Below are 72,089 nucleotides of genomic sequence, written 5' to 3' on the forward strand. Positions count from 1 at the left end.
ATGGGGGTCCGTAGCCTAATGCATGTCAAACTGGGGGGTCCTTGAAATGAAAATGGTTGAGAATCACTGCTAGAGAGCCGTAAAAACCTTCTCTTATTGGGGTCCCTGGCTTATCTTTTCAAATGGGGGTCCGTGGGGTAATAAGTGTCAATTAGGGGGTCCTTGACATGAAAAAGTTTGAGAACCACTGTTTTAAACTATCCCTTTAAGACAGCGGTCTTCAACGTTTTCAGGCCAAGGTCCCCCTAGCTGAGAGAGAGATGAAGCAGGGACCCCCTCTATATTGTATAAAATTGTGTTTGGGATAAACTTTTGCTGCTCTTTTTTCCCTCTACACCTATAACTCTTTGCTAAAAAATAGCCGATCTACAAGCTCACTACGCCTTGCAGCGCGAGGCGTTGTGAGCTTGTAGATCTGCTATTTTTGGCTTAAGTTCTACTCAGCAAAGGGATGCTAGGGTTCAAGTGGTTAATGTAAAAAAAGATTTGGCGGACCCCCTGTAGTAACTCTGGGTCCCGGACCCCCTGTTGAAGACCCCTGCTTTAAGAACATTTTGCAAATTCTTCATTTGTTTTACATTTTTGGGAGAAACATTGCCAATTTAGCAAAGAGGTGCCCTCTATTCCTGTATCAAACACCATGTTCAAGTAAAGTCTACAATGCTTATCATTTCATCAAGTTCCAGAAACAACTAAAGACGGTGGCTCTCAAAAGTTTCATATCAAGGACCCCCAAATGAATATGCATTTGGCCAAGGATTGGGCCTCTTCCTTACTTCCTTCACATGTGTTACCAATGATACTAACGAAGGCTCTGTTCTATTTAGTGTAGCACAGTGGTTCTCAAAGGACACCCATAACTCTGAGTGTACAAATGGAACCAAATGGACCTGTGATTTGTTTCCATCTGTACACTCAAGAGTTACACACCCGTAAGGGTCCGTTTGGAACAGAGCCTTCATTAGCATCATTGGTAACACCTGTGAAGGGAAGTGAGGAAGAGGCCCAATTTATTTCCAATATGGCCGCTGATTCCAAAACTCCAGTTTGTGCTGCCTACCTCCAGCAAGGTGTTGTGTTACGGTGAAATTGGTGACCTTCAGAAAACATGCGACCATCTCGTGGACTTCACCAAAAACATCACCATTTCCAAATGTAAATAACAACCGTTTGTTTATGAACAGAGCAACTCCGTTCATAAACTAACAGCGATTGACTTTGGATGTTTGACATGTGAAGTCCACAAGACGGACACATCTTTTGTCAGGTCACCAATTTCTCCATAACACTGGTGGAGACAGAATGTTGAGGGTTGGGATTCGGCTTGAAAATAAAACCACAGGCGTCTTGGTTCAGCTCTGAGCCGCTAGACCAGTGTCTCTCAAAGTGTGGTCTGATACCAGTCATCAGTTACCATGAGTATAAACCCTAGGGTTTATACTAGACCTGTCACAATTATTACATAATAGCCTAATTGCAATTATTTGAATTTGCAATTATGTTTTGCATAATCGTCATAATCATTACCATGTTAAAACATTTCAAATATTTTCAAACATTTTGTTAAAATAGCAGAACTACCAGCTCAAAACGTGTTGCGATGCGACACGTTTGGAGCTTGTAGATTGGCTATTTCCACTCTGCTAATCCCACTATGAATGTATTTTTTTGTAATTAAATAATGTATATTATTTGTCATATCTGCCTTGTGCAACTTTTATTTACGAAGCCCTAAAAGCCAAAAATAAATTACATTTGTATTCATAATGTTCCAATGCTCAACGACTAACACGGTTAAATCTTTGATCGCAATCATTTATGTGACAATGAATCGTCAACTTCCATTTTGTAATGGTGACACAGCCCTGGTTTATAATGGCCAGCAGTGGTGGAAAAAATACTGATTTGTTTTTACTCAAGTAAAAGTATCACTACTGCCATGTAGAAATAGGCCTACTCTGTTACAAGTAAAAGTCCGGAATTTGAAATTCACTTGAGTAAAAGTACAAAGGTACTGGTATCAAAATGTACTTGAAGTACCAAAAATAAAAAGTACTCATTATGTAGAATATCCCGTTTCACAAGTTTTCAAAATATATTACAATCTTTTGAAAATAGCAGACCTACAAGCTCACAATGCGTCGCATCGCAACGCATTGTGAGCTTGTAGATCGGCTATTTTCAAATGGCCGAAATGTATAGGGCTGAAGTGGTTAATACATTTTTTTGTAATTATAATCAAAATCTACAAAGTAACTAAAGTTTTCAAATAAATGTAGTGAAGTAAAAAGTACAATATTTGGATCCGAGATGTAGTGGAGTAAAAGTAAAAGTATTGAAATTTGGAAATACTCAAGTAAAGTACAAATCCCTTGAAATTGTACTTTATACAGTACTCAAGTAAATGCACCTAGTTACTTTCCACCACTGCTGGCCAGGTGTGATCCAGGTACGTACCGTGTGGGGTCTCCCGCCGCTCGGTTGAAGATAGCTGGTATTAATAGAGCCGCGTAGGTTGTATGGCACCACGTCCCGAGCACCGTACGCCTTGTATCTCCAACGGAGAACGTTCGTTGGCACCGTTATACGTTTCAGCTCTCAGGGCTTGTTGCTGTGTTGAAGTTCCATCTTCCTGCCCCTTGTCCTGAGTTACAGACACTCTATTACCAGCTATCTCCTGATGACTCCATCCATCCAGGACCTTCACTGAAGAACTCATACAGCGAGTCAAACGCTGAGTCATAGCTAGAAGCCATGACTCAGCGTTTTTAACTCGCTGTATGAAGTAGATTTAGTCCACTCTGCAGAAGGTCACCACATGATTAACCTGCAAGACACAGATATACACCAATATTACATTTGATATATTGTAGAATATAATATTAAGATTGTAACAAAAAAAAGAACCAAACAAAAGACATTATATACTCCTTAAAGGTAGGGTAAGTTATATTTTTGGTATTTTTTTGTTAAAAGGTTAAAGTATTATATTCTGATAGGCATAATTTCTCCATTGATTAGAAATTGATAATTCAAAAAATGCTCCTCATTGAATTACATTGTACGCTGAAACAGCTCTCAAAGTCACTCTTTTAGCACATAAACTAACACAAACAAAGCTGATTCAGAGAATATAGAACATCACCAAACCCAGTACTGTTTGTTTTTTAAATAAAAATGTCAACTTCCTGTTGATTTTACTATTTGAAGATCCGGATCCGTGGATCCAGTCCGGGTTTTCTTCTAAATAAAAATAGCAAAATCAACAGGAAGCTAACATTTTTATTTAAAAAACAAACAGTACTGGGTTTGGTGATGTCCTATATTGTCTGAATCAACTTTGTTTCCGTCCATTTACGTGCTAAAGGAGTGACTTTGACAGCTGTTTCCCCGTACATTGTAAGTCAATGAGGAGCATATTTTGAATTATCAATTTCTAATCAATGGAGCAATTATTTTTGATTTCTTGTCCACCTTTGGAGTTACATAATGGCAAGGTAACTACAAAACCCAAACCTCTACCACCAAAGTGGTCTTGCCCTTTAAATAGCTTCTCTCCTCAAGGTGCAATTCAACATTTCACCAGTAGGGGAATCAGCAATGTAGCCTCTGCAGGCGCAACTTCCGGGTATGTCTTAAAACATTTAGGAGAGAAGCTATTTAAACACTTTTTTCAACTCGTTGGATAGATTGTATTGCGCTTTAGAAATTAAAACATCTGAGAGCATTTTAGAAAACCTTTACTTTTTGGATACGATGTGCATAAAGGGGTAAAAAAAAAAAACATGTAAAGTGGACAATATTCGAAAATGTCCTGCTCAAACGGCACCCACAAACGTGAAATCTCATCTCGGAGCTATACAGCGGAGGGAGAGGTTCCGATTGGAGTATAGTAGCGTGTATATCTGTTTGTCTCTTATATGTCATCATGATTTGTGTGCATGGGGATCTCATCTTAAACAAGCTAAGTGCTTAATGAGCTATCCAGTTTAGTAGACCTTGTATTGCGAATTTGTACTTCCATGTACTGTTATCATGTCTTACTAAATAAAGTACATCAATCAATCAAGCTATGTACATATCATTCAATGGGTGTAAGTGGCGCGGATGCAGCAGGTAAACGCCGGTATTACACCCCATGTAATCCAGGAAATACAACGACGTTCATCCACAGACGGGATTAAAACACTTCTTTATTAAACTATACTGAACATCAAGAGAACACCAACACCCCGTATGTACGGATAACATCTATGGCTTTAAGATAATCACTTTATATTTACAATGTATACAGACATATAGACGCACGAACACAGAACACCACACTATTTGTGAAAGTGGCGATGTGTGTGACCGCAGGTATTACACTCCAAGTGAATGTGGAAATAGAACGGCGTTCAAACACACGCGTGATTAAAACACGTATTTATTCAACGTTAAGTAATATTACGGAACAAACCTGACCCGTATGGACGGGTAACATCCGTGGCTTTGGGTTTAAACGCTTTATGTGTTGGATTGGGTTCATTTATTGGGATTTACGAGCCGTTTGAAACTACCAACAAACATCAGACTCGATCACCATAAATAAAATCCCTGACCAAAATTGACCCAAGATCATTCATTTTTTTTTCCTTTAACAGGTCCGTTCATGAAAGCAGTCTTGCGGTCTTGTTTCCATTGAGGGCCTGTGAGCAATTAGGGGTTAAGAGTCTTGCTCAGGGACACATTTCATTTCATCGACACATTTGCTGGCCTGGAAATAGATTATAAATCCAGATGAGTGTAATGTATGGCAGGGTTAGATCTACAAACCCCCACACAGTGAGTGTGGTTTAAGCCAGGTTTAAACTTTCTTTGGGTGACAATTTAGTTGTGATAATTTGGAACAAATGTTTGTTTGATGCAATAGCCTTGGATCAAGACTATTATAGAAGTATTTTATCACTTTTGACTTATTTGCATATCTATGAGGTAAAAGTCAGACTTTTTTTCCCCTAGCCTGGTAAACCCTCCCTCCGGAAATCTCATTTCCTGAAATCAAATGGAAATGACGATAAAATGACTAGTTTGATGTATTTTTCTCCCTCGGTTGTAAAACACAATATTTCATATGTCCATTTTGGTGTCATAATACTTCACAGTCCTAGAACACCTCGAATGCTTAAATAATAATGGTGTTAAATATCGGTGGATAAAAACGTGTCATGTTGATATAAATCAAACACCATTTTACCTTCTATAGAGCTGCGGCGTGGTGCGTCGCAAACAAACTGTTGGAACCAGCGGTAATGCGGCCTGCGTCCGATTTAAACCGGTATTCACATCCGGCCTAGAGCCCCGCCTACTGGATCCGGTGTGTTGAACACGTACGTGTAGAAATTATTTCCGTTTCCGTTTTCCAACCGGATCTTCACCTTGCAGAGTGAATTGATCCCCAGACTGCTTTCAAGTGATCAACACTAAATCATCTACTGCTGTGTGGAGGATGCAGTGGTGTAAAGTAACTAAGTACATTTACTCAAGTACTGTACGTACTTAAGTACAATTTTGAGGTGTTTGTGCTTTACTTGAGTATTTCCAATTTCCAAAACTTTTACTTCTACTCCACTACATCTCAGAGGCAAATATTGTACGTTTACTCCACTACAATTATTTTTAAACTTTAGTTATTAGTTACTTTGTAGATTTGTATTATTATTACAAAACATACATTAAGCCGATCTACAAGCTCACAACAAGTAGCAAAGCGTTGCGTTGTTGTGAGCTTGTAGATTGGCTATTTTCAAAGCATTTTCATACATTTTGGAAACTTGTGAAATGGGACATTCTGCAAAATGAGTACTTAATTACTTTCAATACTTAAGTATATTTTAATACGAATACTTTTGTACTGGTAAATGTTGAATTCCGCACTTACAGAGTATTTCTACATTGCAGTATTGATACTTAATAAGTAAAAAATGTGAGTACTTTTTCCACCATTGCTGGTATGGATTCAAAAAGCCACAAACGCGCACACATGCACCCACGCACGTACGTGCGCGCCAACACACACACACACACACACACACACACACACACACACACGCGCACACACGCACACACACACACACACACACACACACACACACACACACACACACACACACACACACACACACACTCTTCCTGTGATAGTAGGCGAGTGGTGGAAGAAGTAGCTTATATTCACACTTTTATAATTAACTTAAATTATTATAAACAAATGATAAACTTGTTATAGTAAAAGTAGTGATAATATAAATACTCTGTTACAAGTAAAAGTCCATCTATTCTCAATTTGCATGAGTAAAAATATTAATAAAATATGTTGGACATTCAGCTGATATGTGATTCTTCTTGTAGTTTAAATCGTGCATACAATTTACGTATTTGAATAAATTGTCTATTTAAAACCACACATCAATATGAGCTTGTTCTCTTCCCACTTTATTATTTCACTGTCTAGATAAACTTTTTTCATATTCGCTATTTCTCCCACAGTTTATTTTTCCCAATTTCGTGCCATATGTCATAATGACCGGCTTCACCGGGAATAGACTGCTTGTGCAACACATGTTTTCTTGCATCACCGTGTCCGGTGGTTTTACACAGAGGAACACTGATTTGATCAAACTAATAAAGAAAATATGGAGATTTCTGGGGAGCACCATGGTAAATAATTACATTTTTTTTTCTTCTTTCAAATATTGTATTGTTTCTTTTACAATCGACTGTAACAATACCCAGTGAAATAAATGGGTCATAAATAAATCCACAACCTATGTTACATGGTCTTGCATTGAATAATATATATTTTTAATTGCTTATTGTTGAATGTTGATCCAGCAAACTTCTTCAGTGAATCTTCAACTAATTTGACCATTGACCAGCAGATACATCTTTATTGGCACCCAGGAAATAAGTCAACATCCAGAGGATATTCTGATAAAGTGCCGCCTCTTTCCCAGCAGTGATACTTGTGGGTGTGCCACTGCCTGTACAAGACCAGACGGGAAAATGACATTTACAATAACACTGACAGAGCCAGAGAAGACTACACAGGAAAAGTAAGTAAATAACAGATGTTTCAGTATGTTAATGTCATGTGAGATATATCTAGCTTATATTTTTAAAGTTCAACACTTGAGGCTTAGTTTGCTGCTTATTGTGGTAGTGTCTTACAGCTGTCACAGGTGAGGTGTTAACTGTATGATTGTACAGAATGTAACCTGTGTATTTTTAATGTAAATGCAGGGCATTGTGCTACTTTCATTGTACTTGCTTTCTTCAATTTCTTTACGACTCAACATGCTCATGAAATATTAGAAAGGACTAGCCTTGGATCAAGATCAAAACGTTTTTTTGTATTAAGTCTTACATTTGTGTATCATACACAAATGTCAGAATTGATCAAATAAATATATATGACCCTAAAACCCATCTTCAGCTGAGCTAGCTTATTCTTCAGCTTTATGCTTTTAAATTTTATTTGTTTATTTAGACGAACAATGTTCACAATTGTTCAACAACAGATGAACAATACATATCAATGTAATGTAAATACACCGGACAGCAATGATGACAGCAATGATTTCATCCGCAGTCCCCACAGAGGTACAAAACGGGTACGAAAGGTGCAAAAGTATACCTCTACAAAGTAAGTTGTAAATAAAGTGCAGTATTACAGTATTAATTACAAGTCGTACAGGATACGTTGTCAAATTAAGTCAATTTTAAAGCTGTGGTGTTTCGAAATTTCGAAATATCCACCAAAAACTTCTGGTTTCGTTCTCATGGTTATTGTGACTAAGAGATGATGTAAAACAAAACTCTCATGCAGACATCACTAGTGCAGTGGTTCTCAACCTGTGGGTCGGGTCCCCACATGATTTTGGCGGGGGGAATGGTAAAAAATGTCTGTGCTTTAGCAGGAAACCGGGTTCAAATCCAGGGTAGAAGAGGAAAGTTACATAGTGCTGCTTTAAAGGAAAGGTAGTTTTTATTTTATTTTATAGGTGTTAAATAGCTGTATTTTCTGATAGTACTCATTGCTATAGAGTGTTTGTTCAGTAACAGGAGTCTCCATGTCTCTCCAGCTCTTTATTAAACAAAAATCAGGATAGAGAACTCACACAGGGTACAGATTAAACAAGTACAATTGGAAGTGATGACACCAAGAAATTAGCAGACAAAATTGGAACTGGAACACTAAAATTGAAGCTGACACATTCTCTCTTGATTGGCTGAAATTGGCAACCCACCTGAAAATGTATCTTCATTTATTAAAGAGCTGGAGAGACAGGAGACTCCAGTTACTGAACAAACACTCTATAGCAATGATTACTATCAGAATATAGAGCTTTAACCTTTTAACAAAAAATGTTTTTGTTTCAACCCAAAAATATCACTTACCCTACCTTTAACATCTCTAGTCTTTGTCTTCACCTGTTTGATGTAGCCTACAGGAGCTCCCCATTATCTTATGTGTTGTTTTTTTGTTTTTGTTTTATCTTCTTTTTTACAGCGTCCTCTCATATAACCTAGCCACAAAGCACTGACGTAAGATCCTGATAGCCTCCCTCAGGACTTTCAGGACTTCTTGGAAGGGTCCACCATTGCCCCACCCCACCCCAAAACAAACAAAAATCTCACTCTGGTTCACAGCTTATTGGCAGGTTGCCTATAAAGTGAGCAGAGTTCACATAAAAAAGAAACAAGCCAGCTGTCTTACTGGATATGTTACTGTAGCTACTTTGTGGTTTGGTTACGAAGTTGTCTTGTTATCAACCTAGGGGGAGTAGGGGGGAGCCCCATATCAGGTAAACAGGTTCCCTGTGTTGCCATGTCTGCTTATAATAAGCGACTTTGGGCTTGTTCCTAAAGTGTAGTTGCTTCTTTGGGCCTGCTTCCTAATGTTTTTTAAACCAGTGGTTCTCACATTTTTTCATGTCAAGGACACCCAGATTAATATGTATTTGTCTGCGAACCCCCTTCTGAATAACAAAAAAAAAACGTTTTCCCCCAATAATATTTGAAAATAGCAAATCTACAAGCTCACTTTTTGCATTACGGAACGCACACACTTTGTTACATTTAGTGGTTTTATTTCATCATAGCGCAACATATGGTGAAGTATATGGTGCAGGTCAGTGCAACAATCACCGATCTTGTGAAAAATGAAAACGGGACAGCAAAATATTCGAAACTTTCCGCGATTCTGACAATAATCATATTCTTTGAGACACACATCCAGGTTTTTGTTGGGCCAAACAATAATCATGTGACGTTGATCCCCTTCCCTATTGACATGACGTATGTGTAGAAGAATAGTTTCTTCTTTTGAGCTTGTTTTCATAGACATTGAACCATAGTTCCTAACTAAAGGGATAATACACCCCTCTTGCGAAATCTGGCAACACACTGCTTACCTGCATTACACCTGCAAACTATTGGGGCGGAAGTGATGAGATATTGAATGAAGCAGCAGAAAAGGGCAATTGAGCAGCCCTGGAGAAGGGCCAAGAAATAAGGTGAATAGATTGAGAATATCAGGCATTCTAACCTCCCTTACTGAATTTTGATCCAATCTACCCAGAGAGCTCCCTGGCTGCTGCATCTGTCTGGATAAATTCACGCGTCCTGTTTTGCTGCCGTGTGCGCACAGTTTCTGCCTTGGCTGTATTGGGGAATACTGGAGGCATCATTGTGCCTACCAGTGCCCCCTCTGTAAAGCCTTGTTCCCCACCATGCCAGTGTTAAAAATGGACCAAACGCAAAGTGCCGCTGATCACCTGTCAGAGAACGAGAACACCATCCCTTTTCGAACAGGAGAGGTGTCGTGCAACGTTTGCCCGGAAAATCATCGAGCGGTGAGTTGTTTTTTTTTGTCTGTAGCCTACCGTGTGTTTATTATAAGCCACAATTAAAGGTAGGGTAAGTGATATTTTTTTGTTAAAACAAAAAGTATTTTGTTAAAAGGTTAAAACACTATATTCTGATAGTAATCATTGCTATAGAGTGTTTTTTCAGTAACAGATGTCTCCCTGTCTCTCCAGCTCTTTAATTAACAGAAAATACATTTTCCGGTAGGTGTCAAAATCTCAGCCAATCAAGAGAAAGTACCCATTTTTAAGCTTAATTTGTATAGTGTTCCAATTTTGTCTGCTCATTTCTTAGTGTCATCACTTCCAATTCCACTTGTTTAATCTGTATCCTGATTGAGTTCTCTGTCCTGGTTGGATAAAATTGGAACTGAAACTGAAACGAAAATTCATTTTCTGTTTTATAAAGAGCTGGAGAGACAAGGAGACTCCTAATACTGAACAAACACTCTATAGCAATGAGTACTATCAGAATATAGAGCTATTTAACACTTATTTTAACCAAAGCAAATCACTTACCCTACCTTTAACCACTTAAGCCCATACTTTGTTGTCATATGACAAATAGTAAAAAAAAAAAAAAAAAAAAAAAACAGTGACAAAAGCATTGCAATGCAAGTGTTGAGATTTCGTGTGCCTATTATGCCATGCTCAAAATCAAAATCAAAATCATCATGATTTGTGTGCGTGGGGATCTCATCTTAAACAAGCTACGTGCTTAACTGAGCTATCCAGTTTAGTAGACCTTGTATTGCGAATTTGTACTTCCATGTACTGTTACTGTATGTACTGTCATGTACTGTTCTCATGTCTTACTAAATAAAGTACATCAATCAATCAATCAAAAAATAGGGACACCACACCAAGTTTAAAGTTGTCAACAAAAAGGAATTATCACAACAGCATATTTATAAGACTGGAACTGTGCTTTTATTGTATGTTTTTTTTAATACAACATATTCTGTTTAATATATAGGGGACATAAATATAAAAATGCGTGTTTTAAAGAACAAACAAACAAACACAAACATTTCCAGGCGGTCAAGTCATGTGTGGTGTGTGTGGCCTCATTCTGTGACGCTCATCTGGAACCCCACTACCTGGACGCAGCTCTTGGGCGCCATCGTCTGGTCAGCGTGTTGAAGAACCTGGAGGACTCTGTGTGCCGGCTCCACGGGAGGCAGCTGGACAGGTTCTGCAGGAGTGACCAGACCTGCATCTGTGCCCTGTGTGTCCAGCAGGACCACAGAGGACATCGCATTGTGACCACAGCCAAAGAAGCCATGAGGAAAAAGGTAACGTTCACCCCCCCCCGCTCTACGCGAAATGTATTCGCCAAAACTATCAGTTCTACAAGCTCACAAACTGTTGCAGCGCAACGTGTTGTGAGCCTATTCAGCTATTTTCTGCGAATGTTTGCATACTTTCACCAAATGTTCACGGAGTATAGGCTACCATGCCCAGATTAGGGATGCTAAGTAGACTTCATGTGGTTACAGTTGGGCCCCACAAAGGGACTTACCATCTTTGTATGGCAGCAGTGCTCTATATAGGAATACAAGAACACTCCAAAACACGCTCGCTACGGGTCAAATCTGGCGAACGGTCGCCACCAGGTATTACTAAACGTAACCTCAGTAAAACTATGCCTAAACCTAACCTTATTCCTAAACGTAACCTCAGTAAAACTACGCCTAAAACTAACCTTAATCCTAAACGTAACCTCAGTAAAACTATGCCTAAAACTAACCTTAATCCTATACGTAACCTCAGTTAAACTATGCCTAAAACTAACCTTAATCCTAAACGTAACCTCAGTAAAACTATGCCTAAAACTAACCTTAATCCTAAACTTAACCTCAGTAAAACTATGCCTAACCCAAATCTTATTCCTAACCTAAACGAATACAAGAGGGGGGCGAGCGGTCCACGAAACAAATGGGGGCGAGTGTGTTTTGGGGAGAGCGTTCTGGTTACCCTATATAGCACCTCAACCACTCCAAAGAACCAGTGAACAACCACCATATTTGTGTGTGTGTACTTACGTACTGTATACTGCTCCCTCCCTCCCATTCTGTAGGTGAAATTAAGGATGAGAATGACGAGGCTTGTGCAGACGATTGAGGAGAGACAGAGTCAAGTGGAGAACATCAAACACTGCACGGACCTCAGAGAAGAAACAGGGGGGAGGAGAGCATCATGGGGTGAGGAGATCATCAAAGACCTGGAGGAGGAGATCACTGTCCTCCACAGGAGAAACACTGAGCTGGAGCAGCTCTCACTGGTCCAGGACCACCTCCACTTCCTGCAGGTCTGTCCTGTGTACGCACACACCAGTGCTGGAAGAAGTATTCTCCAGTACTCCACGTGATGGACTCTGCAGCTCGTTGCTGTCTGTCGAACCTCTTAACTCCATATTGTACTTTTTTTCCTCGTAAATTAATGCCCTACTTGATCATACTACAGCGTTGGACAAAAGCATCAAAAGTAGCAGATCTACAAGCTCGAAACGCGGCGCAAAGCGACACATGTTGGACTTGTTGCTATTTTTTAATCCTGAAGAGTAACAGTGTTGGACAGTCTGAGCCAATCAAACGAAGCAGTAGGAAAATATACCAGAACAGGAAATGGGTATGCCACCTTTTAGAAAGAGGGGACTACAGTTAATATTGTTTCCTTACGATAAGCAGGGCGTGGGAGCGCTTGTTTTCGGCCAGCCTCGATGAAGGCGTGCCGTCTGAATACTGCAAATAGTCCAGGGGCCAACACTGATATTTTCACAAATTGGTACCACCTGAGGTGGCCGTAAAGTTTTTGTATTTTTGTATTCCTACATGTCTCTAGTTTATATTTTGGTATGATACATCTTCCAATTCAGTAGCTTAATGGCAGTTATCACTACCTACCGGCTAATGTATCCGGTAGGAGACACAAAGTAGAATCTTTGTGTCTCCTACCGGAAATACACCCGGGCATCAAATTATAGCGACAAAAAACAAAATATATCCATGTATTCAAGGCTTCATGGGGTGTGCAATTGATAACTTCTCAGATTTTTGGTGTTTGCAAAAAGACTGCTTTCCATAAGCTTGTAAAAGTTGACCCTCCTTCGGTCTAGGGTGGTCATAGCTGAATGGGTAGAGAGTCCCCCTGGGAAACTTAAAGGAGGAGTTCACCCAAAAAATAATTTATTTTCTATCAATTGCACACCCCATGAAGCCTTGAATACATGGATATATTTTGTTTTTTGTCGCAATAATTTGATGCCCGGGTGTATTTCCGGTAGGAGACACAAAGATTCTACTTAGTGTCTCCTACCGGATACATTAGCCGGGTTACAGTCATTAAGCTACTGAATTGGAAAATGTATCATATCAAAATATAAACTAGAGACATGTAGGAATACAAAAATACCAAAAATGTACGGCCACCTCAGGTGGTACCAAAATCTGGCTTGGCCCCTGGACTAAAAGTCCGCTTCTGCCGACTCAGCGCTGTTCGAGTTATGTCCCGTTAGGGACATAATGGTAAATAATTTCACTTTCATCATAATCATAATCACTTTTTAGCTCAAGATCCAAAAGAGATTTCTCCCCGGGACCCAACTGGTGAAAATAGCAGATCTACAAGCTCACAACGTGTTGCAACTTTTTTAATTGATTTCTTATTTATGGAATTGCTTAAAGTTTTTTATTTTATTTATGAAATTATTTTGAAAAATATTTCCATCTTTTTCTATGAAAAGTTTTAATTTAGATTGTAGTGTGTGTGTGTGTGTGTGTGTGTGTCCATTTGGTATGTGACATGGTATTCTCTTTGCCAAGTCATTGGATTTATCACATTCTTGTTGATGTTTAATAAAGTTTTTGTTTCCTAATATGCTGAGGGTCTATTTTATTAAATCATTAGGAGAAGTTCATCATTCATGTCATGTTCATCTGCTCTGTAAAGGTTTGCTATACATATATAATAAAATATTTATTATTACTACTACCAGGACCCCTGTAGAGGATTAATTAACCAAGGGATTAAGACAACCTTTAAAATGTCTAATTTTTATCATTTTATGGAGGAGCATTTGTGCCAAAATTAAACAATTAAATAAATAATATATTTAATTGTATTTTTTATTTAGCCCATCCATTCATTAAGTTATAATAAATTTAGGCACAATATCACCCCTTTCAGAACCCAGTGTACCTCGAAAGGGGCTAGGCCACTGGGTCTCAAACTTTTTCATGTCATGGACCCCAAACTTGACACTTATTAGTCCGCGGACCCCCATTTGAAAAGATATGCCAGGCAGGGACCCCCATAAGAGCATTTTTACGGCTCTAGCAGTGACAACCATTAATTTCAAGGATCCCCTGTTTGACATGCATTAGGCTACGGACCCCCATTTTATAGCATTTATATCTCTGGGACCCCGATTTATAATGTAAAATCAATGTTAATATAACTCTGAGGGTGAACAAATGGAACCAAATGGGCCCTAACGGGTACATTTGGTTCTGAGTTACAGACCCATAAGGGTCCATTTGGTTCCTAAACTAGCCATCATTTAGCAGGGGACCCCCTGGAACTCCCTCAAGGACCCCTGGGGGTCCCCCGACCCCACTTTGAGAAACATAATGGGCTAGGCATAATGGTGACGTACCTCGTTCAGAAACGAAAGTAGAAATTTACTGAGAAATGAAACTTAGTAGACTGGGGTGAATTCACTTGTCGGATCTGGTCTGGGTCTGGAGCGGATACGGAAAAGGGTGCGTCCAATTGTATGCGCAAATTACCGGATATAGATGCGGGCTCTAAACCGGATCACACTGGTTAATTGGGAATGAAACTAGGCTTTTCACTGTTACTGAGGAAAACCTGCAGGTGCCTAGAAGTGAAAACACGCAGCACAGGAGGGAAGAGCAGGGAAGATAATATTAATAAACATTAAGGTAATTACGATGTCATATATTTAAGTAGTTAATGCTCTCTTAATAAATATAGGTATTTTATGAACTTTGATGCATTTGTTTAGAATGAAGTTTAAACCGCGCTCTATCTACTTTCTTCTCCAGCACTACTTTGAGCAGTGGTGGAAAAATTACTCACATGTTTTAAAAGTATCAATATTGCATTGTAGAAACACTGTTACAAAAAGTCCGGAATTCAAAATTGACTTGAGTAAAAGTAGTACAAAAGGAAATGTGTGGGCTGAAGTGGTTAATGTATGTTTTTTAATAATAATCTAAATCTACAAAGTAACCAGTAACTAAAGTTTCCCAATAATTATAGTGGAGTATAAAGTACAATATTTGCCACTTAATAGTGGAGTAGAAGTAAAAGTATTGAAAATTGGAAATACTCCAGTAAAGTAAAAAATACCCGCAAATTGTACTTGAGTACAGTACTTGAGTAAATGTACTTAGTTACTTTACACCACTGCACCAGAGTATACAGACAAATGCATGATACAAATAAATGCCATACTGAATGAAGGCTGGATAGCCAAAACGTCTGTCATCTTTCCTGAGGCATAAAACTATTTTATTTCTGAGTGCAGCACTCCTTTTTTTTATTTATTAACAGTTTATTTGGACAACGCACACTGCAGTTACCTGTCGCCATCTAGTGACTCAAATAGGCTATAACATGGGCTGTAAAACCAAACATGTAAACTATAGTCTATCACTCATAATTTAGGTGCATAGCTAAAATAAAGCAAACATAATGTACTAAAACTGACTGGCTTAAGACCTGTGTGTAACCTACCAGTACACTAGATTTCCTTCCCCTCTTCACTTTATGAGTAATGCATTACTGATAAACAGTTATTTGGATTTTCTTTTCCTTTTTTTAATATAATTTAAAGTAGCCACTTATTTTTTACCCTTTTTTCTCTCCAATGTGGTTGTTATGCCAATTAATCCCTCCCCACACACATTTCTGCGTTGTCACTGCTGTTGTATCCTACTGACTCACCTGCCAGTGAGGAGCCCCCACCGGGAGGACGTAGAGCCTTCGTGCTACTCCTCCCACCCTACATGCAATGACCATTATCACCCTCTCCGCCCGGCTTCCCTCCCCCGAACACGGGCCAATTGTGTTCGCATAGACGCCCGACAAAACCGGATGCACCACGGTGGTGGCGCATTTATTTGGACTTAGTTGTGACATTTTTCCTCATGCCTGTTTGACATTTATCACTGAATTATACTGTGTCTTACACAAACAGAGCGAACTGGCCACGGTTCAGAAAATGAGTCACCAAACTTGCCACTGTGGTTGGTCCAAAGTTACCACCTATCAGGGCCTGAGAATCCACCAAGGGAAGAAAGGATGCACGCCAAAGGGAGTGAGCATCCCACAGAGCCAGTATCTTAAAGCCAGACAAGATTGTTATGATATCTGCACCCCTGTGAAGGATGGTGAGTGTGTTGTCGTGCGACATGTAGGCCTGTCACAATTATGAAATTTTACGTGACGATTAATAGTCGCTCAAATAATTGCGATTAACGATTTAACTGTTTCTGTGAAAAGCTGATCTACAAGCTCAAAACGCATCACATTGCGACGCATTTTTTGCTTTTAGATCTGCTATTTCCACCATTTTTGATAATGTTTGAAAATATAAGAACATTTTAACATGGAAATGATTGATCATTATGACGATTATGCAAAAAATGATTGCGATCATCTCCAATAATTGCGATTAGGCGATTATGTAATAATTGTTACAGGCCTAGTGACTAATCTAGTCTAGGCCTAGTCTGTTTTCTCTACCATTTATGATCTCCTTCTGGTCAATGCATAATGTATTGGTTTATAGGATGTTCTCAAAGAAGAGATTTTCGACAACGATCAATGCCTTCTCTTGCAGGCAGAGAAGACCTAAATATGCATTTTCAATCTCCGCACCATTACATCCAGAGAGCCACAGAAATATCATCAGAGACTGTTCAAAGGGCACTTCATTTCGACAATTACGATCTGGTACAGTATGGCATGTGCCTTGTTGGTCCTGTTTATTTGTTTTTGTTTTGTTTTTTAGACCTGTGAAGAATGTGAAACTTACTATATATATATATATATATATATATATATATAAACACACACATACATATATAGCCCTCCAGGGATGGCCCTGACTGTCAGGTGCTCTGACTGAGGTGTTTATTCTAAATCCAGTGTTATCTTTTAATAATTTCTGAATACATTTCTATCTACATTTTTTGGGCCACCGTTCAGAAAATGAGTCTCCAAACGTGCCACTGTGGTTGGTCCAAAGTTACCACCTATCATGGTCTGAGAACCCACCAAGGGATGAAAGGATGCACGCCAAAGGGAGTGAGCATCCCACAGAACCAGTATCTTAAAGCCAGACAAGATTGTTATGATATCTGCACCCCTGTGAAGGATGGTGAGTGTGTTGTCGTGCGACATGTCGGCCTGTCACAATTATGACATTTTACGTGACGATTAATAGTCGCTCAAATAATTGCGATTAACGATTTAACTGTTTCTGTAAAAAGCTGATCTACAAGCTCAAAATGCATCACATTGCGACGCATTTTTTGCTTTTAGATCTGCTATTTCCACCATTTTTGATAATGTTTGAAAATATAAGAACATTTTAACATGGAAATGATTGATCATTATGACGATTATGCAAAAAATGATTGCGATCATCTCAAATAATTGCGATTAGGCGATTATGTAATAATTGTTACAGGCCTAGTGACTAGTCTAGTTTAGGCCTAGTCTGTTTTCTCTACCATTTATGATCTCCTTCTGGTCAATGCATAATGTATTGGTTTATAGGATGTTCTCAAAGAAGAGATTTTCGACAACGATCAATGCCTTCTCTTGCAGGCAGAGAAGACCTAAATATGCATTTTCAATCTCCGCACCATTACATCCAGAGAGCCACAGAAAGATCATCAGAGACTGTTCAAAGGGCACTTCATTTCGACAATTACGATCTGGTACAGTATGGCATGTGCCTTGTTGGTCCTGTTTATTTGTTTTCGTTTTGTTTTTTAGACCTGTGAAGAATGTGAAACTTACTATATATATATGTGTGTATATATATATATATATATATATATATATATATATATATATATATATATATATATATATATATATATATATATATATATATATATATATATATATATATATAAATATAAACACACACATACATATAGAGCCCTCCAGGGATGGCCCTGACTGTCAGGTGCTCTGACTGAGGTGTTTATTCTAAATCCAGTGTTATCTTTTAATAATTTCTGAATACATTTCTATCTAACTTTTTTGGGCCACCGTTCAGAAAATGAGTCTCCAAACGTGCCACTGTGGTTGGTCCAAAGTTACCACCTATCATGGTCTGAGAACCCACCAAGGGATGAAAGGATGCACGCCAAAGGGAGTGAGCATCCCACAGAGCCAGTATCTTAAAGCCAGACAAGATTGTTATGATATCTGCACCCCTGTGAAGGATGGTGAGTGTGTTGTCGTGCGACATGTAGGCCTGTCACAATTATGACATTTTACGTGACGATTAATAGTCGCTCAAATAATTGCGATTAACGATTTAACTGTTTCTGTAAAAAGCTGATCTACAAGCTCAAAATGCATCACATGGTGACGCATTTTTTGCTTTTAGATCTGCTATTTCCACCATTTTTGAAAATGTTTGAAAATATAAGAACATTTTAACATGGAAATGATTGATCATTATGACGATTATGCAAAAAATGATTGCGATCATCTCAAATAATTGTGATTAGGCGATTATGTAATAATTGTGACAGGCCTAGTGACTAGTCTAGTCTAGGCCTAGTCTATTTTCTCTACCATTTATGATCTCCTTCTGGTCAATGCATAATGTATTGGTTTATAGAATGTTCTCAAAGAAGAGATTTTCGACAACTATCAATGCCTTCTCTTGCAGGCAGAGAAGACCTAAATGCACATTTTCAATCTCCGCACCATTACGTCGAGAGAGCCACAGAAAGATCATCAGAGACTGCTCAAAGGGCACTTCATTTTGACAATTACGATCTGGTACAGTATGGCATGTGCCTTGTTGGTCCTGTTTATTTTATTTTATTTATTTATTTTTTAGACCTGTGAAGAATGTTAAACTTACTGTATATATATATATATATATATATATATATATATATAAAATGATGGCTTCAGCCGACTTAGCGCCGTTCAAATTAACGTTCCGATAGGGACAGAACCGTAACCCCCCTAGTCAACATGTGCCGTTTTTGATTTTTTTTTTGGATGTCCGCCCAAGAAATCACCCGTTTGCCGTCTTGGGAGTGAGAATGCGTTGAACAAGACACGACAACATACAATAATCTCTTGCCCTCTAACTATGTACAGTATTCTGTAGTATTAACAACACACACCATCGATGCACACATGTGTGCCATGCTGCGCATGCTGTAGTTACAGACTTCTTTCCATATCTGTTTGTGTGCAAGGCAGGGCAACGTAAAATCAAAGCTGACCTGCGGCAGAAAGTGCAGATGAGAAAGCAGAAGGTGGAAGAGATCAGTGCCTCCCTGAAAAAGTGCAAGGTAAGGAGAGATCAGTGCATCCCTGGAAAAGTGCAGGGTAAGGAGAGATCATTGATGAGATGTGATTCGATCTGATTTGAAGACACCCAGCTTTAAAAAAAAAAAAAAAAAATTTTAGAAAGGAGGATTTGAGCATCACCGTGTCTTTCAGGGAGACCTGGACCGCGAGGTGTCAGAGATCAGCGGCGTGTTTGACGAGGTGATCAGAGTTGTGATGGAAGCACGTCGCGAAGCCCTTCAGCCTGTGAAGAAGAGGTTTGTTTTTTTATTATTCTTCCTCCGCCGTTTTTCGCAGTTCTGTCTATGGCATGGATTGAGGTGTCCATGAGTAAGGTTCTTAACCCTGGATTGCTAGCCACCATCCCTCAGCACTCTGCTCAGCTGTCTAGAATGCTCATTTGTTAGTTGCATGGGCTGCTTTGTCTCAAATTCAATCTATTCTGTTTCTATGTCTTATTGTGCTATTGTTGCATATTGCTTTTTGCCTTTCATGCCTTGGCCCTGCTTATCACTGCTTGCAGCTTTAATTATTATTATTATATTTCTTTGCACTGTATTAAAGGTAGGGTAAGTGATCTTTTTTGGTTAAAACAAAACGTATTTTGTTAAAAGGTTAAAGCACTATATTCTGATAGTAATCATTGCTATAGAGTGTTTGTTCAGTAACAGGAGTCTCCCCGTCTCTCCAGCTCTTTAATAAACAGAAAATACATTTTCCGGTAGGTGTCAAAATCTCAGCCAATCAGGAGAAAGTACCCATTTTTAAGCTTCATTTTATAGTGTTCCAGTTCCAATTTTGCCCGCTAATTTCTTAGTGTCATCACTTCCAATTTCACTTGTTTAATCTATATCCTGATTGAGTTATCTATCCTGATTGGATAACATTGGAAATTAAACTGAAACTGAAACGAAAATGCATTTTCTGTTTTATAAAGAGCTGGAGAGACAAGGAGACTCCTTTTACTGAACAAACACTATAGCAATGAGTACTATCAGAATATAGAGCTATTTAACACATATCTTAACCAAAGAAAATCACTTTCTCACCTACTTTTAACGTATGTTGTGTTGAGTGGGGCCATTACCTTATTATGCAGGGCTGAGGGCTATAGTTTCAGCAGAGCCAACATGCATGAATATGTATGTCATTCACAACTTTTTTCTACTTTGATATATAACACTGGCTTGCATTTGACAATCATACGACGGTGTAGCATTCCGAGAATAACAGATCTGCAAGCTCACAACGAGTCACATCTATGACGTGTTGTGAGCTTGTCAATTCGCCATTTTTCGGCGCGCAACAAACAGGTCGTACAACAAGGTAAAAAAACACTTTCAATTTTTTTTTCAAAAATGTGCAGCTCAGCACAAAGTGAAGCGCTGTGAGCTTGTATAACTGCTATTTTTGAATAGCCAACGCTAAAATCTAAAATGACACACATGCTTTCTCAGTATATTAATGGGTTAAGTAAGTCACCAAAAGTCTTGTTTTCTGTGTTAGGATACACAGGGTGGAGAGGGAGGCTAATGATCTGACCCAGGGACTACAGAGAGCTATTTATCAACTGGAAACACAGGTGAGATCAAATCAAACACACTGACACATATGAGTGTGCACACTAGTGATGTGTGGGTCGGGTTTTTTCATGACCCGACCCGCCCCGCCCCGCCACGGAACCCAACCCGCCTCAGCCCGCCCCGCGAACCCATATATAAATCGCGGGTTGAGTGTATTCAAAGTGTTTTATTGTTATTATTCTTATTCTTATTAGGAATAAAGACAAAACAAGAGCATGTGATTATTTTATTTTTTTGCGTGTGAGCGCAGCTGACCCGCTCACCCGCAGCCCGCATAATTGCCTCTGAAATCCTGACTCGGCCACCCGCGCCGCGGGTTGACCCGCGGGTTACGGGTCGGCCCGCTCATCACTAGTGCACACACTCTTTTGCGTTAGTTCTCAAAGTGGTCCATGGGGGGGGGGGCGGTACCAGGGGGTCCCCAGCAAAATAAGTTAATATAGCGTCACAATCATTTTAAGCACTTTAACCATATTTTATACTTTTGTATTGGAAAATAGCAGATCTACAAGCGCATAGCGCGGCACCGAGCCGCGCTATACGCTTGTAGACCTGTTGTTTTTGAAAAACCCCTGGCACAAAATATTTTTCAAATGGGGGGGGGGGGGGGGGTCCGCAGCCAAATACATATCATTTTGAGGGTCCTTGTGATGAAAATGTTTGAGAACTAAAGCCCTATTGGTCTATCACAGTAACAAATTTGAGCCACTTTGTAGAACTATTGTATCTTCTTTTTAATCTAATCTTTGTTTGTAATCTCACACACACACACACACACACACACACACACACACACACACACACACACAGCGACAATTTATCTTTCTGTAACTCTGTGTATCAGGCACACCGGCCTCCAGGTGAGGAGGTCGACCGGGACTGGACAAAAGTAGCTGTTGACACGACGACGTCCTTCGGCACCATGAGATCAATCATGGCTGCCATGATGGAGAGAATTAAGCTGGAACTGGAGAAACTGACCTCCATCGGTAACATTGACTCACACGTAATGTTCAAATAGTAAAGTCAGGGAGTAAATACAGTATGAGTGCAGATCAGGATGGAAGCACAGTAACCGATATTATCCTCCTATCATTCCACAAACCTCTGTCACCACAATCACCTGTTCTGCCCGGTTCTCCGCAGTGGCTGGAGCAATTGATCTGAATTTGCACACAGCCATTGACCGCTAGCATGTGCACGGAACAGTGACGCCTGTTTTTCACTTTCCCAAAATGTAAGCTGTTTGTTCGCGTTTTCATGTAAAATAATTCCGGTTATGGGAGCTATCGTCAGCATGCTTAAAGTCGTCGCCATGGTTACACAGCCCCCCAAAGGAAGGGGTCCTCCTTGGGGCCAAAAAGGTTTGGGAGTATTGCTGTACAGCACGGCACGTAACCCAAAGTCTGTTGATACTTTGAATGCACACGTCTCCGGGTATGGACTAGTGACAATAGAGGATATGCGCATGCTTAAAGTGAATGGCACATCGAGTGGCAAATCGAGTGGCAAAGAAACATGCAAAATTAGTTTAACATTGTTTAATGTTGTTTAATGCAATCAGATATGACTTTTCTGTTTGGATGCATGGGCTGTCAAGGCCAGAAAGTATTTTTTTGACACTCAGTAGGCATTCCTGCATAACTTCCGGGTTTGATGATGATGTCACACGCATGTCCTCTATAATGATTGCAATTGTTTTACTTCACAGAAATCCAGAGGGTTCCAAAGTTTGCAGGTGTGTTGTATTTATTTATACATTTACCATATAAAACCTATACTGTACAGTGTACGTTGTTGACTGGAATCCCCCAGGGTTCTGTACTAGGTCCCATCCTTTTTTAGTGGCGCTAGCCGCTCTATACCTTTAGGTATAGAGCGGATCCTGCTCTATACCTGACTTTGTCTGTGTTCACCGTCAACGTTCTGATTGGTCAGACCCGTCAACAAAGTGATTGGTCAAGCTTCATGTGACACATAAACACATTATAAACACATATCGATGACATAATGTATCAAAGGCGCCGCTACCTTCACACAGGGTGTGATTTTTCCCTCTACACCAAATCTCCCTCTACATCAAATCTCTTCACCAAAGATTGGGTGAAAATAGCCAATCTGTAAGTTCATAAAGTGAGCTTGCAGATTGGCTATTTTCACAGAACCTTTGCCCCCAGAATAGGGATGCTAGGGTTCATGTGGTTAAAATACAAACATATTTAGCATTCAACAATGTATTGTATCGAGTGCCAAAATCAGTTTCCATATTTGGCTTGCAGTGGACGTGAAGCTGGACCCGAACACGGCACACGCACGTCTCGTTCTGTTTGACAAAAAGACGCAAGTGAGAGACGGAGGTGAAAGCGAGGAAGTCGTGGAGGCTCCAGAGGGATTCGATGTGTTCGCCAGTGTCCTGGGTATGGACAACATAAACCCAGACAAGTCATACTGGGAGGTGGACGTCGGCGACAAGACAGGATGGGACCTGGGAATCGCCCGCGGTGACGCAAACCGCAAGGGGCAACTCCTTCTGAATCCAGACAATGGTTACTGGGTAACCGTCCATTATGACGACGAGCATTACGCGGCCATGACGCTCCCGCCGACTCGCCTGGCCCTGAAAGAGAAGCCCCAGAAGGTGGGGATGTTTGTGGACCGTGACGAGGGCCTCGTGTCTTTCTATGACGTGACGGCCGGCTCACACATCTACTCTTTCACAGGGTGTTCGTTCGGTGGCGAGCTGTACCCTTATCTCAGTCCACACCTGAGACAAGGTGACAACAACGCTGAACCTCTGGCCATTTCTCCTGTGAAACTGGATGAAGATGAAGATCTTTAATCTTAGATGAAAAATCTTCTTTGTAATTTACTGTAAGGGCCTTGGCCGTGCCCCTGTTAGTTCCCTCCTTGTGTTTACCATGTTTTCTCTCACCCCCTGGGTCTCCTGTATTAGGGTCTGTGCACAACTGCAGTCCCTGGTTTCCAGAAGGTGGCATACCGGTTATCTGTTCTAGGTCACTTTCCCGTAGCTTTGTTTGATTGGCTTGGCACAGATTTGAAGCGCCTTGATGTACACGTACATCCCCTACCCATGCATGATGTACAAGTACAGTACACCCCCTGGACATGACGCTAGTACTGTATGTCGCAGGGACTTGCCCCCTCCTCCAGTACAGCCCGGTTCAGACTTTGAGCTTATTTTCCCCAAGAACCTAGTCTGGTCCTCGATTCTTCCTCATCTTTCCTCCTCTGTCTAAACTGCCCCCTAGATGGCTTATATATTTTTATTGCAATGAACTGCACCTCACTCATAATAACAATGAAATAAGTGTTCATTTGTTATTTGATTTACTTTGATATCAAACAATCAATCAACAAAATTATATCAATGAATTAATGAATTATATAATTGATTTTCTTTTCTTTTCTTTTCATGCCATTGTCAATTCACATGAAACAATAAATGTGGACCATTTCACCAGATTTGCGTGGTTCCGTTTTGTGCTGAAACAAAACAAATTATAAAAGGTGTCTAGCTAACCATTAAGGCACCCCAAATCACTGGCTTTCCGAATCTGATTTCCATGAATTACATTTGAATCGTAATACTTGTTCAGACTGCATAAAACCAGTCCAACTCTGGAATCAGATTTAGCCTGTATTATGGCTGCCAGTCTTAACAAGGCCTAATACATTTTATTAATATGTTGTTCTTACAAAAATATATATGTATTGGACATACGATATTTCATCAGTCAGATGTAACACACTGTAGGGTATTTAATTTGATAATACCTTGCTCGTTCGTTCAGACCAACAACCCAATGAAATAAAGACAGGCGGACACAATGAGTACTCAATTTAACGTGCGCACGGAGAAACGACATCTACCCATCACTTCCCCGTGACAGCCTTTTATTACAGAAATGGTTTCATAACATATCATAAAGAGGAACAGAATAGCTGGGCAAACAGTTTCTTGTTTGCTCAGTGTATAATGGATTACAGACACTTGTGGCACTTAACGTATATAATGAGTACATAGGTCAAAGCACAACGTATTCAGGAACTGATTACTTTTGTTAGTGGCCTCGCATAGAGGCAAACATATTCCATGATTAACACAAGATTGTTTAATACAGTGTAAGTTACATACAAATAGAAAATATACACTTTGATCCCTATCACATACACACACACACACACACACACACACACACACACACACACACACACACACACACAGAGTGCTTGTCACATACTTGTGCGGTGAGAACCAAAATGTAGGACAGCCAGGCAGAATAGTGTTCAAAACCCATGATTGGGTATTTTAATACAGGTGAACATAGACATCACAGACAAACTGACATGATGCAACACAAACAATGACCCGACAAGGAGTAACTGGGGAACAAGACTAATATACACATGAGAGCTGATTACACATGAGATACGGCTGGGAAAGACATGAACAATTCTCAACAACTTAATTGTCACATCACAGGTGTACAGGGGTAAAGAAGTGGTTGAAATGTATTTGTCGTACAAGCTCATATGCAGTTTTCAAGAGGGGAAAATAATAAGAGACGGAAACAATGAAGATAGGTCACATTATGTCAAATATGATCAATATGAGCTGAGCAAATATATATACTGTACATAGGATGCATTGTTTAAGACAATGGCAATGGAAAGAGACAGTTAAAATAGTAGCAGATATAGTAAATGGTGCATTCAGTTTGCACCTTGATCCAAACTGCTTTACAATTTGCTGTACATTCACCCATTCAACTAGGTTTACATTTAATCTCCTTCAAACTGCCAGTGGTGGAAAGTAACTAAGTACATTTACTCAAGTATTGTACTTAAGTACAAAAATACTTTTACTTCTACTCCACTAAATATCAGAGGCAAATACTGTATTTTTACTCCACTACACTTATTTGAAAACGTTTAGTTACTACAGTACAGCCCCATATACATTTTGGCCATTTGAAAATAGCCAATCTACAAGCTCACAATGTGTCGCATTGCAACGCATTGTGAGCTTGTAGATCTGCTATTTTCAAAAGATTTGTATACATTTGAAAAGTTGTGAAATGGGACATTCTGGATAATGAGTACTTACACTTTCGGTACTTTAAGTATATTTTGATGCCAATACGTTTGCACTTTTACTCAAGTACATTTTTAATTCCAGACTTTCACTTGAAATGGAATATTTCTACATGCAGTATTGATACTTTTACTTGAGTACAACATTTGAGTACTTTTTCCACCACTGTGTATAACACACCCACAGACATACCCTGAACTGTATTTACATAATTCCTCTGAGAGTGACGCACCCCGTTCAGAAAAGAAAGTAACTGGCAGAGCCTTTACTGTGAAATGAAACTCTACAGAGATACAATAAACATCTGTGGAGCAAAGAGCAGGAGAGAGAGAGAGATCTAAACAGCTGTTCCTATCTGACCCTCTCAGCAGCACTAAGGTAATAAAGATGTTATATCCTAATTTAGTTTAGTTTAATCATGTTAATGATGTGTTAAGAAGTAACATATTTTATGAAGATGATTGTGTTAATCCATTAAAACCGAGAAAGCATCTGTGTCATTTTAGATTTTAGCTATATATATATATATATATATATATAGCAACATACGTTTTTCAGAAAACTTTTAGGATTTAGAACAGTGTGTGGTTTAGAACAGTGGTTCTCAAAATAGCAATATACAAGCTTACAGCGAGCTTGTACATCTGTGATTTTTGAAATATTTTAGAAAAATCTTGTGTTTGAACATTTTTGAATAATTATATATTCTTTCACTTAAGTCTTCTCTTTATGGGTCTCCTGGCAAAACATTTTCAGATGGGGGTCCGCGCTGCCAAATACATATCATTTTGGGGGTCCTTGGCACGAAAAAGTTTGAGAATTACTGGTTTAGAAGGAATTTGTAGAATCGGCCTCAAGTCTTTGGGTTAAATATGCTAAATTCTTAAAATAAATGTGTTTACAATAACTATAGCTATAATATTTATTAAGCATTCCTTATCAGAACAGACATATTAAAAGCTTAGCCACAACTTGCTTGATAATTAATCCATGGACAAAAAGAAGAGTACGACGAGAAGATAGAAACAAAGCCGAAAACAATGGAGAAAGGGGAGGAACAGGGAGGGTGTCAAACGTTCTAAATTTAAAAAATAGCAGATATACAAGCTCACAACATGTCGCAATGAGATGCGTAAAGAGAGATTTGTCATATAGAAATACAGGGTTTAAGTGGTTAAGAAAATGTCGCCCACATCCTCAGTTTATTAACTGTTGTTCAGTTTAAACTAGAACAATGAACTGATATGTCCATAATATAGATTTCCATCACCCATCCATCCACCCAACCACCATCCATCCATCCATCCATCTTCTACCACTTATCAGGAATCAGGTCGTGGAGGTAGCAGTTCCAAGCAGCCATTAGGCTACCATTAAAATGCAGAATGTTTTATAGGCCTAGGCCCTAGGGCTATAAAATTAAGATAGGCATACAGTAGCCTACTAGGCTGGCATGGTCAGGCAAATCTTTTTTTGTTGCACTGGCTGATTCGTCTGGTGTCCAGCTAATAGCCTACAACAATAATACACAGGATGATGTTGGACAGGCAGGTGCTCTGTACTTTTAAAACATCTTGTTATTGGGTTCAACCCAATGGGTTGACAGGCTACATACTGTAGAATGCAACTGAATACTCAAAAAGACTACAATTGTGTTTAGGAGAACAGATGTCATAACACATCAATGTGTGAGAGTGAGTGAGTGAGTGAGTGAGTGAGTGAGTGAGTGAGTGAGTGAGTGAGTGAGTGAGTGAGTGAGTGAGTGAGTGAGAGAGAGAGAGAGAGAGAGAGAGAGAGAGAGAGAGAGAGAGAGAGAGAGAGCGCGCAGTGTGGGCATAAATTAATTCACCGGCCTATTTACTTGAAATCAACTGTTGATCTGATCCTAAATCAAATCAAGGCATGTTGCATTGAAGTGTCAGGTATGGACAAAAGCGTAATCAATTCCAAATGTCCTATTATAAAGAGCCCTTCATTAATTATTGACTCCCTACGATGGTGTAAGTGCATACCTTACGGGATGGGCTGTATTATGTAATAAAGGTCATGTAACTGGTTATACCTGACAGAACTATTATACTTAATCTGTGCTCTGATGATCCAGTGAAGGCTTTCTCAGTCTCTTCCAGAGGATTATTTCACATCCTCTGTGTAATAACGGCATCCAAATATCAACCGTAATGTTCAAAATTGAGCCTTGAGTATGCTTATTAAACAGGTATTGAACTCTTATCCAAGTCCATTCTCTAAATTATATCAGTAAGTAATAAAGTATTGCATGCATGCAGTGTGGTCAAACATATCTTCCGGGGACCCCTAGACATTTCACTATTATTTAATTGACAAGAAATGATCCAATGAGAGAATGTATAAAAATGACTACTGTGTTCATTCAGGTTTTACGATATTCACTGTAGATCTGCCAATCTACAGTATATAGGCAGTTATGAAATAACTTCCCAAAAGTTTGGGAACCACGAGACAAAAAATATTGTATATTAATATAACAATAATAATAGCTCAGATTTATATAGGACTTTTCTAAGTATCCAAAGTCGCTTTACATAAAGAATCAAATCAAATCAAATCAAACTTTATTTGTATAGCACATTTACATCGTCCAAAGTCGGACCAAAGTGCTTCACATTACAGAGCATAATAACATAGGCTGGGATTATTTCAATACATAAAAGAGCAAAAAGTAAAATACAATAAGCAGCGCATGGGATCATAGGCTACACGGGTAGACTTACCGGTACATTAAATTGAATTAAAAGCAATAGAGTAGAAATGAGTCTTTAATAGGGATTTGAAAGTCGTCAGAGACCGAGCAGAGCGAACATGGAAAGGCAGGGCGTTCCAGAGGTTGGGACCGGCCACGGCAAACGCACAATCTCCTCTGGTCCTGAAATGTGTGTCGGGCACAATCAGGAGAGATTGATTGGCCGATCTCAGGGCTCTTGTTGGGACATGTGGATCGATCAATTCAGCTAAATATGGAGGGGACAGGTCATTTTGGGCTTTAAAAACAAACACTAAAATCTTAAAATCAATTCTAAAGCGGACAGGGAGCCAGTGGAGGGAAGCGAGGACTGGGGTGATATGGTCCCGCCTATTAGTGTTGGTGAGGAGGCGAGCGGCGGCGTTCTGAACAAGCTGAAGGCGCCTGATAGCTGACTGATCAATGCCTGCGTAGAGAGCATTACAGTAATCTAGTCTAGTAGAAATTAACGCGTGGATGACTTTCTCGAGGTCGGAACGGGGCAGATAGGCCTTTGCCCTGGCTAGAAGCCTAAGCTGATAGAAACTAGCCTTGACCACAGAGCTAATATGCTTAACGAATTTAAGGTTGTTGTCAAAGGTGACACCAAGGCAAAGAAAAGGAAGGAACCAACTTAGTAAGAAAAAAAAAACCCTAAAACAATAAAGACAAGTGCATTCTAGAGGGAGGGGGCAGTAACAGAGGAAGCCATGTCCCCCCAGGTCACTGTAATTGACCTGGGGGCCCTCCAAGAGGTTGGCTTCACTGGACCTGACGGAACGGGAGGGGACATAATGTTGGAGAAGATCGGAGAGGTGGGGGGGGGCAGATCATTGAGTGCCTTGTAGGTGGTAAGCAGGATTTTGTAGTTGATTCTTTGTTTGATGGGGAGCCAGTGTAGGTCATGGAGGACGGGTGTAATAATGGTCTCTGGACCAGGTACTGGTGAGCAGACGGGCATGAACGTATTTTGTTTGTTGAGGACTTTGGAGGTGGTGCCGTTGAGGATACTGTTTCAGTAATCAAGCCGGGATGAAATGAGAGCGTGAATGAGTGTTTCGGCAGCTGGAAATGTCAGAGAGGGCCAGATGCAGGCGATATTCCTAAGGTAAAAAGGCAGTTTTGGTGAAATGGTCTATGTTGGGGCGGAATGAGAGGGTGGAATCGAATATGACACAGAGGTTACGGACGTGGGTGGAGGTTGTCACCGTGGAGCCGCCGATGTTGAGCGTGAAGTTCTGGGTAGAGCGGTAGCCTTGGATCAAGACGGTCATGACAGTCTTGTATCAAGGCTAGGTGGAGCGGATGAGGGGGTCCAGCCAATGATCAACATTTCCAATTTATTGCAGTTGAGTTTGAGAAAGTTCTTTTGCATCCATATAACCTAACCTCATTGTGCCTTATTTCACCAGACATGGCCTCTTCTTCTCCCAGATCGTCCTCTGTGCCCGTATCTCTGGAGCAGCACCTGACATGCTCCATCTGCCTGCAGGTGTTTGAGAACCCTGTCACCTCAGCCTGTGGCCACACCTTCTGTAAGGCCTGCCTGTCCTGCAACGCCACGTACAACGACCGGTGTCCGCTGTGCAAGAAGCTCCCCAACGCACCGCTAGGCGTAAACATCATCCTGAAGAACCTCACAGAGGACCTGAAACAATCCGCCTGTGCAGCTGACGAGGTTATTATGGAAAATATTAATATCCAGTCAGGGTGAAGTGTTGACAATTTATTGAAGAATATTCAAGCAGAGAACCCGCATCAGACCTCCTGGCCTGGGCTGACAGCCCCTTGGGGAAGAAGCCTTCTGAGGTCATATTGGACACCTCTTATACCCAGAGATGTTATCATAAATGGTCATATAAAGATATTTGCTATTCAAGTGACAGTACAATCAACACTGTCTCACTCCCCAAAAGGCATATTGTGACTTAGTGACCAAACGTCAACATATGTGCCTTAAAAAGGGGGCAAATAAGGCATCTGTTGACTTTTCGGGACTTCCGCGTTTAGCAACGCGGAGCTCCAGTTATCAGCGTTTTTGAAGATCCGTCAATAAAAAAGGTTAAAACATCTTAGGCGTGCCGTCTCAAGCGGATTTGAGCCACGGGAGGCACTGCCGAGCGAGCCAAAGCGAGCGAGTCGCCATGCCGACCATTGTTGAGTCCGCTTTGAGCCGACTCAGCAACGTCCAAGTTATGTCGCAATAGGCACAGAATAATATATTCCCCCGAAAGTCATATTCTCATAATCAAAATTGTCCCAAAAAGTCAAAATATGACTCTTTTTTTTAGACAGCATTGGTACAATATATAGTAATGCTGACTGGTTAAGTTAAGAACGGCCATGTACGTCCAATCGTCCATAATATAATAAGATTCTGCTGACAGAGTGTAGGAGTCCAACCCATGGGGGGAGTCAGCTGTTGGATTGACAGTTGCAGTCAAAGAGCTATGGTTCAAATACAATTAAATGGAACAGAAATTATTTTTGATTTGATTTGTCTTACTATTATAAGGTGCCATGCGACGTGTGTGTCGGCACGAAGAAGCTCAAGGCCCAGAAGTCGTGTCTTGTGTGCCTGGCGTCATTCTGCAAGGTGCACCTGGACGGCGTCCACTCTGCGGCCAGGCTGAAGGGCCACAAGCTCGTGGAGCCCATGGACAACTTGGACGAGAGGGCATGCCAGACTCACGGGCGCCCCCTGGAGGTGTACAACAGGAAGGAGAAGTGCTGCGTCTGTGTGCTTTGCATGGACGAAGGTGATGATGTCGTCTCCCTAGAGATGGAATGGGAGCGGAGGAAGGTAATGTAATGGATGGGGTGTTATACAGATACTGTATAAGTACAGTACAATGTATTAGAGCCTGACCGATGCCAGATATTTTGGGTCCGATGCCGATCCCGATTTTGGAGAGTCTTAGAACACCGTTAAATCTTTTAACCGATATTTTGTAATAACATCACACAGACCAAATTCAAACATAATGAACTTTGGTTTGTGGTATGTGTATGAACATGGTGATACTTCATTTAGTGTCAATATTGATTTGCTGTACAGTATGTACAATGTAACATACAACTTCATATGATGATGATACTGACATGTATGTTTGTGGGCCACAGGCTGAGCTTGACGACACTAAGACGGAGCTGCAGCAAAGGATCCACAAGAGAGAGGAGAAGGTGAAGGAGATCAGTAAATCTCTGTCTGACCTCAAAGTAAGCTTCACTTTTTAAGGCTAGTTTATACTTAGCTTATATTTAGTTACATTTCCATGTCACACCCCAGAAATTATGCATTTTCAACTGAAAACAAATCACGCAAAACAAGATTCGCTTAGACACTTAGAAAATAATTAATTGCTTTGAAGTTCAACCTGATTTGATCAAATAGTGAAACCCTGAAAATATGGTGAATGGACTGTATTTATTTAGCACTTTTCTACTCTTCTGACTGCTCAAAAGGACTTGCAATGTATACGTCTCATGTTAAACCACACACACACACACACACACACACACTCTTTCACAGCGGATGCATGCAGCCATACAAGGCGCAAACCTGCCCATCTGCAATAGGTTATATCGATATTAATCAAATCGGGAACCTTCTTATTTCCAGATGACCCCTTTACAACCTGAGCCACTGTCAAAGCACCAAAGAACGCGATTCTGCAAAGGAACGAGCAAATGAAACACATCAACACATCATGAAAAACTGAGAATTTAAAAAATAGAAATAAAATATTGTTTTCCCACTTCTAGGACCAGCTGGACGGTGAGTGGTGGTCGATCGAGGCCGTGTTCACAGCTGTGATGAAATCTGTAGAGGACGCCCAGCATAGAGCTTTACGTCCTCTGGAAGTAAAGAGACAGGCTGCAGAGAAAGAGGCAAAAGAACTCACAGACGACTTGCAAAAAGAGGTCAGCGAGCTCAAGAAGGCCATCGCTGACTTGAATGACCTGTCTGCCTTAGAAGATCACATCCACTTCCTTCAGGTGAGAGTTTGGCCTACGATTCAGCTGCCTGTAAGTAAGCACTCATTGAAATCATCTCAAATAATATCATCTAAAAAATAGATAGCATGTTATGTAGACAGATGCCAGGTTCATTTGTTCGTACAGTTTCAATGTACAGATTCTTTTTTTGGGGGATATTATACTTTTTAGAATTTAGGTTCTTGGTTTACCTATGATCCCAGATTACAATTTCTATGCATTTGACTCGTGTTCACCTTGCTTATTGTAAATCGCTCTGGATTAAGTTGCTAAACGCGGAAGTCCTGCTAAATGCCTACATTGTAAATTGTAAAAAGGACAAAAGGTTTTTAGGTATAATATAGTCCATCCATCCTTCCACCACTTTGGCACCAAACAGCATCGTCTCAAAGACTATTTGGAATGGTATGGAGTCCTCTGTGCACCTTCATGAATGGAGGATGTCACTATACTGATTTAGATGATTCCGTGGCCTTTCCTCTAGTGCCACCATCAGGCCACATTTTCCACTTGCATACAAGATATTGCAAAATCAAACAGGTGGATTGCTATAAAACTCATTGAGCACATGAATGCTTTCTGGAGGCCTCTATTCATTTTGGTGAACCAATGGCCTTTCCTCTCACACTATCCTTATGGCAAAATGTCCAGTTGCACACACCATATCTCAAATCCGAATGGCCAAATAAACTTAATGTGGTCAGTAAGGATGATGGCTTTTAGCCACTTTGTCTTGTTAAACCTATACTCTATTTAAAACCACCACTCACTATGTTACTATTATACTATATCCTGTATGCTATGCCAGTGTATCACATTATGATAAGCTATAGCACTAAGTAAAGGAATCTGTCTGTCTGTCTGTCTGTCTGTCTGTCTGTCTGTCTGTCTGCCACTATTTATCTTTCTGTATCTCTGTCCGTCAGACGTACCGGCCTCCAGGTCAGGAGGTCGACCGAGACTGGACAAAAGTAGCTGTTGACACCACAACGTCCTTCGGGACCATGCGAACAATCATGGCTTCCATGATGGAGAGAATTGAGCTGGAACTGGAGAAACTGACCTACATCGGTAACATTAACTTAAACTTAACGTTCAATTAGTAAAGTCAGTGAGGGAGTATGAGTAAAGATCAGGATGGAAGCCAATAACCGATAGTATGAATGATTGCAATTGTTTTACTTCACAGAAATCCAGAGGGTTCCACAGTTTGCAGGTGTGTTGTATTCATGTATTTTATTAATTTACTACATAAACCCTATAATTCTGCTTACTTTGTTGACCGGAATCCCCCAGGGTTCTATACTGGGCCCCCTCCTTTTTTCCCTCTACAACAAATCTCTTCACCAAAGATAGGGGGAAAATAGACGATCTGTAAGCTCATAAAGAGTAGCGTTGCGCTGCGATGTGAGCTTGCAGATCGGCTATTTTCACAGAAACTTTGCCCCCAGAATAGGGATGCTAGGGTTCATGTGGTTAAAATACCTTAAAACAAAATACAAACATATTTAGCATTCAACAATGTATTGTATCGAGTGCCAAAATCAGTATCCATATTTGGCTTGCAGTGGAGGTGAAGCTGGACCCGAACACGGCACACGCACGTCTTATTCTGTCCGACAAAAATACGCAAGTGAAAGACGGAGGTGAAAGCGAGGAAGTCGTGGAGGCTCCAGAGGGATTCGATGTGTTCGCCAGTGTCCTGGGTATGGACAACGTAAACCCAGACAAGTCATACTGGGAGGTGGACGTCGGCGACAAGACAGGATGGGACCTGGGAATCGCCCGCGGTGACGCAAACCGCAAGGGGCAACTCCTTCTGAATCCAGAAAATGGTTACTGGGTAACCGTCCATTATGACGACGAGCATTACGCGGCCATGACGCTGCCGCCGACTCGCCTGGCCCTGAAAGAGAAGCCCCAGAAGGTGGGGGTGTTTGTGGACCGTGACGAGGGCCTCGTGTCTTTCTATGACGTGACGGCCGGCTCACACATCTACTCTTTCACAGGGTGTTCGTTCGGTGGTGAGCTGTACCCTTATCTCAGTCCACACCTGAGACAAGATGACAACAACGCTGAACCTCTGGCCATTTCTCCTGTGAAACTTTAGATGAAGAATCTTCTTTGTAATTTACTGTAAGGGCCCCGGCCGTGCGCCTGTTAGTTCTCTCCTTGTGTTTACCATGTTTTCTCTCTCCCCCTGAGTCTCCTGTATTAGGGTCCGTGCACAACTGTAGTCCCTGGTTTCCAGAAGGTGGCATACCGGTTATCTGTTCTAGGTCACTTTCCCGTAGCTTTGTTTGATTGGCTTGGCACAGATTTGAAGCGCCTACCCATGCATGATGTACAAGTACAGTACACCCCCTGGACATGACGCTAGTACTGTATGTCACAGGGACTTGCCCCCTCTGCCTTCTGTCATCCAGTACAGCCCGGTTCAGACTTTGAGCTTATTTTCCCCAAGAACCTAGTCTGGTCCTCGATTCTTCCTCATCTTTCCTCTTCTGTCTAAACTGCGCCCCAGATGGCTTATATATTTTTATTGCAATGAACTGCACCTCACTCATAACAATGAAATAAGTGTTAATTTGTTATTTGATTTACTTGGATATCAATCAAACAGTCAACAAAATTATATCAATGAATGAATGAATTAATTATTTAATTGATTTTCTTTTCATTTCTTTTCATGCCATTGTCAATTCACATGAAACAATAAATGTGGACCATTTCACCAGATTTGCGCGGTTCCATTTTGTGGTGAAACGAAACAAATTTTAAAAAGGTGTCTAGCTAACCATTAAGGCACCCCAAATCACTGGCTTTCCGAATCTGATTTCCATGAATTACATTTGAATCGCAACTTAGCCTTGTTCAGACTGCATAAAACCAGTCCAACCCTGGAATCAGATTTAGCCTGGATTATGGCTGCCAGTCTTAACAAGGCCTAATACATTTTATTAATATTTCGTTTTTACAAAAATATATATGTAGGGGAGAACGGGGTAAGATGAACCTCTGGGTAAGTTGAACCACCCCCTGTATCTTTAAAACTATACACATGAGTTGTCATGTGACCTTAAAATCAGGACACACCCATCATTTCCACCTGGCTGTGTAGTTGAGAGATACATGGGCAAAGTGATGAGCATATTTCTACACAAAAAAGTGTTTTTTGCTGGTCAAAGTTAATTTTTTACTTTTCTGGTATAATGTTTTTTATTTTAAAGCAAATGTACCCAGGTTGAAACTTATATATCATGCATGTTGGTGATATTCCAATGTATAAAACCATGTGAATCATTTAGCTAAAGAAAAGCCTGAAGCATTAATTTAGCCAGGTTAGGTCAAAATGGTGGCCATGGGGCAAGATGAACCAAATGCCTTGGGGTAAATTGACCTAATGTTAATCACTATTCATATTTTTTTATTATGTCTTTGCTTCTCAAATGATGCTGTATGACCTTTCATTTGGATGAATACACTCATTCAAGAGTAAGTTTTCAATATTGTATTAACACTTGCAAATATTAAAAGGTTCTGAATAACAAACATTATTTAATTGGTTTTATATTGTTTAAATACCATTAAGACAATAAATAAGACCATTTGCAAAAGGGAAATGTGTTATTAAATTATTGTTGATACGTGAATACATTATTTGTTCAAGTTCAAAACTTCAAAATGCAAAATATCATATGGGTAAATTTACCCCTTGACTAGGATCAACTTACCCCTTACCTGGGGCAAGTTGAACCACATTACTACTTCTTTTTTAGAACCCATATTTTTACAACCATTTGTCATAGATGCACACTCATGATTTCAATTGATAGAAAACATCTTGAAGTTTTAGTAGATGTTTAGATTTTACTTCCGTCTCATTTTTCCTTGCCTAGAGGTCAACATAAGTAAAAAGTGGTTCATCTTACCCCGTTCTCCCATAAGATATTTCATCAGTCAGATGTAAAACACACACACACACACACACACACACACACACACACACACACACACACACACACACACACACACACACACACACACACCAGTGGTGTGTTCTAGATTTTTTTGGAGGGTATACCATAACAATTCCCCCCCAGTTCCTCCCACACGCACGGCACTCACGCGCAAAATTAATTAATGTAAAAAAAAAATGCGCGTGCCTGCCCCGCACATGCGCGTTTCTGCCCCGCACAAACTCGGCCAGGCCCAGTTTCACAGTAACACTGAGTACACTTACAATATGCTTTGATGTTCTACTGTTTCTAATGTTAATCACCCTGTAACTCAACCACTTCGGAGCTGCTTCTGGCCTTGGATGCATTTTTTTATATAGACCCCTTAACAGACGACGTCACACTGATAAGAACCAGTATGCGTGCAACCAGTATGCTCTCAATGAAACCCATTCTGTCAGGTCTCGCTAGGACGCGCGTCACTAGCCAACACACAAGAGGGGGTTGGGGTGTGCTGAAACCAGCGCACCCCGAAACAACAGGTTGGGAATTGATTGCGTGAAACAATCACCTGTGCGTCCAGTCTCAATGTTAGTAAACAAATAATTGGTCTATATATTACCATAGAAGTGCAAGGATTGTTATACATAAATACATGTTAGGCTTATCAGATATAATAGCAGTGTTAACAGCGAGCCTTCCTGTATCTATTACAGAATAGTATTAAGTTGGCATTGAAGACACAAACTGTATTGAAGATTCAAGATTTTGCTGTGCTATGACGCGCAACTTGAATACTAATGAAGTACTCAATTCAGTGACCTACGTTCAATGAAGTGAATTTCCAATGTGTGAATTCCTTCACCAGTAGCCATTAATTATCATCCCAAGAACAATAGCCACGCATGATAAGCCTTCACCTCAGAGTTAGACTAGTCAGACGGTCAGACGTCATTCTTGCTGTTTGTATTGCTGCACCCCCAACCCAGCCACTCCTGGGTTTCGAACTGTTTTTGAATGTATACGGTGGCGACGGAAAAAATCTGCAGGCCATACTGCACACACACACACGCACACACGCACACACAGTGCTTGTCACATACTTGTGCGGTGAGAACGAAAATGTAGGACAGCCAGGCGGAATAGTGTTCAAAACCCATGATTGGGTATTTTAATACCGAACATAGACATCACAGACAAACTGACATGATGCAACACAAACAATGACCCGACAAGGACTAACTGGGGAGCAAGACTAATATACACATTAGGGCTGATAATTACACATGAGATACGGCTGGGAAAGACATGAACATAGACCCAAGAAAACTAGAACCTGCACATAACAGAAATACAAGACCTAGACAAGACAGGCAAAGTCTGTAACTTTGACAGTGCTACTGTAGTAGAACCATAGAGGTTCCTAAACTAAGCCAAAGAACCAATAGAGAACCTCTAAAGAACCTTTTAAAGCAGGAGTTTTCAACCGGTGGGTCAGTGGTCCGCGGAGGTATTGCAGGTGGTATTTTGTGTAGACTTGTTTTAATTTTGTTTTAACTTTTAATAAATTATAGGAGTTCTTACTGTATGGTGTGTGTGATATGAAATGTGAGCTTACCATAATCACAGTAATCCTTAATCATATTTCATCATATTCAAGGGCTTTTGCACAGAAATGAGACAGACTCCAGTCAAAAAATTAGAGCACTGCAGAGGGCAGGTGTGTGTGTCTTTGTCCAGCTGACGTTGTTTCCTGACAATGACTTTTGGTGAAATAGCCTGCATATATCGGTATCGGTTGATATCGGTATCGGAAATTAGGAGTTGGACAATATCGGAATATCGGAAAAAAAGTAAATATCGAACATCCCTACTCTTTACTGATAATAAAATGCTGTTTTTGTCCAGCTCATGAATGTAGCCTGTGATTAGTGAGTAACAAGTAAGAAAAAAAACCTAATCTTAACCCATGGAATGGTGCATGAACCCTATAGAAAAAATAAGACTGGCACAGTTTGCACACTGTAACTTGCAAAAAGCTCCCAGTGGTGCATGAACCCCCACCACTATTGTGTGGGGTAGGTTTATCATGGACCCACCACGCACAATAGTGGTGGTCCCCAGGTTGCTCTTAGGTCCCTGGGTCAAAATCAGTTGAAAACCCCAGTTTTAATGAACCATACAGGGGCCGAACAGGTTCTTTGTATGACAGTGGTGTTATACTAACCTCAGATTGGGTTTAAAAACGTTGTTGTGGAAAGAATGTTATACAGTTTCTTGAGGAGCACTTTAGTGTTGCTTCTCTGTCTGTGTGTGTGTGTGGGAAAAGGGCCAAACTGACAGGAATAGGTCAGGTGACTCTCCTAATTAGGGAAAATACAATTTCCCCCAGTTATTTTTTTGTTTTAATAACACGTCAATTGAGTCTTTTGCACACTTGAATAAAATCTCAGTGACAGGCGCATTGGTGGAGTAGCCGCACACACACAGATACAAGAATAGAATACCTGCACGCCATATTCAATTACTCGATAAAGAAGAAACTGTTGATTCAAATATGCAACGTTTGGGTTCTCCAGGCATCTGAAGAAGGTCTTTGATCAAAACGTTGCATTGTTGAATCAACAGCTTCTTCTTTATTGAGCAATTTAAGACGATGGGTGAGCTGTCTATTCTCTTTAATTTAAATTCTTTAAATTAATTGAAAGCCGCTGAACGTGTTATGGCTGTCTTCGTCTCCCCAAATGCTCATTTCCTCGTCAAGACCCACATGTACAGTGTCTCCTTTCTCCAGTAGCAGGGCCACCGAATTGCAACCGTTGTCACCAAAGTCACCCCCAAAGACGTGGCCAGGGCTGGAGACGATGGGCCCTATATGGGCAGCAGTGGTGGCGATACGGTCACCGTTCTTCCACAGTGACAGGCCAGTGTGGGCAGACTTCCTACTTCGACTGTGATAAAAGAAAGCAAAGAAGTACACTCCTCTTTCAGGTGCTGTGAAAATACCTGTTGAATGAAACACATTGTTAGCCTTTTATTTCTGACTTATTTTGTTTTCGGTCTTGATCAACTGCTGTTTGGTGACCGTTGATGAGTGACGCACCTCACAAAAATAATATAGGCCTACATGTCTCCTCTTTCTTGTAGTGCATTACTGTCATTTTGAGTGGCTGATTTTGGTCATCTTTCAGGTCATATTTTTTCCAATCTGGGAACCTATTCGGTTAAAAAAAAAAAAATTCGCCCCTGGGGACAGCGCCTCCTTTTTTGTGTGAAAAAAAAAGAACTCTATGGAGTGTTTGTTCAGTAACAGGGGTCTTTCCCAGCTCTTTAGCAAACAGAAGGTCAGGATATCAATTTCATCCAATCAGGAGAGAGACCCCCACCTCCATTTTGTGTTCCAGATATATAAATAAGTTTACAACGCCTCGGAGCGTGAGGCGCTGTGAGCTTGTAGATCTCCTATTTTTAGCGGTGCCAACCGCTCTACGTTTGACTCTGTCTGCGTGTCCGTCCGTTTGTTTGAGCACGGGCCGTTTGTTTGAGCACGGGCCGTTTGTTTGAGCACGGGATGAGCACGGCAAAGAAGCAAACAGCTATAACTTCAGTTTGCAGCATGCCACCAAGTCCAAATTTGGTATGTGGACTTAGACCACCAATAGGGACGAGCATGAATTGATGACGTTATCAAAGAGGGGTCCAGGGACCCCCAGCGCCCGTATGAGCACGGGATGAGCACGGGATTTTAAACAGCTATAACTCCAGTTTGCAGCATGCCACCAAGTCCACATTTGGTATGTGGACTTAGACCACCCCCTCTGTCTTCCCATTGGCTGGCCTTCAAACAGCCATAACTCAAGTTCGCAGCATGCTATGGAGTACAAATGTTGTACATGGACTAAAGCCAGCAATAGGGACTAACTGTCATTACTTAAGCCCCGCCCCCTCTGTCTGCCCATTGGCTGGGCTTTAAACAGCCATCATTCCAGTTTGCAGCATGCTACCAAGTACAAATTTGGTAAGTGGACTCAGACCACCAATAGGGACGAACTGAAATGAGTTAAGGCCCGCCCCAAAGGCACCGCTTCCTTCACACAGGGTGTGATTTTGACTAATGTTGCCCTCAGAATAGGGATGTTAGGGTTCAAGTGGTTAATGTAAAAAAAAAAAATCCTACATTATCACACAAAGATTTAGCGACCCCCCTGTAGTAACTCTGAGGACCCCCTAGGGGTCCCGGACCCCCTGTTGTCAGGTATTGTGAAATGGTTTTGTCCCAGTGACAAATGTGGGGTCACTGTGACTCTTAAAAGCAAACTGTTCTGTTTTTGCAGAGCAAGATAAGCAAAAGTCATTCAAATAAGCCCAATATTTGCAGACACAAATAAAAGCTTCAATTTAGGGCATTGTGCCACAGCTCCCAGAATTAACCCATTTAGACCTGAGGCAGAATCTAAAAACACCTTCTAAATCATTTTTTCTGAAAAACTTATTATAACTTATAAACTTAAACGTATTATTATCATGTTGATGTTGCTATATGTCGTTGTTGTCCCGTGGAAACATCGTATGTCCAAAACCGTTCCTTTTTTATTATTATTAAAAAAAAACGACCCAACGTCTACCAAAGTGGTCTTGCCCTTTAAGGGCAACACTAAAATGACCGTTTACCTTTCTCTTTATTGTAGACATTGGCAACATTGGTGAAAACCTTTTTATAGATGAGAATGGTGTCAGATGAGTGGGGCCCGACATCTCCAGTTGCACTTGTAGGGTTACTTGCACTAAAGACAGCTGTTGAATGAGAGAAAAAACATTCACCTCAATATTTTACTTCAAATATGTTTTTTTTGCAATCAACACTATCATGGTACATTTATTTACCATACAAATGGACAGAAACCTTGTACGTCCAGAACTGTTCTGTTCCGGAAGTGGGAAAAAAATAACCTGCGTTCCAATATGGATCCATTGTATTTATTATTTTGTCACAAGCTCTTGTTAATACCTTTCAGTGGTTAAATATTTATAAACCCCACAGACGCTTTCAACTTGATGTCCCTATTTTGGGTAAGTTCTTGTAAGCAAAAAATCTTCCAAAATGTTCTTTACCCCCCTCCAAAATAGAGAAAAAAGCAGATCTACTGGCAACGTGTCGCAATGTGATGCATTGTTGCCACTTTTTCTACTTTGCGTTCCTTTATGAAAAAAATAAAATAATAATCTGCCCGATGAAATAGAAAATCTATGGATGAAATGTTTACTTCAAACCAGTTTTTATATACATCATTTGCACATATTAAAAACAAATTTAAACGCTATGGATTTTTTTATTCTAATTAATGTTTCCACTATTTTGTATACAACTTTGTACGGTACATATTCTTTGGTGGCACATGTGTGTATACCTGTAGATAAGATATTCTGAATTTTACTGAGCTTAGCTTAGCCTACAGTATAGGTTATAATAACATCTTTGCTCAAGCAACTGTACCTCTATTCTCATTTGCCTCCGTTGGGGAATCCGAAGATTCCAGTGTCTTCCTCATGGTGAACAGATGTTCCAGCATCTCATCAGCACTCTGTATCCATGCTGTAACATCCTCTGTCTTGGTATTTGTGTCGGGGTCCCCTGGGGGTTGTGCATCAACCCCTGGGCCCACTCCGACCAGCGCCAGTCCACAAGACAGCAACACAATTTGATACATGGAAATATTCATCTTCTAGACCGGAATTGAAGACTATTGAGTGGCATTGGTGTGGACTGGCCTTAAAACTGTTTTGTTGCAAGGAGTTGCGACTAGTTGCATTGGTGTGGTCTGGCCTGATCTGGCCTGCACAAGCTCTCTTGCTCTCTTCTATATTGAGTTGGTGGATATTTAGTCAACAGTGCAGCTTGTTGTTGACTCCTCCTGATTTCCCCTCTCCGGGGATCAATAACTCTTTCTCTTATCTCTTCTGTAATGTTGCCATTCTGATCCATGGGCGTTTTTTGTCCTGCTATATTAGAAGGCTTGAGGCAACTTTTTGGTCAATAGACCTTCTTCAGGCATCTAATGATGAGATGCCGGAGCAGAACCTGTCGGAAGATACAGACAGACAGGGGAATGAATACACAACCCCACGCACGCACGCACACACACACACACACACACACACACACACACACACACACACACACACACACACACACACACACACACACACACACACACACACACACACACACACACACACACACACACACACACACACACACACACACACACACACACACACACACACACACACACACACAGGGCCTGACAGGCCAGGACAAAGGGGCTGTGACACATATGTAGCCCACTTCATGTTTAGGCCTCCAAGTCTTGAACCATATACTGTAGGTCGTAACCTCAAAATATATTTTCATATTTTCACTTTTTCTTCAAGATTGGTATTTCTTAGCCTAAATCTCAAATACTTTATCACAGGGTCTACCACAGGGGTCTTCAACAGGGGGTCCTCAGAGATACTGCAGGGACCAGGGGGGCCACCAAATCTTTGTGTGATAGGGACTTTATTTTTTTATTTTTACATTAACCACTTGAACCCTCGCAATCCCTATTCTGGGGAAAATGGCAAATCTAAAATAGCAGATCTACAAGCTCACAACGTGTCTGGGACGCGTTGTGAGCTTGTAGATCTGCTATCTTCCCGTGAAGAGGTTTGGTGTACAGGGAAAAACAAGCAGACCAAGTACAGAGCCAAAGGTCAAATTTACAAAGTATTGAGGGAGTGATAAAAGGTCTGAAAACACACATTTAACATGAATCCAATATGTAGTGGGGGTCCCTGCTTCATCTCTCTCTCTCTCAGCTAAGGGGTCCTTGGCCTGAAAAAACGTTGAAGACCCCATGTCTAGCATATCCATTACATAGGTCATCGAATAGTCCAGACATGTCCAAAGTCCACCCCAGGAGCCAATCATGGCACGAGTGCAAATTGTACTGTGTATGGTTAGAAAGAAGTCTGTGACAAGCTACCAAAACTGCTGCCTCCATCAAGGCCTGCTTAGCAGAACACAAATAAGACTAAACTAGCATTATAATTGATAGAGTTAAATCTTGTTATCATAATTTGTCTAGTGTCCTAAACCTGCTTTAAATGTCAAATTAATATAATAGGTGTCATATTGGCCTAAATTCAGTCATGTACTCTATTCTGCTATTTCTCTGTCTATGCAAGGTCAAAGCCGCTGGCTACAGGCTTTCTGTGGCTATCTGTTGTCTCCTCAAGTTATGTCAACATGGGAATGTTTTGAGAACACTGTATCTCGGTGTTCTTCTCCACGCTAACCCTTCAGCGCCACTGAAGTAACCACTGACCAGTGACTGGTCAGAGCTGAGGTCAACGTGTTGTTTGAGACGAGATGTGGACGCTGTTTGTCCAAAGATAAACTGTTACACCATCATCATCATCATCTTCATCATCTACCATCATCATCCTCATCTGACGACGACATAATCATCACTCTCATCCAATCCAAGAAGTCCACCTTCGCCCGGAAACTCATCTATGTCACATCCTATGATGTCATATGTTTATGTTAACGGACGCTGTTAAAGTCCAGTGCTTTCTCTGTTCAACGTGAGAGAGACACGACCGATGATGCCTACCATACCTGTGATACTGTAACCTTCCCAGTCTCTCTGTCTGAATATATAATCGTTATAACCAAATGGCTGCTTGTCTCCGAGTCTGAACTGTCTGAATATATTTCACTACATCCAATGGCTGCCTGTGTTCTGAGTCTGAATTTTCTTTGTCGCCTTTTATGAAAGTGTCTGGTACTTTGTGTGGGTGATAAGGAAAAACAACTCCATCAATAATAATAATAATCGTAATCCAATTTGCAATAACAATACTATGGGTAGAAGCTCCTTAATAATTGTTACATTATTACTTACTTATTGCTGTAATATTTCTTCTCAAGTGAGAGTAGCCTTTGAAGGTTGCTGGTCACAGTAGGCTACCATATAGGAACACTGCTTGGTGTGGTGTCCTCTATGTCCTATAATACTTTTTTTTCTGATAGCAAATCAAAATGAGTTTAAGATCCTGACTGAATTGGATGATTGATTGATTTTATTTGGTGATATCACATAAAAAGAGCACAATAGCACTTTCCCGACATACATTACATTACATTACGGTCATTTAGCAGACGCTTTATAGCAGACGCTTTTATCCAAAGCGACTTACAGACATACAGTCATAGCATCACCGTGGATACAAACACAATAAAGATTAAAAAAAACAAAAAACACTAAACAGCACAACAAACAAAAACACAATAATACATCAGACAGATATACATAAAAACTAGAGTCTAAGAAATGTGCAGTCAATGCATTTAGCCCATTTTTAACCTATAAATGTGCAGTCAATGCATTTAACCCATTAGTTTCCCATTACATACTGGGCAATTAATCATCTCCTAAATAGATACATATTGCAGTATGACTCAGATGTTTATGTGGCACTATTAATTTGTCCCGTATAGCCTCTGCAGATTAGCTGCTAACTATAGAATGGTGTTGTGAAGTGTTGTTACCCATTCAGTGTAAGCTTTCTAACCCACCCGCTAAATACATTTAGCTACAAAAGTCATATCATTTGTTATTACCTGGTCTAAAAAATATCTCCTTGGTATGTTCAATCACTACTTATAATTTTGCATATTATGTTAAATGTCTTTAGCAGCTAAATCAACTGCCACTTTGCTCAAGTTTAGCTTGCTTTCCGAGATGTCTCCTCTCACCTTCCTGCCTCACTGACAGTCAGAGACCTGTCCTCTTCAGATACCAAGAAAAAGAGAATAACATACACTGTATCGTTGCTGTCGGGCATAAACCTCTTATCTCCATATTTTATTTTTTTGTATTTTTTCGTAAATTGCTGCCCTACTTGATCGTACTACAGAGTCACACAAAAGCATCAAAAGTTGCAGATCTACAAGCTCAAAACATGGTGTGAAGCGACACGTTTCGAGCTTGTACATCTGCTACTTTTGATGCTTTTGAATTTTAATCCTGAAAAGTAACAGTTGTGGACATATGAGGTTTGCACCCGACAGAGACGATATTATAATATTATGTATACTTGCAGAAATAAAAGATCAGGAAACAATGTGTGTGTCTTTTATTCCCCTGAAATGTTTATCTAACTTGTCAAAATGATTGAATGAAAAGGAAAAAAAGGAAAAGGAAAACAATATATTATATATGATTTAACATAATATTCACATTTTGTTCCCTTTTTAACCTTCAGAATGTACTATGAGATAAAGTAGAATAATATGCTGCAGTAGTGGAATAGTAGTGTGTGGTAGTGTCTACACAGAAAAATGTAAAAAAAAAAAAAAAAGAAAGAAAAAAAAAGTTAAAGGACAACTTTGTTTTTTACAACCAAGGTTTATGTTTTAGATTGTAATTAAAGTGAATAAAAGACGACTTTTTTCTTTTTACTGCTTTCTATAGTTTTAGCAATTTTTGCGATTTTTTTTACAGTGGGCGGGGGCATTCTGTCCGGTGGCTAAATATGTCTTTTTTTTACACAATAACCTGGCGTTTTCTTTATTATTATTTACAGTAGCTCTTCTAGCCCCCAATAACTCACATCTGGCCATCAAAGACCACAGGACCTTTTTTATTGTGTAAAAAAGGCATATTTAGCCACCGGACAGAATGCCCCCGCCCAATGTAAAAAATATCGCTAAAATTGCAAAAACTATAGAAAGCAGTAAATGAAAAAAAAAAAACATTCATCTTTTATTTACTTTAATTACAAGCTAAAATATAAACCTTGGTTGTAAAAAAAACAAAGTTGTCCTTTAAGACAATAATGTAAAAATGTTCATTTAACTTGACAGGGTCCATTCAGGTTCATTTTAGGTCCATTTATTTGTTTAAGTTAACAGTGAGGACTTTACTTTGTATGTTCATAATTTCAGAAATCATATCTGTGGTGTAGGCTACTCCAGCTGTAACCAAGGACATTCATATTGCTTCCAACAGTGGGCTGAGACATGGTGAAGTAGCCTACATTTTTTGTCACACGGTTCAAGTTCAATTCTAAATTGCCATTGTACAAGAAGGATAGAGTTATACAATTCTCTATCTTTGTTTTTTCTTCTTTTCTTAACAGTTAGGCTATAATCAAATAGAAATGAACACATTATGAATAACTTGGGTATAGTGAACCATCTGAAATCTATACTGGATTCAACTACTTGAATGCTAGCATCCCTATTTTTTTATTTTTTTATATCGTTTTTTTTATTCAAAAGGTTATACAAAGTTATACAAAGTTTCTGTCAGTGACACTCTTTGTTTTTGTTTTATTTCCTTTTTTCTTTTTCTTTTTTCTCACTCTACATTCCTTCCTTTTTTTCGGATCGAACTTAAATCATTTTGGTTATTTTATTGTATTTTTCGTCAACAGGTTTGGTACTGTGTTACCTCCCCTATAGGACCCATGGGAGGGTGAGAGGGAGGATGGGAGGTTGGGCTGGGCAATCATCTCAATCAAGCATGCACCATACTGTATGTGAGTTGGTTGAATGATTGAGAAGCAAGGTTTTCTTTTTAATGTACGTGTACATGCGTTTGCATATATATATGCTCATATATCATTTTTAGCTTTCTTTTGTGTGTGTTGTATACCGATGGACCGACTCTGAGGGTCTGATGGTCCACAAATGGTCAAACTGATCACTCTTGGTCACTCTGCCTAGTCAAATGGGAGGAGATGTGTTTGTCCTGTCTTTGCTTGGGATGTGATGAAAAAAAAAATCCCTATGGGGGGGGGACATTAGCCAAAAGTAGCAGATCTACAAGCTCACGACACGTCGCAGCGTGATGTGCCGTGAGCTTGAAGATCGGCTGTTTACGGCAAAAAGATTTGGTGTAGAGGGGGAAAATCCAAGTACAACCAGCCCCCTGTCAAATTTACCAAGTATAGAGCAGTGATTCTCAAACCTTTTCATGTCAAGGACCCTCAAATTGATACGTATGTATTTGGCCGCGGATCCCCCATCTGAAAATGTTTTGTGCCAGGGACCCCCAAAAGAGAAGATTTATGTAAAAAGAAAAATCGAAATTATTCAAAATGTTCCAAACATTTTCGATATTTTTCAAAAACGTAGATGTACTTGTAGATCCGCAATTTTTGAATATCCAACATATAAATGGATAAAGTGGTTAAAATGATTGTGACGCTACATTAACTACTTTTTCTGGGGACTCCCTGGAACCAACATAGGCTAGGGACCCCCTGGAACCCCCCCCCCCAGGACCCCTAAGGGTCCCTGAAGTCCCGGACCCCACTGATATAGAGGGGTTTAAGCTGGGGTTAGTGTGAAGCCAGTGAAGGTGTTCACATAATCGTCTTCCTTAATGTCCATGCCCTGTTTGAGGACCACACTAACTTTGTCACCTATAGCCAGGTCCAGGACCACCGCGTTGCCGGCGCTGTCACCGTAGTCCCCCCCGGCGACCTGCTCGACGCTCTTGACCACCAGCAAGTCGTTGAGGTGAAGCGCCAGGCCGCTGAGGGGACCGAACTTCTTGTTCATAGTGTGATAGAAGAACGTGAAGTAGTACGTTCCTGATACAGGCGCTGTGAAGATACCTGTTGAATGATAGAACACATTAGCAAGAAAACAACGTGTCTTGAAAAGATTTTCATCAATTAAAAACAAATCCAAACATTTTTCAGAAGTATTTCATAAATAATAAAGAATCTAAGAAATTCCATGAATTAAAAAAGAGAGAGAGAGGAAAAAAGGGGGGGGTGGGGGGGGGGGGGCAGATCCACAAGCTCACAACACTATTACTAGATCTGCTATTTTCACTAGACATCACATTTCCCTTCTGGGTCTTGAGCTAAAAAGTTGTGGCAGATATGTGACAAAACAAAAAATTCAGGGGTGGAGAAAATATGCAGAAAATAACTGAATTTGAGGTTAAATGCAAATGTAAGGGGGCGGGGATTTATTTATTCTTCATTTATTCTTTTTTTCTTTTTTTGGGGGGGGTTTGGTGACAGTTGATGGGTGACAAATCTCACCAAAATAATTATATATCAATGTCATTAGAAAGTTGAGAATCTCCCCTCTCTACCAGCTGGTCATATTTTTCATATACGTCACTGGTCATATAAGTGTTGGTTATCAATGTCCCACACTTTCCTTGATCTGTCGCACATCATAACATTTCAGTCTGGCTGCTTAATTATGGTTAGCAGCAGTAGAGGAGAGTAACTATTATAACTACTGTATAGTAGAGTACAGTACAGTACAGTTCAGTACAGGGGTGGCCATAGCTGAGTGGTTAGTGAGCCCGCCTAGGGAGCCAGAGGCCCTGGTTGCCCCAGGTTCGATTCCAGGCCAGTCCGGCCAGTCCAGCATATGTGTCGATGAAATGAAATTTGTCCCTGAGCAAGACTCTTAACCTCTAATTGCTCACAGGTTCTCATTGGAAACAAGACCGCAAGGACTTATGAACGACCTGTTAAAAGGAATTATCCTTATAGTACAGTACAGTATAGTACTGTACTGTAAGTACAATTTTTAAACAGGCCTTTTACATAGTAACAGAGTATTTTTCGTCATTGCTGCTTTGAGCCCTATGGCACAAGGCTGACATTACTTAATATTTGCACAGTGAAATCCTTAGTTATGGGACTATTTGGTTCCATTTGTACACTCTTCTGAGTTAAATTAGGACTGACAATTTTACTTTGATGTGGAGAAATGTTCAGTGGTGGTAAAAGTACTCACATTTCTTACTTAAATAAAAGTATCAATACTGCAATGTAGATCTGTTACAAGTAGAAGTCCCGTGTTCAAAATGTACTTGAGTAAAAGTACACAAGCATCGGCATCAAAATATACTTAAAGTACCAAAAGTAACAGTACTCATTTTGCAGAATGTCTCATTTCACAAGTTCAAAATGTATACAAAATATTTTGAAAATGGCCGATCTACAAGCTCACAATGCCTCGCATTGTTGTGAGCTTGTGGATCTGTTATTTTGGCTGAAATATTTATAGGGCTGAAGTAGTTTGTGTGTTTTGTAATAATAATCAAAATCGACAAGTAACTAGTAGCTAAAGTTTTCATATAATTGTAGTGGAGTAAAAGTACAATATTTTCCTCTGAGATGTAGTGGGACAGAAGTAAAAGTATTGAAAATTTTAAATACTGAAGAAAGTAAAAAATACCTAAAAATGTTACTTAAGTACAGTACTTGAGTACATGTACTTGGTTACTTTACACCACTGGAAATGTTCCATTATTGTGACATGTTTTTGTCCCAGTGATAACTGTGGGTCACAGTGACTCTTAAGCAAATACCAACATTATTTATTTTTCTTTTCTTTTTTTCAGAGCAAGCGATACTGTAAGCTAGTGGTTCCCAAACTGTATTTCTTTTTATTTGTCTTTTTTTTTTGGGGGGGGGGGGGGGGTCCCTAGATTAGCTTTATGTGCAACATTGTTTTCTCACTCAACAGTAAACAAACCAACATACAGTCTAAGTGTATACAGGGTATCTGCACAATTCAAAAGTTACAATTTAATGACTTTTAAGACCTTTTTAATACCAGATTGGCGAAATTGTCAAATATTACGTAAGAACGAGGAAAACATTGTGAAAATAGCCGATCTACAAGCTCACAACACAGTGTGAGGCGTTGAGAGCTTGTAGTTCGCCGGTTCAAATTATTTTGGGGGTTCACGGCCTGAAAGGTTTGGGAAACCTTGCTGTAAGCAAAAGTAATTCAAATAAACTCTTGTCTTTGTTCTGTTCTGTTCAGTTCTGTTTTGATGGCTGGATAAACATTTCACGATAAAACATAATTGACATATTCATTGGTAATGAAATGAAATGTTATTTAAGTACAAAACAAAAATAAATAAATACATATATATTACCTGTTTCTGTATTGTAGGCATCGCAAATGTTGGTGAAAAGCTTTTTATAGATGAGCGTGGTGTCAAACCCATGGGGTCCGAGCCCTCCAGGTGAAGTCGTAGGGTTGCCAACACTAAATGCAACTGTTGAGAGAGAAAACATTCACATCACGTTGCTTTGACAAAATAAAAATCTTCATTTTAAATGTTTCATGAAATCATAAACACAATCATGGTAAATGTCTTCACCATAGTACATTGAAATAGTTGTGGAATAAATTATCCATTATTTATAACCACTGTAAACACATATGGATATTTTGTTAATTCATTGTACTTCTTTGCAACCGTTTTCTAATTGCATTTCCACTATTTCGTACCAATTTATACATACTACAGGTATGGTGCACATTCTTTAGTGGCATCCTTGGGTATACTTATATTCTGGCTTTCTCCTTGCTTAGCTTATAAGTTTACAAGACGTCTCTGATGGGTGGAAACCTCATATGTCCAAAACTGTTACTTTTCAGAATTCAAATAAACAAATAGCAAAAGTAGCAGATCGACAAGCTCCAAATGAGTCGCTTCACGCTGCGTTCCGAGCTTGCGGATCTGATCATTTTGATGCTTTTGTGTGAAGCTGTAGTATGATCAAGTCATTTACGAAAAAACACAAAAAGTTAGAATTATGGAGATGAGAGGTTTCTGCCCGACGGCAACAAAGAACATCTAGTTTCAAACTACCTCTTGGCTTCTTCATGTTCTCCACTTCGATTGCCAGAGTTTGCGTTCTCTTCATCATTAGGAAAAACTCCGTCAGGATCTCACTTACGGCCAGCCGCCACCCCTCGTTTCTCTCATGTATTTGTTCATCGGTTAACGGTACGATAGGTGAACCTGGTACAGATATAGGGTCTACGGAAATGGGCGGGCCTTGGGCTTGCCCCCAAGTTAGTCCACAAGACAGCAACACGATGAGATAAAACCAAGGATTCATTTTACAATTTGGATTGAAGATAATTTGATCAGTTTCTGGGATCCGTACAAGCTCTCTTGCTCTTTTATATCAAGTCGGTTGACATGTAGGCGTCCCTGCAGATTGTTGTTGACTCCCCCTGAATTTGCCTCTGAGGATCAATATAGGCTTATCTTATCAATGATGTGGTGTGCCATTCCGGCACTGATATCAGGACAACTTTTCTTTTTTTCTTCTTTTTTTTTACAGGAATTTTCAGAGAAGAGACAAGGAAAGGATGGTGTGGGTGGACAAAGGTATCAATCAGCTTAATTTAAAAATGGAAAAAAAGAAAAATCTTTCATCACAGCTGTTTCCTGAAACGTTCACTGACACTTGGATTGCCCTTGTATACTGTATATAAATGCAGTGGTGGAAAAAGTACTCAAATATTTTACTTAAGTAAAAGTACCAATACTGCAATGTAGAAATACTCTGTTACAAGTAAACGTTTGGAATTCAAAATTTACTTGAGTAAAAGTACAAAAGTATTGGTATCAACATGTACTTAAAGTACCAAAAGTAAAAGTACTCATTATGCAGAATGTCCCATTTCAATTTTTCAAATGTATAAAAATCGTTTGAAAATAGCAGATCTTCAAGATCACAACATCGCGACGCATTGTGAGCTTGTAGATCGGCTATTTTCAAATGGCCGAAATGTAAATAGGGCTGAAGTGGTTACTGTATGTTTTGTAATAATAATACAAATCTACAAAGTAACTAATAACTAAAGTTTACAAATAACTGTAGTGGAGTAAAAGTACAATATTTGCCTCTGAAATGTAGTGGAGTAGAAGTAAAAGTACTGAGAATTGGAAATACTCAAGTAAAGTACAAATACCTCAAAATTGTACTTAAGTACAGTACTTAAGTAAATGTACTTAGTTACTTTCCACCACTGTATAAATGTATATATAGAAGAACATCATTCCATTCCAGATGGGAGTCACTGATGTAAACTAGGGGTTACGTAGGTAACCCCAGTTTTCTTAGTTTTGTAGTAAGAAACTTACTTATGGGATATCATCGACCTCTGGTGATGGCACAGAGCACAACACATGAGCTCCCGGAACAATCTTCGATTGGCCAAGGGTTCTGTGACGCAAACCGGAAACCGGTGGGGCTAAGTCCCCTGCGTCACTAGGTTTGTCCTCTGAAACCCTTCACTCTGCATGCTAGCTGCATGCTTAGCTCCCCCAAGGAGGAATCCTTGTGATTCAAAGAAAAGAATCGGGGACACTTTGCATTTCCCTTGGACGCAAACAGGTCGACCTGAGCCCGCCCGAACCGAGACCAAATCTGGTTCGCTACCTGTGGTATGAGAGACCACTCCTCGTACCGAAGTTCGCCCCTAGACAGCAGTCCGGTCCGCCCCGCTGTTGAGGAGACCCGGCACATGGGAGGCGCGTAACGAGGCTAGGCGCAGCATGCTCCATAGCGTCAGTTCGCGTGCTAGATTGTCCAAAACAACAGAGCCTAGGCCCCCTTGTTTATTGACATAGCACATTGTCGTGGTGTTGTCTGTTCTAACCAGAACATGACAACCCACGACGTGGTCCTCGAACCGTTGGAGGGCGAGGAAGGCCGACAACAACTCCAAGTAGTTGATGTGGAATACCTTCTGAGCACACCCCCCTGGCTCATTATTATGCTATGAGCCCTCAGTGTTCGGTTTTCTCCCTGGACGGCATTCCCAACACTGCAGGGACATCTCCTGTGCGTGCCATGAACATGACGACTCAATCACAGGTAGTACCTCTTTCTGCTATGAATCAAGACGGCCCGTCGTTGTATCGCCGACACAGGCTCTGGAGGCTCCCTCCCCCGGCTAGGAGCCATCACCCACGGTGCTGCCGGTGCGGAAGCCTCCTCCCAGGCAGCTGCTGTAGGCGCGGGGGCCTCCGCCCGCGCTGTTGTAGGCACAGGAGGCTCCGGAATGGACCTCAGTGCCTCCTGTGCCCGACACGAGGCAGGTAAGCGCAGCTAGGCTAAGCTAGCCTAGCTTCTCACCTGTTAGCTTCACACGGCCTGTAGCCTGGCTAGCCGCGTTAGCTTACTTTTAAGCACTCCTCGTGTTTAGAAAAACTTGAGGACAGGAAAAGTTACGCGGGAGCGTTCCTAACTATAAACTGCTGATAACGAAAACGCCCGTAGAGTAACACTGGGTGCCCTCGCTTTGGGTTTTGTTGGGATTCGTCGTAGTTTATCGCGGTTGCTAGCTGTGTTGTCTTCAGGACTCGTGCGCATTCGCTGTAGCAGAGTGAAGGAAGAGGACGAACCTAGTGACGCAGGGGACTTTATAGCCCCACCGGTTTCCGTCACAGAATCCTTGGCCAATCGAAGATTGTTCCGGGAGCTCATGTGTTGTGCTCTGTGCCATCGCCAGAGGGCGATGATATCTCATAAGTAAGTTTCTTATGAAAAAACAAAAGAACAACTGGAGTTATCTTGAAGCCAATCTGGGAACCCATTATGTAAAATAAATAAAAAATCTGGTCATGACCAGGGCTTGCTGATGGAGTTGGAGTCTCCAGAAAGTGAAATGCAGATTCAAAGGGCTAACCAGAACGCTAGGTTTAGGGACAGTTTTACTGAGGTTACGTTTAGGAATACCTGGCGACCGTTCTGTGGTCGCCGTATTTGGGGCGAGCCTGTTTTGGGGCGAACGTTCTTGTATTCGTCACAGGTAGCCAGGATTATCAACATACCCACAGCTTCCCAAAGAGCTGTCCACCATCAAAGCATGACAAAGACAAAGCAAACAATGAGCATTCATCCTACTACCACAGCACAATCAGCTGTTTCTGAAACAGAGAGGCAATCTGTCCCGGTTTCCACCCATTGTCAACCAAAATTGCACCACAAATCCAGCCTGAAATAAGATAGATGCAACAACACCTAAACCAACAGCCCCAGAAGATGATGCGCAACAAGGAAGCCATTTCATCTCAAGCTCTGGGTGAGAGTGTTCGTGATGTCACTGAAGACCTTGCTGGAGAGTGGTGTGTTGTAACTTGTCACATACGACAATAAGCCATATCTTGGCTGGGATCGTTGAAGATATGGAAGAACACAATTTATTTACTTCACAAATATTCAGTTACATGACATGATATTTTTAAAACAAACATCTATTTATTCCCATTTGCCAATGCTCCTGTTGTCTCATATTGCTAACTGTGTGAAAAAGATTGATTCATGATCAAGTGTCTACGAACAGACAGAGCTTCTAGTCAACACCTATGCGATACCTTTTCGACTTTTTCATCATTGGCTGTCCTTTAAGCCTTCCTGACTTCCCATACTCTGAACGGTGGTCGTCCTCCTATGCTATAGCATCATAACCCTACTAGACATGCCTGCCTGCCCTGGTGACTGCTTGCAAGTTTTTATCACATCAAAAGTGGGCTGCTCAATGCATTAAATGCCAGGGCCAAACAAATGTTTGATACATGTTTAATAACTTAGTTTTGCTGATTTAATAACACGCAACATTCACAACCAGGGCAGGAATTTCACGGCGGCCACGACGTCGTTGCCCGTCTCTTTGGCAGTGTGCCCCTTGAAGAATTACATGCCCTAGAGCAGGGGTTCTCAACTGATTTTGACCAGGGACCACAATCCTGACTAAGAGCAACCTGGGGACCACCACTATTGTGTCGGGTGGGTCCATCATAGACCCACCCCACACAATAGTGGTGGGGGATCATGCACCACTGGGAGCTTTTTGCAAGTTACAGTGTGCAAACTTCTGTTATTTTTTATGTTAATCCACTGTTGGTCCTGCACCTGCTGTCCAGTGGATGTGCCAGTCTTATTTTTTTTTTAGGATTCATGCACCATTCCATGGGTTAAGATTAGGTTTTTTTCTTATTTGTTACTCATTGTCACAGGCTACATTCATGAGCTGGACAAAAAAAGCATTTTATTATCAGTAAAGAGTAGGGATGTTCGATATTGACTTTTTTGCCGATAGCCGATATTAACAACATCACATATCTAATCAAATAAAATATAATATCAATATAATATCTAATAAAATACAGTGATGTTGTTAGGTTTTCAATGAAGTGAGTCCTGTGACTAACTGGTGAGTCCCACTAATCTTAGATTAGATGTAGACCTATTTGACAGTGTAGAAGCATAATTGCCTTGATGCCTATAACATTAACTAGCGTCAACGACACACACACACACACACACACACACACACACACACACACACACACACACACACACACACACACACACACACACACACACACACACACACACACACACACACACACACACACACACACACACACACCTGCCCTCTGCAGTGCTCTAATTTGAAAGTGACTGAAAAAAGATTAATGTGATTATGGTAAACTCACATTTCATATCACACACACCATACAGTAAGAACTCCTGTAACTTATCAAAAGTAAAATAAAAACGTTTTTAAAAAAAAAGTTTAAAAAATAAAATAAAAATATAGCTGCAAGCAGCGATAAACGGGGTCAAGGAATGAAAGGCAAAAAGCAATATGCAATAATAGCACAATAAGACGTAGAAACAGAATAGATTGAACTTCAGACAAAGAAAAAAAATGGTAAGTAAAACAAAATAATCTGAAGTGTAAAAATTACACGTTGATGGAATGTCAATGTTTTTATTGTGTTTTCTAGACTCTGAACCACAGGGTCATGGGATCGAATCTTGGCAGTAGCAACACATTGTAGCATTGTAACAGGTAATAGACTCATGTGTTTGTTAATGTTGCTACCCTTTAAACGGCCATAACCATTAACGTGGCATTGGGCGCTTAAAGTAAAATATTTGAAAAACTACACATTATTTTAAAGAAAAAGCATAGGTGTCCACAGTAAGCTGGAGGTTTTAAAGTTTGAATGGAGTTTCTAAGTGAAAGTATGTAGGAGGAGTAGGGTGCCAAAGTTTTGAGGAGAATATAGTCTATAAATAGTGAAGATATCTATAGTGTGCTCACTGCTCCTGCAGCGAGCCCACAATAAAGACCGTAAATGATTCCAACAGGGGAAACTACTTTTCAGCTCGACCAAGCTGAGGTGGTCAATCGAGGTTTAGGAAACTCACTCATGGACACTTCAACCCATGGCCATAGACAGAAATCGAACCCTCAACCTTTTGACTCAGAGGCTGCCACACTACTGATTGAGCTAAGGCTCCAGCCTGATGGTGTCTGTTGAAGATCATAGACTCTTGCCTTCTATCATGAACCAAGCCCCTGTTTCACTAACACTAAGATCTGTGGTTCACAAACCATTTACCAATAGAGAAATGTGATGTGTCCTTGGCACCAAAACTAGTGAAAGTAGCCGATCTACAAGCTCACAAAGCGTTGCTATCCAAAAAGTTGTGAGATTGTAGATCGGCTATTTTCACAATGAAGTATGTCATACATTGAAAATACAGAACAGATTGAACTTCAGACAAAGAAAAAAAATGATAAGTAAAACAAAATAATCTGAAGTGTAAAAATTACACGTTGATGGAATGTCAATGTTTTTATTGTGTTTTCTAGACTCTGAACCACAGGGTCATGGGATCGAATCCTGGCAGTAGCAACACATTGTAGCATTGTAACAGGTAATAGACTCATGTGTTTGTTAATGTTGCTACCCTTTAAACGGCCATAACCATTAACGTGGCATTGGGCGCTTAAAGTAAAATATTTGAAATACTACACATTATTTTAAAGAAAAAGCATAGGTGTCCACAGTAAGCTGGAGGTTTTAAAGTTTTAATGGAGTTTCTAAGTGAAAGTATGTAGGAGGAGTAGGGTGCCAAAGTTTTGAGGAGAATATAGTCTATAAATAGTGAAGATATCTATAGTGTGCTCACTGCTCCTGCAGCGAGCCCACAATAAAGACCGTAAATTATTCCAACAGGGGAAACTACTTTTCAGCTCGACCAAGCTGAGGTGGTCAATCGAGGTTTAGGAAACTCACTCATGGACACTTCAACCCATGGCCATAGACAGAAATCGAACCCTCAACCTTTTGACTCAGAGGCTGCCACACTACTGATTGAGCTAAGGCTCCAGCCTGATGGTGTCTGTTGAAGATCATAGACTCTTGCCTTCTATCATGTCTAACACTAAGATCTGTGGTTCACAAACCATTTACCAATAGAGAAATGTGATGTGTCCTTGGCACCAAAACTAGTGAAAGTAGCCGATCTACAAGCTCACAAAGCGTTGCTATCCAAAAAGTTGTGAGATTGTAGATCGGCTATTTTCACAATGAAGTATGTCATACATTGAAAATAACTACACCTACAACTACTTCACCCTAGTCCACAGGGCTCCTATGCCTTGGCCGCAAACATCTTCCACGCTGTTTCCATCGCAGCACATATATGACAATCATGTAATGCAACACACCTGCGCACCCTGTACAAAATAACAACGCCAGTCGCTGAAGGAAGTTCTTCTTCGCTTATTCTGAAATCCCCCATTCAGCTCACTAGCTTCACCTATGTGCAACCTCTATGTAATAATCAGAAATCTGCTGAACTATATACTCACCCCTGCATTGCTGTACTTGATTCATATTTACCACGCCTGCCTCGGCATATATCAAGGCCACATTGGGTTATAGCAAATCATCTTATAAATATCACTTCACAACCACCTACTTTACCTCTACCGTCGGGAGGCATGCGTTAATCCGACAGACCTTTTCTCCGACTATGTGGCATCCGCGTGCGGTTAGGGTTGGGGTGCGGGTTTGGTTCGGGTTTACTGTTTAATGTCGGAGCACTGCGCTGTCGGAGGAATGCGCTGTCGGACTAACGTATTGCACCCCTACCACCTGCCTTGGTAGGCCTACCCACACCAATTCTAAATGACCCATACAGCTTCAAAAACAGGAAGGGCCTGGGTCTAATTCATTTAAACATCAGAAGCATATTAAAGCGCCATAAATTAGATCACTTGAAAATTCTGGTCTCTCAGGCTGATCCAGATATTTTAGTGTTGACAAAATCCTGGTTAAAACAGACAGATAGTGGCTCTGATCTAGCTTTAGACAATTATAATGTTTTTAGAATAGATAGAATTGGTCGAGCAGGTGGCGTTGTTATATACAAAAACCTGGCTCTCTGCTACGATTGTGACTGCTAGTTCTGTTCCAAAATGTTTTGAATATCTTGCACTGAAGGTGGAATTGGGCCCAAATGATTCATTCATTGTTGTTCGGATCTATAGACCTCCATCTGCTGATGTTGGCTCTATAGATAAATTAGCATGCTTACTCCCTAAACACTCAAATACTGAAACTATTGTAATGTCTGATCTGAACCTCGACTGGTTGACTGATGCCGCCAAATATCTTAAGGAGGTTAGTGGAAACCTCAACCTATCTCAGTTGGTTACAGAACCCACCAGGCCAAACCTGAAAAATAGCTCTAGATCTACATTAATTGATTTGATTTTCTCAAATAGAAGGGAAAAAATTGTTTCCTGCGATGTTGTCGATGTTGGCATCAAGCCTTCTTAGCTGAACTCCACCACAGTGATATTCGCTATACATCAGAAATCCCAGATGTTGAATTGGCACTGGATTTTTTAAACAAAACCCTTATTGCCATTATTGACAAGCATGCCCCATGGAAGAAACTAAGAATACAAAATAGGTCTTCACCTTGGTTTACACCAGAGTTATCTTCTCTATTCAAAGAGAAAAACAGAACCTGGTTACATGCCAGGAAAACTAAAGATCCATTACATTGGGCCTCATTTAGACGAATCAGAAACAAATGCACTTCTGCAGTGAAAAGTGCTAAGTCAAATTATTATTTAGACCTGGTCACTAGTTCATACTCTGACCCATCAAAATGCTGGAAAGCTGTGAATTCTGACAAAGGCAAGGCAACTACAACCTTACCCGTACAAATTAAATACAACTAGAAAAAGTGCTCCTCGGAGCACAGGTCTCCGCCAGGTCAGGTACGTTATTCTGGCCTCCTGGTGGCGCTATAATAGGCCAATGTGAAAATGGTGCCATTTATTCTTAGGTCTTTCACGGCAATCAGACAAAGCATTCATGATTTGAGGCATTTTGTTCCAAAAATGTGTTTTGCTAAATTAGACCTGCTGGTGGCGCTATAACAGGCCAATGTGAAAAGGGTGGTATTTCTTCCTCGGCCTAGTGGGAATGTGCGTGTGAAATTTCACGGAAATCGCAAGCTGCGTTCATGGTTTGAGGCAGTTTGTTCAAAACGGACCAATCCTGCAAACTTTGGATGGCAACCTTAACCAATGAGGATGGAATATGGGAAATCGGACAGATCAGGGTTGATCACATGACTATAGAGATACTGTGTACCGATTTGCATGACGTTTGGTTAAAAACTGTAGGAGTAATGTGAAAAAATGGGTTTTGCACAAATCGGCCTCCTGGTGGCGCTATAACAATATATAACATGTGAAAAATTTGAGGCAGAGATTCTGAATTGGCATCCAGGGAGTGTGTGTGCACAGTTTCGCAGCGACCGGGCCAACGGTGCCGGAGATTTGGTGGTAACACACGGACACACGGACGGACGGAGGGTAAAACATACTCTCTCACCATGCCTTCGGCCTGGCGGAGACAATGATAACTTATTAACTGAACAGAAGGAGATCCACCAAGCTTTTAACAAGCATTTTGTAAATGCAGGCAACTTATTTGACACTAACTACTCGGGGGCCCCTGCTGGTGGAAATCATCAGGTGCAAGAGGTAAGACATGACCTCAAATTCCACTTTCAGCCTTTGCCCTGTAATGCTGTTCTTGAAGCACTACAATCAATTGACACCAGGAAAGCAACTGGAGAGGATGGACTGGATCCTGTTTTTCTCAAACTAGCTGCACCATTAATATTTGAACAAATAACACATATATTTAATCTTTCTCTACTTTCAGGCACATTCCCCATTTCCTGGAAAACAGCCCATGTAACCCCCCTACATAAAGGAGGGGATAGAAGCGATTGAAGTGATTACAGACCGATTTCCAAGCTATCCTGCCTAGCAAAAAATATGGAATCCATGGTAAATAATCAGGTAAAAAAAATTCTCTCAAAACACTCTGTTCTAAGCCCACATCAATCCGGTTTTAGAGAAAAACACAGCACCATCTCAGCCACCACCGTAGTAGTAAATGACTTAGTATCAGCCCCAAATAAGAAAAAGCACTGTGCTGCCCTGTTTATACTGTTCATCATCCCCTTCTGTTGCAGAGATTATATAGTATTGGTTTTGACACAAATGTCTGCAATTGGTTTCAAAGGTCAGTGTATAAAAACGGGAAATACCCAGTCTGAGTTTTTAACAGTCAAAAAAGGTGTCCCACAAGGATCAATACTGGGCCCAATCCTGTTTAGTATATATATTAATAATATCACCTCATTTTTAAGAAACTGTAGCTGTCATCTCTATGCGGATGACACAGTCATGTATTGTACTGCAGACTCTATCCAAGTCGCAATGGAAAATGTACAACTTTCTTTTAATGTCTTACAGGATGCTCTTATTGATCTCAGATTGATGTTGAACATAGGCAAAACTGAATTTATGCTGTTCTCCAGAGCCAAACATATTTCCTATAATGACCTTCACATATTGTCTATGAATGGAGCTGACATTGAAAGAGTCACAGAGTATAAATACCTTGGTATTTGGATAGATGAGAGACTTACTTTTAAACACCATGTAGAGGTTCTTGCTAGAAGTTGCGACAGAAAATTGGTTTCTTATATCGAAACAGAGCCAGCTTTCCTATCATCAGCAGGAAGAGAGTTGTTGAGGCAGTGTTCCTGTCTGTCTTGGATTATGGAGACATAATCTATAGACATGCAGCATCCACTCTTAAATCCCTAGACTCTGTCTACCACTCATCAAGATTCATCACGGGTGATAGTTATGGTATTTTACATAACCAGGTTGGATGGCTCTCCTTGGCAGAGAGACGAGAACTGCATTGGCATCTGTTCTTATATAAAGCCATACTTGGAGATTGTCCTAGCTACATCTCATCATTTTTGGAATGGGCCCCCGCTGGACCCTATCACACCCGTTCAAGTAGTTTTCTCTCATTTAAGGTGCCCAAGGTCAACTCTGAATTTGGTAGATCTGCTTTTAGCTTCTGTGGTCCTACCACATGGAATGACCTGCAGACTAAATTGAAATTAACCATTCTAGTACCCTTCAGTCGTTTTAGAACTCTGGTGACCAAACAGGTCACCACAATGTGTAATTGTTTTTAGAAGTCTGAAAAATGCTGTCTTGATTTCTTTTTGTAACTTTTTATATCTCACATGTACTGTATGCCTTTTTCTTTTCCAATTCCCAGATGTAATGTATTTTTAAACTGTGATGTTGTTGAATTTGCACTGTATTGTATTACTCGACGACACTGCAAATTAGTTTAATTACTCAGTGTAATTTTCGAGAATAAGTAAATCTTGAATGAATGAATGAAAAAGTGACCACTGGCCAATCACAGCGCGACTTTTCCGGGTCTGGGGCGGGTCTTGGCAGAATGTCGGTGCATATCACTATCACGCACCCAGGCCCATGAAATTCATATGCAGTCATAGTAGCCAATAAGAATGATATCTAAATCTGCTAATACTGTCTCATATGCTAGTAAACCTGGCTTACTGGATAACTTGACTACTTTGTGGTTATTTAAGTAATGTTTTTTAAGTAATAGATACATGCTTCTAAAACTGCTTACCATTTTTTACATTAAATGTGACAGCTAGTGTTCTAGCCTCGCGTAGCCAGACAATATCACACGACACACTGCGTGGATATTAGTCTGGTCCCTATCAACGGTAGATTTTCTTCCAAGGGGCGGTTACAAAAAGATCCAAACGGACTCTATTGGTTAGACCTAAACCAATCAGAGCAGTGCTTCCTTGAACGAACCAATCAGAGTAGTGCTTCCTTGTACGTCATTGCTCCAAATAAGGTGATAAGCCCGCCCACATTTGGATACTGGGCCCTGGTTGGTTCCGCATAACTGCGGAGGGAGAGAATTTAAATCTCTATGGAGGGGGGCCAGACCTAATCTGCCGAGGGCTAAAGTGCATGCAATTTTGCAAAGGCAGATTCGTCTGGAACCAGGCTACTAGTGTTCATTAGTTTTTTGTATACGTATGGGACATCACCTTTGGATGGACGCCATCTTGGATTGGTCAATAAATAATTAACTGAATCGATAATTTCACTGATTCAGTCGCATTCTTTGAACTAATAACCTAGGGTTAGACACCAAAACCACCTTTCTAGGTTAAATAGTAATTGAGATAGAGACATTTTAAGCTCCTGGCAGCCATTATGGACATCATCTTGAAAATGACGCCTTTCCGGGAGATTTTTTGTATGTTCTCAAGCGGAGGTACCAGAATCCATTCAAAAACCTTTTTCACATAGGCCTATTGACCTGTCTATTTCTCATAAAAAGTGCCACCTCAGAGTGAAATAATATAGGTATATTATACATGTCCTGAATCCTTAGGGTCATGTCAGTATTCCAGTTATTGTGGTTTTTGTCTGTGATGTTTCTTGATGCCACAGGACCAAAAGAAAATATATGGTTTAGGCGAAAATGGTGGAAAATGTGTGCTATTAAAAGTTTGACAGTCATAGTCATAATAAGTGCAAGTTCAATCACATTTCATTTGAATGAAAATAACTTGAGCGGAAAATACATAAAATCTCTAATCTGTGAATCTAATGTGATTTATGTGACCCCTACCTACAGTCAGTGAAGTCCACGGCTGAATGTGACAAATAGAGACCAATAGGCTATGACTTTGTACAAATATTGGTAATTTGCCAATACATTATTTTGTGAAATAAATGGGATATATTTCACAGATAGTTATACCATTCTTGTGCTATATCAAACTTAAATCATCCTTAACTTTCAAGTTAAATTCATTATTCCCGTGGACTAAAAAAACATTTATTTTATTTGATGGCCTTCCTGCCCCATTGCATTTGGACTTTGTGCCCTCAAATTCACAAAACATTCTCTAAAGATTTCTGCTTTTCACAATTACAACTACTTTGCTGCCTACATGTATACAAATACATGATCTATAATAGATTACACTGAAAGGTGATGGGGACAGCTGGGCCTGATAGTATCTGGGGCTACAGGGGGCTTTCACATTGGAAGGGGCCAAAAGCCTGAAGGAATCAGCTTTCCTGCTCTGGTCCAGCGAATGGTGTCTTCCCAGCAATCCAAACTGAAAAAAATACATGGTGAATTAACCACTTAAGCTCAATTTCAAAACGAGCTAAAGTAGCATATCTACAAGCTCACAATTCTCCGTTTTAACACAGAAAAAATAAATAACTTACATTTTAAAAACAGGATATTTTCCTCCCAACACATACAAATAAGCCCTTATGTTTGGGAAACAGTGGTCTAGTCTAGTGGCTTGATAATTACCCAGCTGCCTGCTGGTGACTTCTGTGTCATGTCAAAATGTACCACTCTTATCTATCATTGACCACGTGGACCACTTGTTTATGGCAGTAGGACACTTCGGAGGACAAGGATTGATAAAAAGGAATAATACTGATATGCAGTATTATTATTTTTCCTGTTGCATTTGAAATACCACAATGTGTTTGTGTGATTGTTAAGGATTCTGTATTGTTTTTAATTTAACAGCAGTGAATTAATTGCAGTGTACTAAATGGAAATGCATGGAAAAGCACTCTGCATGCAAATGTGCATGTGTATGTGTGCGTGTGCAATGCATGTGCCTGTGCGTGTGCACGTGTGTGTGCGCACGTGTGTGTGTGTGTGTGTGTGTGTGTGTGTGTCACTGCAACCACTTGTGTATTGTCACAAATATATTTCAGGACTCATCGTATTTGCTTACATTTCTATACAGTATTAATTTGCACTGTCTTCTATGAGATATTGCACAAGGAATATGTTAGATTAAAGTCATTGCGGAGTGTTTCCACACTGTAATGCAACATTGACAAACTCTTACCCCTCCCGTTAAACTGTCAGGGAAAGCTCAAAAGTTCCCGGGTCAAAATGATTGTGTTGCAGGTCAAATCGATCCACTTTAACCATCATGCCCTAATATGGTGTGCTGTATGACAACTAGTTAAAGTAACAGCTGTACAAGCTCACAATGCGGGCATGTCTCTCTCACGCATGCATGCAGACAGACACACACTTTCCTAACATGACACATGGAAGCCCCAAAACCCCAACCCCTCCTCTCCTGGCTTTACCTGCAAAGTGCAAATATTATTATGACTTAAGACCCCCCAAAAAAAGTGAATTGTCATAAGGGAACCAAACACTGTTCAGAACAATGTTTATTGTCTCCGCCAGGAGACATTGTTTTCACTTTCCGTCCCCCCCCCTCGGCCAAGCTAACATTGGTCAAGCCTCACGTGACACGTGACAATACAGTGAAATAGTGTGATCTGATTGGCTAGTGACGTATAACGGCCTATAAATACATGTGTCACTTTGAAAGAGTCTTAGCCTCTTTCAAAGTGAGGTAAGACAGGAATAATCACGAAATGGCTGAGAAATGGCGTAGCAATACATTATGTAGACACACTGGTGTCATCACAATATGTAATATAAATAGCTTAGACAGGATTAATCAAGAACAGTACATTCCAGTACAAACTGAGATCACAGTTAATGACACACTGCTGCATTCTTAAAAAAGATGTCACAATAGATAGGACACTTACACAGACAGGACGGATAGGACACTTACACAGACAGGATGGATAGGACACTTACACAGACAGGAGGGATAGGACACTTACACAGATAGGACGGATAGGACATTTACACAGACAGGACGGATAGAACACTTACACAGACAGGACAGATAGGACACTTACACAGACAGGACGGATAGGACTTACATAGACAGGACGGATAGGACACTTATACAGACAGGACGGATAGGACACTTATACAGACAGGAGGGATAGGACACTTATACAGACAGGACGGATAGGACACTTATACAGACATTGTGTCATGTTACTATGACACAGTAACATGTTCTATTTTTTGTAAGAATTAGAACATAAGAATTAGAACATTCCCAACATTCCCAACACAAGTCTGCTGGCGGAGACTTGTGCTCCGAGGAGCACTTTTTCTAGTTTTGCTTTTATTTAAAAAGGCAGGGTAAGTGATTTACTTTGGTTAAAATAAGTGTTAAATAGCTCTATATTCTGATAGTACTCATTGCTATAGTGTTTGTTCAGTAAAAGGAGTCTCCCATGTCTCTCCGGCTCTTTATTAAACAGAAAATGCATTTTCAGTGCCCTCTCCTGATTGGCTTAAAATGTGTCACCTACCTGAAAATGTACTACTGTATATTCTGTTTACTAAAGAGCTGGAGAGACCCCTGTGACCGAACAAACGCTCTGTAGCAATGATTACTATCAGAATATAGTACTTTAACCTTTTTAACACTTACCTTACCTTACATTTTTACTATGCTCTGGGTCATTTTGACACGCAATTATTTGTTGTTCCCAACAGCTGAACAAAAAAACAAAACAAATACTTAAATAGGTTCTGTAGCACCCAAGTCCATACTTGAGGTACTATTAAGTGTAGTGTCAAAGAGATACTTCTGGCACTGTACTTGCCGAGGGAGTTCTGACGTGTGCTCCATACAAAGCTGATGTCCACAAGTGTCCGTTGAATTCATAAACAATGATATTTATTCTTAGTAGCTTAGTCGCGTGCCAATCACTTTAGCATACAATAAATGAATACAATTAATACAACTCAAACGCACACAGACCTCCAGCTCTCATGAGACACAGTCGAAAACTAGTTTGACTCTGCCACTGGCAAAACCTGTGGCTGATTACAGCCCTGTTAAATACCTAGGCAACTTGGCCTTGACCAAGCCCTGCGGTGACATCATCAATTAACAAGCAACCATATATATGGCTCAAATGGCTCACACACACACGCACACACACACACACACACAGGGTTGTGTGGAGTTTGTGTGTTCTTCGTCATGTTCATGTGGTGGTACCTCCCACACCAAAAGGAAAGGCATGTTACAGTAGGTACTACTTAGGATGAATCAATACAGAGGACACATTTACACAAGAAAAGTATATCAAATCAAAAATCTAATCAAAATAGAGATACTATATAAACACATATACATGATGTGAGCTTTGAGTGCTCAGTGGTGGTGAATGCTGATCACTGTAGTCAATCAACAGCATTCTCACTCAGCACCACATTTATGGTGTAAACATTAATTGTGTTCATAACCACTTTCAACCTGGTTTCCTATTTGGGCATGTCTTTATAGGGGGAAAGTACAAAGAAAAGTTAAAAAATCTACAAGCTCACCAAATGTTGTGAGCTTTCTGCACACAATGTGTCCATCTCAACTTCTCATTTCAGTAGATATGTGCAGAATGTCTAACCTGACTCCGCCAGATGGAACAAGCTTGTCACATTTGTTTCACAACCTGTGAAGTCAATACCGCCCCCATCTGGCAGAGTCAGGCTACAGAATGTCATCTAGGCCTACTGGGTCAAGATCTGACTAAACATCAAACAGGAGTTTTACTGCAGTGATATGGATCTTCAATGCGCTGATAATCAATTCCAACACATAGAGTAGTTTATAATAATAGCAGTCAGTGATGTAATGGAGGGTAAACCTATTAATGTATTATATATATAAGTGGTGTTTTGGCACCTCTTTTAGAAGGTGTATTTATGTTTAACTAGTATGTCATGAACTCCAATGCCACTCGCACTCCCCCTGCACATGTGACAAAGCTAGACACCGCTCCCTTGTGTCTCAATATGACAGAGCAAGAATACAAAGCAAGCTCTCGTTTAGCTTGCATAGCTGTATAGACACACTCTGGTGAGTGTTGAGTGGATAGGACCCATGTGAGCAGGGCTGAGGACAGGATTCTTGGGTGGGGGGACAGGTTTTTTGAAATCCTCGCGCACGCGCGAATTTCGGTTTTAATTCGGTTATTTATTAATTTCTTATATTTTATTCGGGGTTTTCTCGGTTTTTGAATTAATGTAGTATTATTTTTTACCTCAAAACATTAAGTCGGGTGTCTGCGCGATTTCGCGTTCGCCACTTTAGCCACCTCAAGCCAATATATAGTCAGTTCTGTTCATAACCAGTGGTGGAAAAAGTATTCTCATGTTTTACTTAAGTAAAAGTATAAATACTGCAATGTAGAAATACTCCCTTACAAGTAAAAGTCAATTCAAAATGTATTTCAGTAAAGGTACAAAAGTATTGGTATAAAAATGTACTTTGAGTAACAAAAGTAAAAGTACTCCAGTCCTTGTGAGTACTTTTACTCGAGATGTAGCCTTTATAGGGTGAGATCTACAGCTCACAGAGATCTACAAGCTCACAGAGCTTGTAGATCTGCTGTTTTCAAAAGGTTTTTATACATTTGAAAACTTGAAATGGGACATTCTGCATAATGAGTACTTTTACTTTTGATACGAGTGCATTTTATACTTTTGCACTTTTACTTAGGCACGGCGGCCATTTATGCACATTAAACATTCTGTACTCACTCACAATAGATGTCCCTCCAACGTCCATATATCTCCTAAATTCATAATTTCTAGTTGAAAACATGCTATTTTCTGTCTCATCATAAATCCTGTTTACTTTTCTAACCCGGTCCCGACCCCTTCTAGTGTTGCCATGTATTCTGTGAGAGCAATAAGCAACCGGTCAATGAATATTATATGTTTATGAATTGAATACCAAGGACCTCAATGGCAACAAGACCGCAAGGACTTTTTTGGACGGACCTTTTAGACAAAAGTGTTTTAACTGTACTTTCTGCCAATAAAATATTCAATCAATCAATACTGTAAGGGCAGGTTTTCGCAAATGTTTGCTTTTTACATACACTTACCTGGCAACCTCTCTCTCTCTCTCTCTCTCTCTCTCTCTCTCTCTCTCTCTCTCTCTCTCTCTCTCTCTCTCTCTCTCTCTCTCTCTCTCTCTCTCTCTCTCTAAACACCACAGTCGTTGTTAACACAAAAGACTGGTGTGTTGTGATGGGTGAAAACCAGTGGTGGAAAAAGTACTCACAAGTTTCACTTACAGTATGTAAAAGTATCAATACTGCAATGTAGAAATACTCTGTTACAAGTGAAAGTCTGGAATTCAAAATGTAGACCTACTTGTGTAAAAGTACAAAAGTATTGGTATCAAAATTAAGTTGAGTACTCAAAAGTACTCATTATGCAGAATGTCCCATTTCAAGTTTTAAACTGTATACATTTTTTGAAAATAGCAGATCTACAAGCTCACAATCCTTCGCATCGTGATGCATTGTAAGCTTGTAGATCGGCAAATATCCGAAATGTATATAGGGCTGAAGTGGTTAATGTATGTTTTGTAATGATAATCAAAATCTACAAAGTAACTAACTAAAGTTTTCAAATAAATGTAACCTCTCCGGTGATAAAATGGCAGAAAGAGTCATCAAAAAGGTCAATCATAGAACACGTTTTCTGTATAGGATCAACTCTCTAGTCAGTAAGAATACTCTGACGATTCTCGCAGGGGCCCTCATCCAAGGTCATTTCGACTATGCATGCTTCTCATGGTATCACAACACCACTAAGGCCTTAAAAACAAGGCTCCAGACATCCAAAAACAAACCGGTAAGGCTACTTCTTGGCCTCAGTCATACAACCCATCTAACCCCTGCTCATTTTACTAGGGTTGGGTGGCTCAGGGTTGAGGACAGAGTACAGCAACTTGCAATGGGCCTGGTCTACAAGATACACCACAACATTGGGATACCCATGTACCTGTCAAAATACTTCATAAACGAATAAAGTCCATAATCATAACACCAGAGGCAGCTCCACTGATCATGTTCAACCCAGATTTGGCACAAACAAGGGAATGAACTCTTTCTCATGCTATTCAACAAAAATGTGGAATGCCCTACCTAAAGGAGTAAAGGAGTGTAAAACCCTACTCACTTTCAAAACTGCCCTTAAGAATCACCTTCAGGAGGCTGCAATTCCAAACTGGCCCCTGTCAAAGACTCCTGTCAAAGCAGTTAACCTACACCCCCCCCTCCCCTCCTCCTAAAACTGTCTTTTGTACATATTTCTTGTTTTTCATACCAGTAACCTGTAAGCTGATTGTATGACGTTCTGCATGGTAGTGTATATTTGTATGTCTTCTTAAATCATGATTGGAGTGCACAGGGATCTCACTTTAAATAAGCCACTGTGATTTTATGAGCGATCCAGTTTAGAGGACCTTGTATTGTGAATTGTACTACCATGTACTGTTTCCATGTCTTTCTAAATAAAGAATTCAATCAATCAATCAATCAATCATGTAGTGGAGTTAAAGTACAATATTTGGATCCGAGATGTAGTGGAGTAGCAGTAAAAGTATTGGATATTGGAAATACTCCAGTACCTCAAAATTGAATGTACTTGGTTACTTTCCACCACTGCTCATCGACAAGGTCAACCACAAAAGACTGGTAAGTGTTGTGATGGGTGAAAACACTGTGCACAGGTCAGCAAGAACCCAGGCCTGGGGAAGAATCCAGTTCGATGCCTGGACCCTGGCTCCTCCTAGCTTCAAATCAAAGCGTCCTTTAAGCAAGGCACTGAACCCTATTCATCTGTTTCCTAGGTTGTTTGTTTTCCACTTCCTGTCGATTTCATTGGATATCATTGGTCATCTGACCAGTTTCATTGGATTTCATTGGATGAAATCGACAGGAAGTGGAAAACACACAGTCTAGGAAACAGGTGAATAGACCAATTAAATTATTTGTTTACCAACATTGAGACTGGACACACAGGTGATTGTTCCATGCAATCAATTCCCAACTATTGTTTCGGGGTGCGCTGATTTCAGTTCATTCAACCTCCTCTTGTGTGTTGGCTAGTGAGGCGCGTCCTAGCGAGACATGATGACAGAATGGGTTTCATTTGGTGCCGGCCTGCGTGCGCATACTGTTTCTTATCAGTTTGTTTGTTTGTGTCTGTGCGCCATCAAAGTTAACTGTGCATCTGTCCGAAACACACCAACTATCAATGCCTGTTAATTACCCTCACCTGTGTTAATGTGTCAATATGGGCGCTGTTAAAAGCAGCGGTGTAAAGTAACTAAGTACATTTACTCAAGTACTGTAGTTAAGTAGCCTACAATTCTGAGGTATTTTTTACTTTACTGGAGTATTTCCAATTTTCAGTACTTTTTTTTTTCTTCTACTCCACTACATCTTAGAGACAGATACTGTACTTTTACTCCACTACAATTATTTGAAAACGTAAGTTACTAGTTACTTTGTATATTTTGATTATTATTACAAAACAAACATTATCCACTTCAGCCCTTTATACATTTCGGCCATTTGAAAATAGCCAATCTACAAGCTCACAATGTGTCACAATGCCACGCATTGTGAGCTTGTAGATCTGCTATTTTCAATACTTTTGTACTTTTACTCAAGTAAATTTTGAATTCCGGACTTTATACTTGTAACAGAGTATTTCTACATTGCAGTATTGATACTTTTATTTAAGAACGAAATTTGAGTACTTTTTCCACCACTGGTTAAAAGGGTCTATTGGTAACAGGAACGTTTTAGACTGAGCAGATGTTAGCCCCAAGTTGTCGTCTAATAAACTGACCACCAGAGGGAGGCATTGCACTGTGAAATGTGTACTGCACGATATTTGTAATGCCCATATCTCCTGAATAAGGCCTTGAATCACCCCTTGAAATGAACCTATTCTTTAGTCACCTACAGTGTGAAACTTTTCATGAACCTGAAAAGGCTGAAAGATTTATATTGCCTGTATTAGTCTACTGCCTGAATTATGTATGTGGGCCCTGACATTATTTCAAATAGTTATTATAAGAATACCATGAACCAACGAGCATGAAGAGATTACACACGCAAACACACACACACACACACACACACACACACACACACACACACACACACACACACACACACACACACACACACACACACACACACACACACACATACGCATATATACACACTCGATTATAATTAACTAGACCATACCCGGTCGACACATCCGTGGGGGGATATGCGCACATGATCTGGCAACCCGGGAGGCAGTTCGTCCC

General features: G+C 40.3%; 3 protein-coding genes across 5 annotated transcripts; all 3 read left to right on the forward strand.

Moving 5' to 3' along the window:
• Positions 1-7,002: 7,002 nt before the first annotated feature.
• On the forward strand, positions 7,003-13,682 carry LOC311035024 (E3 ubiquitin-protein ligase TRIM47-like). Its single transcript, XM_084043084.1, has 5 exons — positions 7,003-7,091; positions 7,526-7,688; positions 9,620-9,893; positions 10,943-11,200; positions 11,986-13,682. The coding sequence occupies exons 2-5, from the start codon at positions 7,600-7,602 to the stop codon at positions 12,274-12,276; spliced, it is 912 nt and encodes a 303-aa protein (XP_083899210.1). The 5' UTR covers positions 7,003-7,091; positions 7,526-7,599; the 3' UTR covers positions 12,277-13,682.
• Positions 13,683-14,770: 1,088 nt separating this feature from the next.
• LOC311035017 (uncharacterized protein) lies at positions 14,771-24,548 on the forward strand. 3 transcript variants are annotated; one of them, XM_084043074.1, is made up of 13 exons: positions 14,771-14,851; positions 16,132-16,324; positions 16,726-16,889; positions 17,145-17,316; positions 17,718-17,881; positions 18,229-18,400; positions 18,853-18,965; positions 19,397-19,492; positions 19,644-19,747; positions 20,997-21,072; positions 21,918-22,062; positions 22,785-22,811; positions 23,353-24,548. In XM_084043074.1, the coding sequence occupies exons 2-13, from the start codon at positions 16,156-16,158 to the stop codon at positions 23,910-23,912; spliced, it is 1,962 nt and encodes a 653-aa protein (XP_083899200.1). In that variant the 5' UTR covers positions 14,771-14,851; positions 16,132-16,155; the 3' UTR covers positions 23,913-24,548. The 3 variants fall into 3 exon arrangements, with proteins under 3 accessions (XP_083899200.1, XP_083899201.1, XP_083899202.1); XM_084043075.1 differs by having other exon boundaries at positions 17,769-17,881; XM_084043076.1 differs by having other exon boundaries at positions 16,777-16,889.
• A 1,913-nt stretch (positions 24,549-26,461) lies between these two features.
• On the forward strand, positions 26,462-36,380 carry LOC311035022 (E3 ubiquitin-protein ligase TRIM21-like). The gene is made up of 8 exons (XM_084043082.1): positions 26,462-26,567; positions 30,363-30,628; positions 31,466-31,753; positions 32,074-32,169; positions 32,716-32,949; positions 33,876-34,020; positions 34,139-34,165; positions 34,518-36,380. Exons 2-8 carry the CDS (start codon positions 30,365-30,367, stop codon positions 35,057-35,059), a joined length of 1,596 nt encoding a protein of 531 aa, XP_083899208.1. The 5' UTR covers positions 26,462-26,567; positions 30,363-30,364; the 3' UTR covers positions 35,060-36,380.
• Positions 36,381-72,089: the final 35,709 nt, after the last annotated feature.

Source organism: Gymnoscopelus microlampas (genome assembly GCF_963454915.1).
Source record: "Gymnoscopelus microlampas genome assembly, chromosome: 19".
Classification (NCBI taxonomy): Eukaryota; Metazoa; Chordata; class Actinopteri; order Myctophiformes; family Myctophidae; genus Gymnoscopelus; species Gymnoscopelus microlampas.

What these genes read in the sequence shown, in the direction of transcription:
- LOC311035017 (XM_084043074.1), top strand. Translation starts at nt 16,156, where the DNA reads ATGAGTCACCAAACTTGCCACTGTGGTTGGTCCAAAGTTACCACCTAT. An exon ending in CTGCACCCCTGTGAAGGATG is followed by an intron (nt 17,317 to 17,717) that starts GTGAGTGTGTTG and finishes ATTGGTTTATAG; the next exon opens with GATGTTCTCAAAGAAGAGAT. An exon ending in ATTTTGACAATTACGATCTG is followed by an intron (nt 18,966 to 19,396) that starts GTACAGTATGGC and finishes TTTGTGTGCAAG; the next exon opens with GCAGGGCAACGTAAAATCAA.
- LOC311035024 (XM_084043084.1), top strand. Translation starts at nt 7,600, where the DNA reads ATGATGACAGCAATGATTTCATCCGCAGTCCCCACAGAGGTACAAAAC. An exon ending in GCCCGGAAAATCATCGAGCG is followed by an intron (nt 9,894 to 10,942) that starts GTGAGTTGTTTT and finishes AAACATTTCCAG; the next exon opens with GCGGTCAAGTCATGTGTGGT. An exon ending in AAGAAGCCATGAGGAAAAAG is followed by an intron (nt 11,201 to 11,985) that starts GTAACGTTCACC and finishes CCCATTCTGTAG; the next exon opens with GTGAAATTAAGGATGAGAAT.
- LOC311035022 (XM_084043082.1), top strand. Translation starts at nt 30,365, where the DNA reads ATGGCCTCTTCTTCTCCCAGATCGTCCTCTGTGCCCGTATCTCTGGAG. An exon ending in AATCTCTGTCTGACCTCAAA is followed by an intron (nt 32,170 to 32,715) that starts GTAAGCTTCACT and finishes TCCCACTTCTAG; the next exon opens with GACCAGCTGGACGGTGAGTG. An exon ending in GGAGAAACTGACCTACATCG is followed by an intron (nt 34,021 to 34,138) that starts GTAACATTAACT and finishes TTTACTTCACAG; the next exon opens with AAATCCAGAGGGTTCCACAG.